The sequence below is a fragment of the Dama dama genome, chromosome 23 (genome assembly GCF_033118175.1).
Source record: "Dama dama isolate Ldn47 chromosome 23, ASM3311817v1, whole genome shotgun sequence".
NCBI lineage: Eukaryota > Metazoa > Chordata > Mammalia > Artiodactyla > Cervidae > Dama > Dama dama.
The window spans coordinates 53277947-53349523 of record NC_083703.1 but is presented as its reverse complement, the minus strand read 5'-3'; the positions used below and the strand labels follow the sequence as shown (position 1 = coordinate 53349523).

The 71577-nt window shown below is 46.9% G+C and overlaps 1 protein-coding gene across 1 annotated transcript; it reads left to right on the top strand.

The window, feature by feature from the left end:
* The first annotated feature begins 16460 nt into the window (after positions 1 to 16460).
* Positions 16461 to 59409, top strand: STK35 (serine/threonine kinase 35). Its single transcript, XM_061126759.1, has 4 exons — positions 16461 to 17020; positions 17615 to 18215; positions 29492 to 30241; positions 54983 to 59409. The coding sequence occupies exons 1-3, from the start codon at positions 16715 to 16717 to the stop codon at positions 30202 to 30204; spliced, it is 1620 nt and encodes a 539-aa protein (XP_060982742.1). The 5' UTR covers positions 16461 to 16714; the 3' UTR covers positions 30205 to 30241; positions 54983 to 59409.
* The last annotated feature ends 12168 nt before the right edge of the window (positions 59410 to 71577 follow it).

Below are 71577 nucleotides of genomic sequence, written 5' to 3'. Positions count from 1 at the left end.
CTCTGAGAAATCAGTTGGCTCCCGGAGCATGAAACCTGGGTCTGCAGTGACGGACTGGCCTTTTGAGAAAGGTCTCGCAGTGTCAGTCTTGAACTTGAGGTCTCTCCACGCGGCTCAGCCCCAGCATGGTGAGGAGATGGCTGAGTGGGCTGGGCAGAGACACAGTGAACGCTTCTCTCGACTTCTTTCTTCCCCTCGTGCCCCTGACTCCCTAGGTCACCTCCCAGCACCCTCAGTGGCTGGTCTCAGCCCACTCGGACCACAGTTGCTCTGGGGAAAGGAAAACAGCTTCTAGTCACCAGGCTGCCGATTGTTCTCAGTCTCATCCAAGGTATTCACCAAAGCACAGTTTATCAGGGAACATAGAAAAGGCAGAGGCTGGCTTAAAACTGCCTTTGAAAAATGGTTTTTGGTATTTGCTTTGTGCCAGACACTCAATCAGATGGTGGGATAGTTTTGGATGATGACACTTGCCCCCACTTCAAGGAACCCCTGCTCTAGTGGGGAAATGACTTGACTCCACAGTGGCTGGGAACAGGGACTCCGAAGTGAAACGAGTTCCTGGTGAGGAGGTATCACCTCTCATAGGATCAGGGAGAGAGGTGGATTGTGTCCTTGAAAGGACAGAGAAGATTGTTGCCGGGCAGGTGGAGGAACAGCACACCAGAAGGCACTGTATTAGGGAAGATGGTCAACGGAGATCAAGCCGTCCTCAGGGAACAGTGGGATAAGTAAAATGAAAGTCTATATCTTTCTATCATCACAGTCTAGGCTGAAGTGGTCTTCTGGCCCCAACAGTGACCCCACAGGGTCAGGGACCCAGGCCTATCCCTCCTGATGTCCCCCACACCTGAGGCCTGGCCCTCATCTGTTTTGTGGTTCAGAATTATCAAGTCAGCCACTGGGAGTGCCCAAGTAGAAGGCTAGGCGTGCTCCTTCCTTCTGAAGGCACAATTCGGAAGTTGCCCACTTTACTTCCCATTTGCCAGAGCATAGTTGCAAGGGAGGCTGGGAAATGCAATTTTAAAATGCAGGCGTCTACTGCTCTATAAGAAATTGGGAGACTACTAGAGGTTCCTGCCCTAAGAACAGAGGTGAGAAAGTGGAGGGAGGTTTGAGAAGCCAATAACTAGGTGTGTTTAGAAGTTGTAGGACAGAGCAGGAAACACAGTAGGAAAGGTAGGTTTGAGCCACAAGCTGGAAAGAGGCCACTTCATTCTGCAAGTCAGGGGTTTCAAACTTGAGCTCACAGCAGCATCACCCTTGTTGGAGCTTAGCCCCTCTTCCAGGGTGTCTGATTTAGTAGGTCTGCAGAGGAGTCTGAAAATGTACATTTCTAACCAGTTCAAGGGGATGCTGGCACTGCTGGTTGAAGAACTTTGGTAAATGTGGAGCCACAGTAAGTCTAGAGAGAAGAGCAAGAGAAGCGCAAGAAGAACAAATCTGTATTTCAGAAAGCTGATTCTGTTACAGTGACAGGGAACAAGCTGTACCAGAACTTCCCAGAGCACTAGAGCTTCTCACCCTCTTGATCCTTAATGTTCCTGAGAAATTTCACTCAAGAAAAATGGAGATGATAAAGAGCCTGCAAAGCAGAGTTCATGGAACTCCAGTGCCCAAGGGCCACTCCCACACCTAAGTTTTTCCATCAATAATAATAATGAGGACCATTTACGTACCCAGGTTGCCAGATGAGACAGATCAAAAAGTTGGACAATATCCCAAGGCTGTAGGGATTTGCACTCACCTATTCCATAGGTTAGAGAGAAAATTGATACAACTCTTGAAAGGCAGTTGACAATCAAACCAGAATTCTAAACGCCTGTACTCTTTGACCCAATGGTTCCATTTCCAGGAATTGAGCATAGAGATATACTCATGTTTATGTGCAAAAGACAGGTTATTTAACGCTCATTGTACTGGCAAGAGATGGGAAACAATCTGAATATCACTCACAGAAGGTTGGTTAAATAACCCATGGAGCATCTAAAAATGGAATAATGGCACCCCTTAAAAGTAACAAGTTAGGGTTTCCCTAGTGGCTCAGTGGCAAAGAATCCACCTATCAATGCAGGAGACATGGGTTTAATCCCTGCTCTGGGAAGACCCCACAAGCCATGTGGCAACTAAGCCTGTGTGCCATAACTACTGACCCTGTGGTCTAGAGCCTGTGAGCTGAAACAAGAGAAGCCACCGCAACGAGAAGCCCATACATTGCAATTAGAGAGTAGTCTCCCCTACTTGACGAAACTATAGAAAAGCTGGAGCAGCAATGAAGACCCAAATAAAAATATAATGAAAAAAAAATAACAGATCTTAGAAGCCAGTTTAGAATAATCACAGATAGACAGAGATAAAATATATGTCTCAGTGTGTGTGTCAAGGGGCAGAACACACACACTGAGACATATATTTTATCTCTGTCTATTTGTGATTATTCTAAACTGGCTTATAGGTCTACATTTGTATACCTGTCTATATGCTATGGGCTTCCCTGGTGGCTCAGACAGTAAAGCATCTGCCTGCAATGCAGGAGACCTGGGTTCGATCCCTGGGTCGGAAAGATCCCCTGGAGAAGGAAATAGCAACCCACTCCAGTACTCTTGCCTGGAAAATTCCACGGATGGAGGAACCTGGTAGGCTACAGTCCATGGCGTTGCGAAGAATTGGACACAACTGAGCGACTTCACTTTCCTTTTTCACTATATGCTTATATATGCAGAGGACATTTCTGAAAGGATTTCAAGAAATAGTCTGCCTCTCAGGATAGGAATTGAAATGCAAGTCCAGGTTGGGATGGAAACTTACTTTTCACTGTAACCTTTTTTGTTTGATTATTTCAACCCTGCATATGCATTATTTATCTAAATAAATAAACATAGAAGAATTGCCATGTTTTATTTCACTAAATCTTCAGAAAACCTGGAAAGAGAGTACTCTTACTATTCACAAGGTATAGGGAGGTTACATCATTTGGGGAAGGGGCAGAGGGGGAATGGAAGGACTTCCTTTGTAAGGTTTACCAGTTTCCATGGTGTAAATACTCCCCCCGGCTGATTTCCAGCTGCCACCCTGACATTACTGAGCAGAGCTTGGGAGAAATGTGCACGAACAGCTCTCATGAGCCTGGAGGAAACTGCTCCAGCACAGCCTTGTGGGGGAACCTGCACCCCCAAACCAGGCACCATTGACTCTTCCCACTTCATACCTGAAGGGATTATTTTACAACAACAAAACAAGTGTAAGCAAATAAGCCACTTCAGGACCTAAGAGCAGCTTCCAGGGATCTTTATAGACACTAGGGCATTTACTTACAGTATAAACAACCTGCCTTGCACTAAATTTGAAACAGAAACCCAGAAATTAAAATTAAGCATCTGGGTTTTATATTTGCAAATTACTTTGCCATTCTCTTTATGAAATACTGCACACAGCTATACAAACATAAGGCAATAAGAGAACAATAAATAAATCAGTGTTAGTATTCTGTCAACACAGCCCTACATTCTTACCAGGGCCAGCCATCTAAATTAGGAAGGTGGTTTAAAAACTTTCCCAGTGGCTTTAACAGGAGAGGGTGAGTGAGAGGATCAGATAGACTCTGGTTTGAGTTGTGTTCCAGTTCTGCCATTTGTGAGGAGCCTCGGGCAAGTCATCTCACCTCTGAGTCTCAGATTACTCATGTGTTAAGTGAGGATAGGGCCCACTATACAGATTTGTACAGGAAAGTTTGCCAAGTTTAATAGATAAGGTTAATGTGCGGTCTACACCTGGATATAAGGCAGGGTGGTTTTCCCCATAAATTATCCCTCAGAGAAAAGTGGGAATTGCTTTGTATTTCAGTTCTTACAAAGCCTCACAGAGTCTTTTGTATTACCTAAACTATCTCAATTACTATATTTTTAAAGTTATTTTCTATGTATTTGTTTGTTCAACTTCACCAGGTCTTAGTTGTGGCATGCGAATCTTTAGCTGCAGCATGCAAACTCCTAGCTGTGGCAGGTAGGATCTATTTCCCTGACTAGCAGAGTCTTAGCCATTGGACCATCAAGGAAGTCCCTCTTCAATTACTTTAAACAACAAAGTATTGTTTGCAAAAGACCAATTTACAGAAGTCACCTGAAGAAAGGGGTTTAAAAAGTTTTTGACACAGATGTAGTCATTATACTAGATGTTGACTTCATACCCCATGTAAAGATGCAAGCCTCATAAAGAAGACTTTAAAAAGGATGTTGTGATCACAAATATAAACCAATAGGACATGCAAAAAAAATACTGTCCTAAGATTAAGTGAACTGGGACTTTAAGTATAAAATATCTCAGTGACAACATCATATAAAGCTCAGAAAGTTCTGGATAACAAATAAATTATATAGGAGTGAAATGTATGTCATCTAGAAAGTGAGTTGGGTGATTCAGAAACCATCTGCCCATGAAATTGTCCAGGTAAGAATACTGGAGTGGGTTGCCATTTCCTATTCCAGGGGTGATAAAGATAGGAGGTCAAAAAACAAAAACAAACAAACAAAAAAGATAGGAGGTCAAAGATACACAGGATGAGATGGAATAAAGATGTTTTGTAAAGTGTCAGATTAGGGGGAAAAAACAGTATTTTTAAATTAATATATTAGTCATTAATATATAAATATTTAAATATCATTTAAATATATTGACAATATTTAAAACATGTACATACCTAAAATAATAAATATTATACATAGACATTTGACAATTTCATCGACAGCCTTAAGAGTTTATACATTCAAGATGGGCCTCCAAATATTTTCTTTTTTGCAAACTTCTCATTGTGAAAAATGGGAGGATCATTTTATACTGGGACTCACCTATCATAGAGACATGTATTCACAAGCACTTAAAACTCACAAAGCTCTGTGTGGTTGTGACAGGTACTGTTAGGGGTGTTAATACAATTTTTTTTTTTATCATGATTGTTCTCCCACACTTTGGGTTCTTTAGTTGTGCTCTTCTAAGCACTTGCCTGGCTTGGAATTTCCTGGTTTTCAGTGGAATTTCTTAGTTGTGTGATCTTGGGCAAGTTGCCTAAACTCTCTCTGCCTCAGTTTCCTCATCCATAAAATAGAGATAAAGACAGAATCTCAGAGGGTTAAGAATTCAACAAATTAGTATATGTAAGAAATGTGTAGGGAGTAAGGAGTATAGGTGCAAGTTATTACATATAAAATGGATGGACAACAAGGTCCTACGGGGAACTATAGGTCCTACAGAGAATTATATTCAGTGTCCCGGGACAAACCATAATGGAAAAGACTACAAAAAAGAATGTATATATAACTGAGCCACTGTGCTATGCAACAGAAATTAGCACAACATTGTAAATCAACTATACTTTTACAATAAAAAAAAACACCTAAAAATGTATATGAACCAGTGTCTAGTGAGTACTTCTTAAGTGTTAGTTATTATCATTATTTTCACCAGTGGGGAACTGTACTATTTAGAAAAATAGCAGTTTTCCTCACAATACCAGATTTTGCTAGCAGAAAGTGTGCCTTATTCATAACGAGATCCTGAAAGTGTATTATGTTCAGGTCTCCGCACAGTACCTGGTACCATAAGTTGAAAGAGGCAACACTTTGAATGTGGATACCAATGCCGCAACCTCATTGCTCTCTGGCCAACCAAAATCTCCAGGAGGGTCACAGTGCAATACAGCAGGAAAAGACTGGGGACTCAGAGCTGCTTTCTGGCCCTCACGAGATCCTATGTTCCTCTATGACAGGAACTGGGTTTCATTCATCTCAGTCCCTGATCCAGCAGCCATTAGGAGCTTAATCAATACTCACTAAGCAAGTGAGCAAGGAAGTGCAGTCTACATTATTGAACATTCTTGTAAACTGAATTTTATTTCTTTTTATATCTACAAAAAAGTACTTAAAAACTAATACCAAACATTAAATACATAAAAAGTTCAAATAATGCAGAAATGTTGAAAGAATTGCCTAGAGGGAATTTTTTCTGGCATGTAGAGTATTATTTATCCATGTGTTTCCTTTATGTATGTAGAAACTAACATGAGTACATATAAGTACCACCAGCTTTGAAATCAGATATACTTCAGTTTGAAACCAAGCTCCATCACTTCTTAGTGCTATGGCTTTGAGAAAGTAACCTAACCTCTCTGAGCCTCAGTTTCTATGGAAAATGGAGATAATAATGAAAAAACCTATAGATGTATTGGAATAAATTAGTATTTATTTATTTATTTAGTGTTTATTTATAGTACCTAGAACATTCCCAAATACAGAGAAACAACTCAGTGAAGGCTAGCAGCTATGTACACATATTTCAACAAAATTTGAGGTTATGCTAATTTCCAGTTTATATTTGCATTTTATGTAATAATATGTTCAGTTCCCTGATAGCTAAGTTGGTAAAGAATCTGCCTGCAATGTGGGAGACCTGGGTTCTATCCCTGGGATGGGAAGATCCCCTGGAGAAGGGAAGGGCAACCCACCCCAGTATTCTGGCCTGCAGAATTCTATGGACTGTAGAGTGCAAGGGGTCACAAAGAGTCAGATACGACTCACCGACTTTTCTCCTATGTTCAGTTCAGCCACTCAGTCCTGTCCAACTCTTTGCGACCCCATGAACTGCAGCACACCAGGCCTCCCTGTCCATCACCAACTCCCAGAGTTTACTCAAACTCATGTCCATCGAATTGGCGATGCCATCCAGCCATCTCATCCTCTGTCATCCCCTTCTCCTCCTGCTTTCAATCTTTCCCAGCATCAGGTGAGTCAGCTCTTCATATCAGGTGGCCCAAGTACTGGAGTTTCAGCTTCAGCATCAGTCCTTCCAGTGAATATTCAGGGTTGATTTCCTTAAGGATTGACTGGTTTGATCTGCTTGCAGTCCAAGGGACTCTCAAGAGTCTTCTCCAATACCACATTTCGAAAGCATCAATTCTTCAGCACTCAACTTTCTCTATTGTCTAACTCTCACATCCATACATGACTACTGGAAAAACCATAGCTTTGATTAGACGGACCTTCGTAGGCAAAGTAATGTGTCTGTTCTTTAATATGTTGTCTAGGTTGGTCATAGCTTTTCTTCCAAGGAGCAAGTGTCTTTTAATTTCATGCCTGCAGTCACCATATGCAGTGATTGTGGAGCCCAAGAGAATAAAGTCTCTTACTGTTCCCATTGTTCCCCCATTTATTTGGCATGAAGTGATGGGACCAGATGCCATGATCTTAGTTTTCTGAATGTTGAGTTTTAAACCAGCTTTTTCACTCTTCTTTCACTTTCATCAGGAGGCTCTTTAGTTCCTCTTCACTTTCTGCCATAAGGGTGGTGTCATCTGCATATCTGAGGTTATTCCCAGCAGTCTTGATTCCGGCTTATGCTTTATCCAGCCCAGCATTTGGCATGATGTACTCTGCATATAAGTTAAATAAGCAGGGTGACAATATATAGCCTTGACATACTCCTTTCCCAATTTGGAAGCAGTCTGTTGTTCCATGTCCAGTTCTAACTGTTGCTTCCTGACCTGCATACAGGTTTCTCAGGAGGCAGGGAAGGTGGTCTGGTATTTCCATCTCTTGAAGAATGTTCCACAGTTTGTTGTGATCCACACAGTCAAAGGCTTTGACTTAGTCAATAAAAGTAGATGTTTTTCTGGAACTCTTTTGCTTTTGCTATGATCTATTGGATGTTAGCAATTTGATCTCTGGTTCCTCTGCCTTTTCTAAATCTAGCTTGAACATCTGGAAGTTCTCAGTTCATGTACTATTGAAGCCTGGCTTGGAGAATTTTGAGCATTACTTTGCTAGTGTGTGAGATGAGTGCAACTGTGCAGTAGTTTGAACATTCCTTGGCATTGCCTTTCTTTGGAATTGGAATGAAAACTGACCTTTTCCAGTGCTGTGGCCACTGCTGAGTTTTCCAAATTTGCTGGCATATTGAGTGCAGCACTCTCACAGCATCATCTTTTAGGATTTGAAATAGTTCAGCTATTTGTTGTGAATTCTTATTCTGTGGTAGCATACAAGAGATAACTCCTTCATTTTGGGCTACATTATATTAAAATGTGTGGCTGTATGTAACTAATCCCCTGTCTCTGGCCCTTGAATATTTCTAATATTTTACTATTACAAATGACCAGAATAAAAATCCTTGTAGTATACATACTCTTCCATGCATGGGCATGTATTTCTATAGGATAAATCCTAGAAATGAAATCCCTGGTATAAAGTATATGAATTTTTAAATACGTTAATAAACCATGAATTTTCAAATTCCCATCCTAAAAGGCTGTATGCTTCACACTTTGATCATTTTGTGTACTTTGGTGCCTTCCAGTCATGAACATTTCAACTAGACTCCTCAATAGTTTATTTTGAATGTCCCATAGTAGTTATAGAATCAAGGACTTTGCCCTGCTAGCTCATTGTATTCCTTTACTTTTCGAAGAATCAAAAACAACTCCTAAGAAATTAGCAGCAAATTTTCTGCAGCAAATACTCAGCTGAGAGCTGAACAAAGAATTACTATGCTATTCCCAGAAGAGAGAGGTAGAAATTCTGAGCACTGAAGAGGCTCATAGGAAGAACATTTGAAATGAGAACAATCCATTAAGTTTGGGAAACAGAGTGGCTGCATCTGCTTCCATCTTTGTTTTCTGACTCAGGTCCTCAATAAATAGACAAGAGGCCTCCTCTGCTGAGTTTCACTGGATATAAAGTCTCCAGTGTAGCATCCCCAGGGCATGATTTGGGTACTACTACTTGTAGGCCTCCAGATGCTTCTAGGCAATTCAAGGACAAGAGGTGGGTATTGTGGCCAGAAGCTGAACAGCGCCACCAAGCTGACAGGCTGTTTCAGCGGTGGCTAAATCCACTTTTATTTTTAATTTCAAGTTTAATCACGGTAATAAATATATATAATGTTTAAGAGTCAGTGACTGCTACAAGTTAGATAGTACTACAAATCTTTAAACAAAAATCCCTTTCTCGCCACTGAGACCCATCCTATGCAGCAACAACTCATTCTGTGGTTACTTTCTGGAGGCAAGGAGATGCACTCCGTCTTAGCTGTGGTGCTCGGGGGTAGTATCTTGTGTTGAGGTGCACAGACTCTCCAGTCAAGGTGCGTGGGCTCAGGAGTCTCAGTGCTCAGCTTAGTTGCCCCGTGGCATGTGGGATCTTAGTTCCCTGACCAGGGATCGAACCCAAGTCCCCTGCATTGCAGGGTATCCACCTGCTAACTGGGAAGTCCCTGCTTACTTCTTTATACCTGATTATGGTGTCACGTTAAGATCTTAAAATTTTAGACTTTTTATATTTCTTACAGCTATAAAGAATAGAGATACAGTTTTTCTCTCTCTACACACACACACACACACACACACACACACACACACACACACGCACGCACGAACACTCACACATACACATGCTCCCACTCCAATTTTTCCCAAATAATTATATCATAATTTCTGCTTAAATCAACGTACTGTTTTTACATTATAATGACAATGTAATATTAGTTCCAGCTGAGTGTTATAGTTTATGATGATTACAATGTTTTTCTTAAAAATTGTTTTTATTTTCTTGGCTTTAATAATCACCTCGTGACTTATTTGCTTAAGTTTTCAACGTAATAGCTCCAATCCATCCCCAAATTCTTTGCCAGAACTCCAGTCCTCTACAACTGCATCATTGTTGTGCTCAGTCCAGGGGCAGTATAGTGTGTGTATTAGTTTTCAAAGTGTGGTTCCTGGACCAACAACATCAACATTAGCATCATCTGGGACCAGTAAGATGTAAATAATCAAGCCCAATCTAGGACTCACTGGTTAGTGGCTCTGGGGGTGAGGCCCAGCAATCTAGGTGATACTGAGGTGCACTCAAGCTGGAGAACCTTGGTTTGTATAGCAGTTAAGAGTTTAGATGGAGACAGTGACAGACTTTACTTTCTTGGGCTCCAAAATCACTGGAGATGGTGACTGCAGCCATGAAATGAAAAGACTCTTGCTCTTTGGAAAAAAAGCTTTGACCAACCTAGACAGCATATTAAAAAGCAGAGACATTACTCTGCCTACAAAAGTCTGTTTAGTCAAAGTCATGGTTTTTCCAATATTCATGTATGGATGTGAGAGTTGGACCATAAGGAAAGCTGAGCATCAAAGAATTGAGGCTTTTGAACTGTGGTATTAGAGAAGGGACTCTTGAGAGTCCCTTGGACTGCAAGCAAATCAAACCAGTTAATCCTAAAGGAAATCAACCCTGAATATTCATTGGAAGGACTGATGCTAAAGCTGAAGCTCCAATAGGGCCACCTGATGCAAAGAGCCGACTCATTGGAAAAGACCCTGATGCTGGGAAAGATTGAAGGCAGGAGAAGGGGGACGACAGAGGATGAAATGGTTGGATGGCATCACTGACTCGATGGACATGAGTTTGAGAATGTTCCAGGAGTTGGTGATGGACAGGAAAGCCTGGTATGCTGCAGTTCATGGGGTCACAAAGAGTTGGACAGGACTGGGCAACTGAACTAAGAGTTTGGAAACCAAAACAGAAGGCTGCTGGGGATCAGATTTCAGCCATTCAGCTTGTTTGTGATGTGACAGCTTAGGAGGCTCTGTCTTCCCATTCATAAAATGGAGTCAACCGTCTCTCCCTGTAGTTGTGAGAGGCTAGTTAGAAAGCATGCCAGGCTCCAGTTTTTCTTGGAGACGGAGCTCCTGGAGCCTCAGAAATCCAATTCTGTTAAGGCAGGGGAATTCAAGCCAACAGCATAGCCTTCCCCCAGCTCTTCCCAGTGTCTCTGGCTCAGAGTGCACCCTCTACCTGAGGCATCCACCTCAAGCTTCTGTCCTTCAGCACCTCCACGGTCCCCCTCCCATACCCTGTATCAGCTTCTCCCCCTTTAGGAACCCCACTGAGCTGCCCTGTTATAATTGCCATTTCAGGTAATTCTCCACCATGGCCCCCTGCCACCTCCTGCCCCCAACCCTCAACCCCCAAGCTTCCTCCTCATTCTTACTACCCTCTCGTACAGCCCACTGGAGCAGCCTTAGCCTTTTGTCAGCTCCCATCCCTTCTACACTTCTCCACTCGCCCAACCTTTCCCTCTCAGGCCAGAACCTAATGCTTTTCTCGAAGAATCTCTCCCCACCCACCCAGGGTCGGCTGCCCCTTGGGTAGTCTCACCCCCTGAAGTACCAGGGACGAGAAGGGAGCATCATTCTGCTTCCCACTCCTCTTCTCTATTCCCTGTGCTCCAGTCACACCAGCCTCTTCACCTGCTACAAGCTCAGGGCCTTTGCACCTGCTCTTCCCCCTGACACAGAATGTTTTTCTAGTCACTATGCATTTGGCTGATTCTTTGGCTTCCACTAGGACTCTGCTCAATAGCCAACTCCTCTCCTGAACCCTCCATTCTAACATAGAACCTATGCCACCCTTTGCTCTTCTTTCACCTGCTTTATTGTCCTTTGTAGGGCCTATGTTATTTGGAATCACATAATCCCACTATGTCTTATTTTCTATGTCAGCCCGTCAAAGGCAGGGGTCTACTGGAAGGACCTAAAGCCTCCCTGCTTCTCCTCTTCCTTCATCTCTTCTGTCACTAAATATTGAGCTCTAGTCATGTCTGGCACTGTGTGAGGCTCCAGGGAACTGGAGGTAGGGCTGTTTGTCGACAGAGAAAGGTGTGGAAGGTTTGCCATAATTGTTCAAGTAAATGCTTACCTTGGGGAGGCTGAGCAGGGTAAGGTGGTATGAAGAGCCTGAGGTGTCAGTTCAAACTCCAGTTAATCAAACTCCTCTCTCAGCCTCTGCATCTGTAAAATGGGGCTAATGATAGTAACTACCTCACAGGATGGGCATAAGAATTCTCTTTTAATTTCTGTGCTGGACAGAAAACTTTAATAAATATTGGCTATTGGTCATAATAATAATAGGTTATTTCTGTAACTTAAAAAAAACCAAAGTGCAGGTCAAAAACATCAAGCCATCAACAATTTTTTCAAGTAGCCTGGCCCTTCTCATAGCATGAAAAAGAGTTTACACTCATGGTTCTCCCAGAGCTTCAGATCTGATCTCTCCTAAAGTTCAGGTAGGAAAACTACAGGAAGGGAGACTCCACTGGGCTTGCTTAACACATGAGGCCAGTGAGGACAGGAGTGGAGCCAGAGCTGTGCCTGAGCGCGATGCAGCCGTCTGCCCTTAGAAACTCTAAGTAGGACCTTCCTGGTGGTCCAGTGCTTAAGAATTTGCCAGCCAATGCAGGGGACTCAGGTTCAGTCCCTGGTCCAGGAAGATCCCACATGCTGCAGGGCAAATTAGCCTGGGCATCACAACTACTGAGGCCACATGCTGCAACTATTGAAGCCAGCATGCCCTAGAGCCCATGCTCTGCAACAAGAGAAGCCACTGCAGTGAGAAGCCTGTGTACTGCAACTAGAGAAAGCCTGCCTGTAGCAACAAGGAACCAGTGCAGCCAAAAATAAAATAATTTTAAAAATAATAATAAATCATTTAATAAAAAAGAAGCTCTAAGTAAAGATATGGGTGTTCATGGTGGCACAGTATGGTTTGTTTTCTCATCTTTTAAATCAACTTTACTGCAATATAATTTACATACAGTAAAACTCCATCACCCAGAAAATTCCCTTGTGCCCCTAAGCAGTCAATTCCCACCCAAAGATGACCACTGATACGATTTCTGCTACCATAGATCAGTGCAGCTTGCGTTTACATTAATGGAATTACACAGTATGTACGCTTCCCCTCCGCCCCCATTTATAAAGTAGCTTTATTTAGGTAAAGCTGTGAACTTGATGTTCAAAAATTGCACTTATTTAAAGCAGACAGTTTTTTTTTTTAACATATTCCCCTCTTGAAAGTATAGTAAGATAATTTCATGGTCAGGAACATATCCACCCCCTCAAAAAGTTTATCAAGTCCCTTTATATTCCATCTCCTCCTCCCTACCCCAACTACTAATCTGCTTTCTTAGTCATCATAAATTAGCTTGCATTTTCAAGAATCATATATAGAATTATCCAGTATATACACTTCTGTACCTGACTTCTTTCACTTGGCATAATTATTTTGATTCAGCCATGTTGTTGTATCAATATTTCATTCCTTTTTTTCACCCAATGAACAGCATTTCTTGGTACAAGAATACAACAATCTGGTTATTCATTCAAATATTGTTGAACACTGGAGTGTTTTCCAATTTGGGACTCTTAAAGAAAAAGCCACTATAAACATTCTTATGCAAGTGTATTAATGAATTCTTACTGTGCTATAGTGTAAATATAAGAAACTGCTAAACTTTTTTCTCCAAAGTGGTTGTACCATTTCACATTCTCATCCACTGGCTTACATTTGACATCAATCATGTTCCTGTCTCACAACTTCTGTACTTATTCCCTCTTCCTGAAATGCCTTTCCACTAGCACAGCTAGCTTGAGGTTCCAGTTCATGTCACTGTTAAAGACTTAATTGTGTCACTCTCCCCTCCACACCCTTGCCAAACTCATTTGTGGAATTTACAGTCTCCCAGTACCTTTATTGTTCGGTCATTCAGTCGTGTCCAACTCTTTGCGACCCCATGGACTGCAGCATGCCAGGTTTCCCTGTACTTCACCATGGAATTCACAATCCCCCAGTACCTTAGAATATTTGGAGATAAAGTCTTTAATGGGGTGATTAAGCTAAATGAGCCAGTTAGGGTAGGTCCGAACGCAGTATGACTGTGTCTTTTCTAGAGGAGGAAAAGATAACCAACATAGAGGAATGGTCTTATGCCTTACAGCCAGAAGGCAGCATCTACAAACTAAGGACAGAGGTTTCAGGAGAAACCAAAATGCCAACACTTTGATCTTGGACTTCTAGTCTCCACAACTGTGAGAAAATAAATTTATTAAGCCACCCAGTCAGTGGTATTTTGTTATGGCAGCCCTAGCAAACTAAACTAGAGGCTCTCCAACCACCATTCTGTAATCATTGGAAAAACTGATTCAGGCAAGAATCATCAATGAATGGTAAAAAACAGTGGGTGAGGGTCTGAGGCAGGATAGTCTCAGAATATCTTCCCATGAGACACTTAATAACTAAAAAGGGGAAAACAATAACTTTCTAGTGGAGTACCTTGGCAGACACCAAGTGATCAAAGTGAACATCATCAGTACTGGGATAAAACAACGTCACGTGCCTCCTGATGCGGTCCACGGAGGACTCGACTTCTTTTGGTGCCATTCCTACCAAAAGTGCATAACCTGATTCTAATCATGAGAAAATATCAGACATATCTAAATTTAGGGACATCTAGAAAATAACTCACCAGTACTCTTCAAAAATGTTAAGGTCACAAAGACAAAGAAAAGCTGAGTAATTAACTGCTTTTCTGAAGAAACTGAAGAGGCATGGGGAATCTCTGGTGGCTCAGCGGTAATCTGCCAGCAATGTAGGAGACTCGAGTTCGATCCCTGGGTCGGGAAGATCCACAGGAGGAGGAAATGGAAATCCACTCCAGTATTCTTGCCTGGGAAAATCCATGGACAGAAAAGCCTGGTAGGCTACAGTCCATGCGGGTCACAAAGAGTCTAATATGACTTAGCAACTAAACCACCACCACCAAAGAGGCATGACAACTAAATGTAAATATGTGATCCTGATTGGATCGTGGGAATAGCTACATTATTGGGACAAGTGGCAACATTTAAGTATGGAAGATGTATTAAAAATCGTTTTATTGTCAAAATTCTTGATTTTGATAGTTGTACCAAGGTTTTGCAAGACAATATTCCTGTTCTTAGGAAATACACACAGAAGTTTTTGGGATTAAAAGGGCATGATGTCTGAAACACAAAGTGGTGTTGGGGGGAAAGTACACCCACGTCTATATATAAAACATACACAAATATACAAGAGAATAGGACAATGCAAATATAGTACAATATAGCAAATTATTATTCTGGTTAAAAAATGTATGAGAATCTTTACCATGCTTGCAATTTATATGTAAATTTGAAATCTTACCCTCAAAATTTATTTTAGTGATCACACCAAAAAAAGTGGCCTGTCCCCAGTCCCCAGGCACTCTTTAGCTCATTCTTTTCATCTATCGCACTTACATTGTCAAAATGATTCTGTGTATTTTTTATTTAATAATATCTAACATTTAATGTGTGCAAAGGCCCTGTCCTAAGTGCTTGAACCTTCTAAACTCACTGACTTCTCACATACTGCTCTTCTCATTGTATAGATAAGGACGAGAGACACAAGAAAGTGTGTTCACTAATTTGCAGTCACCCATGTGATTTGATGAGGCACAGAACCTCAACTAAGGTAGAGATTGTCTTGTTCAGTGCTCTTTCCCCAGCAAGAATGCGGTGCTAAGTCGCTTCAGTCTTGTTGCACTCTCTGACCCTATGGACCCCAGACCACCAGCTCCTCCGTCCATGGGCTTTTCCACGCAAGAATACTGGAGTGGGTTGCCATACCCTCCTCAATGAACTCTTCCCCACCCAGGGATCAAACCAGCATCTCTTATGTCTCTTGCACTGGCAGGCAGGTTCTTTATCATAGCTACCTGGGAAGCTTGAGCATCTGGAAGTTCACGGTTTACGTATTGCTGAAGCCTGGCTTGGAGAATTTTGAGCATTACTTTACTAGCCTGTGAGATGAGTTCAATTGTGCAGTAGTTTGAGCATTCTTTGGGATTGCCTTTCTTTGGGATTGGAATGAAAACGGACCTTTTCCAGTCCTGTGGCCACTGCTGAGTTTTCCAAATTTGTTGGCATATTGTGTGCAGTACTTTCACAGCATCATCTTTTAGGATTTGAAATAGCTCAACTGGAATTCCATCACCTCCACTAGCTTCGTTCGTAGTGATGCTTTCTAAGGCACGGCATCACTGACTCGATGGATGAGTTTGAGTAAACTCTGGGAGTTTGTGATGGACAGGGAGGCCTGCCATGCTGCGATTCATGGGGTTGCAAAGAGTCGGACACGACTGAGCAACTGAACCAAACGGAACCTGGGAAGCAACTTAAAAAACGGGCCCCTCACACATTATAGGCACTCCATACATATCTGTAGATTCAGTTTACAAATACAGAACAACTATTAGGCACCACGAGTGAACAAGATATTTTAAAATTCCTGCCTAAAAGGAGCTTACATTCAGCGCTCTCAGCCCTGCATCCAATTAGCCACTTTCTATTTACATATTACCATTGTATATAAAATATACTTATTTAATTTGGGGCTATCAATCCTGGGAGATAAGGCCCAGTCTACCCATTTTGCAGAAGAGGAAACTGAGGCTCCAAATGGAGGCAATGGTCTGCCCAAGATCAACAGGTTTCATAGGAGACAGGGTATGGAGTCCAGCCCAGTCCGGGCGGTTCCCAGGCAAGACCCATGAATCAATTAAACCGACCAATCCAATCGACCAATCAGTATTTATTAGGGCCTACTGCGTGCAGCGCTTCTCGCAGCGCGGGCGAAGAAGAGAGGAGGTTGCGGTGCACAAGCGGCTGCGGAGACCAGAGACCACAGCCGAATCGCGGGAATTTGGCGCCTATTTTTTGTTGGTTGGGTGTTCTCGCCTGTGATTGGGCCCCCGCCCCGCGTGGGTGCGCCGGGCTGCGGCTGCTCCGCCGACCCTGGCAGGACCCCGGCGGCGCAGCACTCAGCCGGCCTTCCGGGGGATGGGCCACCAGGAGCCTCCGCTGGCCCGACTGAGGGCCGGACGTGCGGCTTATATAAAAAGGTTACGTAAAGGGCTCAGCTGGCGCGAACACGTGGAGAGCCGCGGGAGCCCGGACGCCCAGCTGTACCCCGAGAGCACTGCTACCGTCACTCGTACAGTAGCAGGCGCCGTCGCACGCCTGACCCGGGCCGCGGCCTCCCGCGCGGCTCCGTACCCCAGGCAGCCCTGTCCAGGGGCGGACCATCCCCAGCCGGGGGCCTTAGGAGGGAAACGCGCTGCCCGGAAGTGGAAGGGCACCGGCCAGGTAAGCGCGCTGTCCGCGGCGTAAAAGCTAGCACCGAAGATGAAACTACGCCGGCCGCCTTGGGCGTCTGTGAGGGCAGTTGGGCCCCAGGTTGGGCGCGCTCAAGGACGCCGAACTCTTAAGCCAACCCCTCCCACCCGCAGTCCGGCGGGACTTGGATCGGTCCGCGGGGCTCTGCTCGGGCTTAATTCAATGGACTGTTTACACCCGGGAGAACGCAGGGCGGGACGCGGGGAGGGGCATCCCAAAGGGAGCCAGGCGGCGGTAAAAGATTTCCACAGTCCGAATTGCTTCTGAAGGCGATTTTCATCAGTCGTGAAAACTGCGGGTCCTTGTTTTTCGTACTACTACACGATAAATTAACTGAAAAGGCGGGTACTTTCTGCTCTCTTTTCCGGCTCTCCCCTCTGAGCCAGTGCCCCGTGGTTTCGTCTTTCCCGCTTTCCCCTCCCCTCCCCCGTTCGCTCTGCAGCCGTGGCTTCCGTCTTAAAGGGGCCGCAACGGCCAGAGGAGGAGGAGGTGGGACGCCCTGAGGCCTATGCTCCAGGCCTCCCCGCCTCGGCCTGGTCGTTTAACCGATTTTTTCGCCCGCAGGTCACAATCCAAGGTCCCGCTCTTCCGCGTCCCGGGGCCGGACGGAGGGATGAGGCAGGGGGGTCCCGGGCAGCGCCGTTGCTGCTCCCCCCGCCGCCCGCAGCCATGGAAACGGGGGAGGAGGACGGCGCTCGCAGAGGTACACAAAGCCCCGAGCGGAAAAGGCGAAGCCCAGTGCCGCGGGCGCTCAGCGCGAAGCTGAGGCCGGCGGCGGCGGCCCAGGCCATGGATCCGGTGGCGGCCGAGGCCCCGGGCGAGGCCTACCTGGCGCGGCGGCGGCCTGAGGGCGGCGGCGGGTCGGCGCGGCCGCGCTACAGCCTGTTGGCGGAGATCGGGCGCGGCAGCTACGGCGTGGTGTACGAGGCAGTGGCCGGGCGCAGCGGGGCCCGGGTGGCGGTCAAGAAGATACGCTGCGACGCCCCCGAGAACGTGGAGCTGGCGCTGGCCGAATTCTGGGCCCTGACCAGCCTCAAACGGCGCCACCAGAATGTTGTGCAGTTTGAAGAGTGCGTCCTGCAGCGCAACGGGCTCGCCCAGCGCATGAGCCACGGCAACAAGAGCTCGCAGCTTTACCTGCGCCTGGTGGAGACCTCGCTCAAAGGTAGGAGCGCCGAGGGCCGCCCTGGCTACGCCGCGCCTGGGCCCAAGAGTCTGGTGGCCAGACCCAGACTGACCCCTGGACCCCTAGAACCTGGTCCCAGTCCTGTCACCCAGGACCCGACACACCCTCCTTTCTGCGCCAGGCAAAAAGTCCGCCCTCCCCTCTCCTGAACCGGAATCAGTTTCCAGCCCTAATGTTAGCTGGTATTTTCATAACAAGGGCTCATTAAGTGCTAACCATTGTGGTAGTAGTGCTCCTTAAGTGCGAGCCATTATTAGGAAACGTCTAGCACTTTGAAAGTCGTATTTGGAAGTGGAGGGGGTTGGGTTCAGAGTTAGTGGAAGAACTACCGAGCCCCCTCACAGGCTTGGGACCCTTCTCTTTCCCTCCCAAAGCAAACAAAAAGAAAAAAACTCAGCTGGACCCACCCACACCCACTCCTTGTCTGGTTCCAAAAATCCCCGCACCATCGGGCTCCACCCTGCAGATTCTGGTTCGTCTTTTTCCTCTGAGACCCCCAGCTCTTCTTCCCAGGGCACTCAAGCTAACTGGCGGTTTTTAGGCTAGGTCCTCTTGGGACCTGCAGCATAATAACCCCACAGGTGGACCAGAACTGTCACACAACAACATCGAATATCTTTTTCCTCTTGTCTTACACGTTCTTAACTTTCTGAGGCTGACTTGTAAGTGGTTTTTATTTCTAGAGAAGGTAGGGCTCAGTGAGGCGAAGGGGTATTGCAGTCCTAGGGAGGGCAAGTCCTGGTTTGGGGGTTTTAACTGCAGTTAGGGGGGTGTGTGCATCCTGAGTGCTCACGTGTCTTGTTCGGACTACAAGTAGCCCTGGGTCTGTTCCTAGCCAGTGGGCTAGGAAGCCCTGAGAAGTGTTCTCAGGGGAGAGCTTGCTAATCTGAGCCCCAGCTCTGCCCTAGATCTCTTACAGTGACTGGAGGTAATAACTTTAAAAGTAAATCCTCTCTTCTTTCTATAAACAGAGAAACTAAGGATTAGAAATGAACTTGAAGGTAAGTTGATGAAGGTTAATCAGCTTGTAAGTGAAGTAGGGTTGTCCTCCTGTTTTCTTTACAATTTTTCATAGCTTAAGGGATGTGGTCCCAGATTTGTCTTGATTCAAGGTCTCAATCCTTTTAAGAGGGGTAACATGTACTCTTCTCCCCTGAAGATGGACTAGATCTGACCTTAGTAATAATGGGTAGGATCTGGGGTGGGGGTGAGGTCAGCTAGTGCATTTTGTTTGGAGCTTTTGCCTGATCTTAAAATTCTGCAGGCCCATCTCCAGAGAACTCCTTGGCCTACTTCAGATCAGTTTAATAGCGGATTGAGAACATGCTCAATGTTACCTGGGTTTCTTTTTCAAAATAGGCTTCTACTTTTATGCCCATTTCTGCCCCATCTGTCTTGAAAAGGCCACCCTCTCTCCACGCTGAATATACTTGTTTTGAAAAGACTTTCCAGGAGATTCTTCCAGTTTCTCTGTATTCTATAAGCTCTTCAGTTCACTCTGAGACTATCTTCTCTGTGGGTAATGAATGGTCTGGACTTCATCTTACACCACTCCTTGAGATGTAGCAGTTTGCTTTGCCAAAGGGTCCCCTTCACCCTCAGCTCATCTATGTCAGTCTTGAACCTTCAACCCAGGTTGGAAGTCTTGGCTTTGTCTCCCTACATGTACTGTTTTGTCCTCACTTGTAGACTTTGTCAACTCCACAGTAAACAGTGGCAGCCTAGCATGGGCTTTAGGGTTTAGATTTGCTTTTAGACATGGCTTGTCTAAGCTGACTGCATGAAACGGGGGACAAGTCATTTCAAACCTGTGGGGAGCAGTCCTTTATTCCTAGGGTGAGGGTTCCTCTGTCTTAGGGTTGCTGTGCAGCCTGGGAATGTCCACAAGTGCTCCAGATGAGTCGCTGCTTCAATAAATTCAGGCTACGTTGTGAGCCTTCCAGTGTCCTCCCCTTCAAGATTCGCAAAGTTCCTGTACCAGTTTCCCAAACTTGACCGACCCAGTTTCCCAAACTTGACCGTGGAACACTTTCTGTTTCCTGTGTTGTCTGCAGCGCCAAGTTGACAGAAACAGTGATATCTTCTTCCTCCCTTTGTGACTAAAACTGAGACCTAAAAGAAATGAAATACTTTGCTTTTAGGCCACATACTTAATACATCCCTTTCAGTTATTTGAAGTCTTAAATATATGAGCCTCTGCTATGGGTCAGTTAATGTTCTGGGCCCAGGGAAAGAACAGTAAAGGCCTCTGCTTATAGTCTGATGCTCAGAGTGTTAATTTAACAAGCAGTTAATAAGCTTGTTTTTTACTGTCAGTATTAAAGTGGAGAACAATAAGTATCCAGATTACCCCAAATTAACTTTCCCTGATTTCAACTTCCAAAATTTAGCAGTCCTGATATACCCCAGGGCAGATTCTTTCAGTTTGCAGATAATCTGGTTCAGCTTTGTCTGTAAACAGAATGTCCTTTGTGGTCACCTCTTGACTAGTCTCCTGTAATTTAGAATAAATAACAGACTAAAAAGTGTTAATCTTCCTTAAAGTCTCAATGAACCAAACCCACAAACTTACTGAGGTCCTATAGTGGTATTTGCAGAGAAGAAAAAAAGCACAACTCTTAGTCCCAAGGGAACTTAATTTGAAAAGTTTGAGAAGCTGTAGAAAACTCAAATGCTAATCAGGGTCACAGGAGAAAAAGGCAGGTTGGCTCATTAACAACAGCTTTGTACTGTGTTGTGCAGATTAGCAAGAATGAGAACCTGGAGTTAGCAGGGAAGGTGGGCTTTAAAAGAAGGGAACCTGATAACACACGGATAGGTAGAGAGAAAGTGCATTTTATTTCATAATTCGGCCGAATAGAGAATGGTTCGTCCCTGTCCCGAAGCCCCACTTCAGTGTCAACTCTACCCGAAGAATGTTTCTATAGTTTTAAAAAGTTATGTATGAATAAACCAGTGTCAGAGAAGGGGTAGAGGACTTCTTAATACAGTTCTTCATCTTGTCCAACTTTGGTAGACTTCTGTGTTTTATGTCCTTGCTTCCTTTCTGAACATAGACCAAAAGGTCCTACCCAGAGCATTATATAGAGAACAGAAGTTTGACAGACAGTAGTGACAGTCAGTTTGACAGTCAGACGTCTCATCTGGCCTTCTGTTTCACAGGGGAGGAAATTGAAGCCCGGAAAAGGGACAGGACTTACCCCAAGTGAGTTAGTGGTAGTATTCAAACCAGCCTGTCGGGCTTTTTTTTAAAAAAAAAACAAATTAACAGTCTTATAAATTACTTGGTTGATGGGTTGGTGGCTTTGTCTAAACTTTTAAGAACTTTTTATTAAAAAGGAGTTTTCAGTTTGCTTATTATCCCCTTGTTTTCATTGCCAAAGCACCCTGTCTTTTGCACCTAAAACTAAATTCAAGGTTACTGCCACTTAAAAGATGTCAGGCAAGCCTGAGCTCACTGTCAAGCTCAGAAATTCTGATGCTCTCTTTAAGGTACACACTGATCCTTCTAAGAAATAGCAACAAAAAGGACCAAAAAGAAAATCCAGGACAAACCCTCAAGGTTCATAAAACTGAATAATTAGATGTTTGGAAAAGCTAGGAATCTAGCTCATCCCAGCTTGGTAAAACTTGTTCTGTTTGACCGATTATTTGATGTTTATTGTACTCAAGATACCTTGAGGGTCTTCAGGTGGGTGGGAATCTTGGCCCCTGGGAGGCAGTCTTGTCTGCACACTGATGCCTAGTGATGACTGTGAGCCACATGTTGTTCTAGAAGAAGCTATGCAAAGTTACTTCGAGGAGGCCTACAGAAGACTTCCCCATAAGATCTTATCCTTAAGGGTGAAAGGTCACAAGTGGTGGGTTTCCTGGAAAATAGGAGAGGTTCCCTCTGGGAGCAGAGAGGCCTGAGGAAGCAGGGGAAGGAGGTGGACCTCAGTAAGCTGAGGGGCAGCCCTTGTGGGGAGGGCCCAGGATTTAAGTGCATGTGCTGTCGGCCTGCAGACTCCTCTCAGCCGCTGAGAACCCAGGGAAACCTTGGGTTCAGAGCTGGGTTCTCCCCTTCCAGGCCCCTAGAAAGCAACTCTGAATTCTCTACTGCAACTTTGGGGCCTCAGAGTGTAGAGAACCCCTCAGGTGGAGGCAGAGAGCTGACTGGTAGTCTTTGGCTACCCTGACACAGATAAAAAGGCGGCATTAGGGGCCCTGGAAATAAATGGGATACAGTAGAACATTGGTTTTGTCAGAAGTTGTTAGTCCCAGTTTCACCCTGTTCAACAAAATGCTAAACCTCACTGATTGCTGTGTGCCCTGAGCTGTTCTGAAGGCTTTATATTGATTAACTGATTTAGTCCTCATAACTACCTTTTGAAGTGTATACTATAATTATCCCTGTTTTACGGGTAGAACAGTTGAGGCACTGAGGTTAGTGAAATTGCCAGATACAAAGCAGCTAAGCAGATAGCCAAGTCAGGCTCAAAGCCCTGGCGTTCTGGATTGAGTCTGCTTTCCTTCACAAAGCTGTGCTGCACTTTGAGATGGGTGGCTTATGTCTGAGCTCTCCTATTTCTCTTGGTTGTTAAATGGGCGTAATGATACTTTACTCAAAAACTAATGATTGCTATATATTTTAGATTATGTATTAACCAGTACTTGTGGCACTGCTGACTTCTGCTGGTGCCTCCCCTATGCTTTAACTGCCAGGGACCCTCTGCTTCCTTTCTGTTCTCTTGATTGTCTTGGGACAGCCACGCAGACTTTTATTTTCTCTTGCTATCGGGAGACTTCTTTCCTTCTGTGTGCAGTGGGGGTTTTAGATACCAGCCCCAGGAGATAGAAGCAGCCCTTACTTGAGAGCTTTGATTAATTGGGATCGTGTTAGGTGGGGCTTTTTATGGCATAAATAAACTGTCAGGGAGAGCTTAGGGTCCCAATAGAACATCAGTTTATTTTCAACTTGAACTTGGCTTTCAGTGGTATTTAACCAGTGGCCCTCCTTTCAGACTCACAAATTCTGGATGCTTACTTGTCTTAATCTACATATTCTGCAGGCCCTGTACTAGAACATTTTGTTATTTCTCTGTTTTACGCCTTTTCAGCTAACAGCTCTCATCTTGATTCATTTCACCCAGTTATTGATCACCCACTCAGTGTGTGTGAGGTACATCGCAGGAGCCCAGAGACTTGGCCTTGTTCCACCGTGGTGCCCAGTCTAAGGGAGGAGATAGACAGGCACAGCACAGCTGGTGATACTTGACTGCAGCCTGTGAGAGGCGCTCTAGGGGGACAGCTGGCAGGACTGTGGACTAAATTGAGAGGGGGGAAGGATCAGCTATAAAAGGGCAAATCAGAAGTCAGCCTGGGAAGGCCCATTGCACATGGAGAGAGAAACAACCAGGACTGCCCTGGGTTACTGGCTTGTCTGCCTGGCCAGTGGGATCTGCATGTTTAACAAGATCCTTGGAATGTTCCAAGTCCTAATAACGAACCTTAGATTTTCATGGTTCATCCTCTCATTTAATCCTCTCCACTTTAGGTTAGAGTTTCTGTTACCTAGCTTTACACACAAGAAAATCAGGATCCGTCAAGTTGAGTAACTTATAGTGTTGTAGCGTTACTTGAGCAACTTGTCGTACCAGTAGTAACTTGTAGCGGTGTAGGGTCAGGGTCTAGGTTTATATCCAGATGTTCTTTCCAGTTCTTGACCTGCTGCTTTATGACCATCCTGCTTTATGACACATTAACATGATTAATGTCGGATAGTTACCTGCTCTGGTGTCCAGGCACTGTGCAAGATGCTTTGTGAGTCACAATTAAGCCTTATACCAGCCTATAGGGATATGTGTCTCTCCCCAGTTTAAGAGAAATGAACCATTCATGGGGTCTTTTTTAGAAGTTGGCCTACGGTGACATAGCCATGAAAGTGTCGGAGTGGGTGATCTTGACCCCAGGAGGGCCACTGGGCCAGAGACTTCAACATCGGCCTCTCGGCCTCTGTTGGACACTGTATCTTACTCTGGCAGCCACTCGGAGGGGTCTGTTCTCTAGCGCACAGTGACATTTGATTAATGAAGTACTTTGAATTGAACGCAGCCTGTGGTGTTGACACTGGACCCAGCCTCTTTATAGTGACACAGCTCAAGGTCATTGAGACCGGAACCAGTGCTCGGTCTATGAGCTCATCTGGGGAGAACGTGCTGGGTGGTCCTCACCTTCGGCATCTTCTTGGGACTGATCTTCTGAGCCACTTCTTCAGTTAAAAGTTATATATTAAATTTTTTATTTAATCCAAAATAGGGATGGCTGTGGTCATAACAAATTTTCAAACCTCAATTCTGGCTTCCTTTATAATATTTTTTGAACGTAACTTAAAAATTGTGTACCTTATTTCCTATTTCACATTAACTATGCTTATGATGTGTTACATGACTTTTCTCTTTTGGCTAAGTAAATTTTGTTGAAGTAAAGCATGACCCTCTAAGCGTTCAACTAAGTTGGCAATGCCATTACTAACCGTTGCCTACTCGTGGGCAGCCGTTCTGCCTCCTCACTTTTACTGTGCTGTGTGGAGATAGCTCTGCATGTTTGCTTGGTGTGCTTTTTCGATGCTGGTAGATTTTTGTTTTGTCTTTTTGGTTCTCTTCTCTTAGAATAAATTCCTGGAATGGGATTTTTATGTCACATTGAGCATTTTGAAGACTTGTGATAAATATTGCTGAATTATCTCAGCATACTTATCAAAATCATAATTAATCCTTTATGAAAAATGCATCAGCATGTTGTGTGATTGGCCTTGATGAATATTAAACTCCTTGGGGGCATACGTAAGAGTACTTAAGGAGCTGCGTCCGAGTGGGAAATGGAACATCCAGGTGTTAACTTCTGCTGCTGGCAGCAAGAGGCGGCAGGAAAGCATCACAGTTAGAAACGCAGGCTGTGGAGACTCTGAGGTCTGCCTCTGTGAGACTGTAGCCTCCGTTTCCTCACTTGTGAAAGGGTCCTGTGAGTAGATGCGAGTTTGGAGTGAGGAGAGGATTGGCTTCTTTCTTCCTATCACATGTGACAGACACATGATACATTGCTAAGTTCTGTTGATTCTAAATCTCCAAGACCTTTTCCCATCCCCTTCTTGCCTCATCCCTTGCTCTCGCTTCTTCTGATGCGTCTCTTGGCCCCTAGTCTGTCTTCATTTCTAACTCCTGCCTCCAGAGGGAACCTGGTTCTCAGATGTGTTCTTCCACATGTTGACATCTCTGAAATCAGCGCTTAGTGGCAAGCCACAGTGTTGTCAGCTTGGATATCTTACCTAAGTGGTATGGCTTACTTAACCTTAGTGACATCTTAATTTCAATAAGCAGCTTATGTTTCTAAAATACTTCAAGAACTTTTAGTCACTTGCCGTTTCTTAGAGTTCACATTCTTTGTCTACCAGACGCCATTTCTTTTGACCTGACTCCAGACCATCTCCAGCCTCATTTCTCCCCGTCTCCTACCACATCTCTTCTGTGATTACCCCCAGATTACGTGAGTCCCTCGCTGCAAGTATGCAGCCCCCTGGGCTGTGTGCGCTCATTCCCATCACCCTGGGAGACACAATGCATGAGCCACTTACTCTCAGCCTGTCTATTTCTTATCCTGACCACCTTTCCCTACTCTCAGGTAGAACTGCCTCCTATCCTTTATTCACATAGCTGCAGTCATTCTGTTTCTAGGGACTAGATGCCTTCATAAGGGCGGAAACTGCTACTTATCACATCTCTGGTGTCTGACAAGCAGTGTGTGCTCTAGTATGCCCATGCACTTATACTAGAGCATAGCAGGTGCAAATAAATTATTATATATAGGATTGATAAACAAGTCCCTACTGTATAGAACAGGGAATTATATTCAGTATCCTGTGATAAACTATAATGGAAAGGAATATTAAAAGAATGTGTATAACTGAGTCACTTTGCTATAGAGCAGAGATTGGCACACATTGTAAATCAACTATATTTCAATTTTAAAAAAGTCTAATTTCTGGAGGATGCTTGGAGACAGGCTTATAAAATTCTGCGTATTTTGTGTCCCTTTCCAGGAAGTGCCTGCCTTTCCATAGTTCATATTGATTTATCCTTATGCCGAGTCTGCTGGCCTCAAGTTTCCCAATAGAGCCCATTTTGTTGGACGACTTGAATACTACTTATGCCTATGAGTAATGAGATGCGAGACACCTGCTTGATTTTTCTTTTTTTTTTTTTAAATTATATCCCCTGTGAACTCTGGCACAGGTTATGTTCTGAAGTACAAAGTTTATCTTGTGGTCTTCTGGCTTCTGGACTTGGAGAAGATAATGAAATGCCCGTGAAAGTGGCCTGCTCTAGGTAGAATATGAGTTTTAGCTGTTACAGCCTGGGAAATGTGATGTAATCACCCACTTCATTCTCTGGTTTCTGTTTCATCCTTGCCTGACATGTGAGGTGAATTCTCTGGCCTCCAGCACTTGGGAGTACTGAAATCAGTGACTTGCTGGGCCTTGGCTGAGGTCTGCTGGGAATGATGGTGTAGGAGATGGCGAGGATGTGATTCCCCCAAAGCACCTTATACTCTGTTGACTGTGACTTACCTCAGGAATATGTGGTGTGTCCTTCTCATCTAATGGATGAGAAGATGGAGGCTGAGCGGTTCAGGGACTCAACCCACGTTCTAGCTAACCTCCCATCATACTCGGTCTCAAAGTCACCCAGTAAACCAGGGAGCAGAGTTGGGGTCTAAACCTGGACCTGACTTCCGGCCCTCTATTACTCTTCGGCTGCTGGCTTCCTGACAGAAATGCACCCAGTGCATCCTCTGCCCTCCCTCCATCTTGCTGTGATGTGAGGTCTCTGAAAAGAGGCTCAGGGAGGCAATCTGCCTTGAAGGAGAGGACCAGAATTCTGACATGCCTCCTATTTTTTGTGGGCAGCTGGGATTCCTGCATGAAAACACATGCTGCAGCTTCTCATAAAATAAGCCCAAGGCCCTTGCTTGTGCAGAGAAGTGCTTTTTGTCCCTGGGACAAGTCGCTGTGTCCCCCACTTTCCATTCCGTCATGCTCACTGATGATGAGTCTGCTTCCCGTCCAGCACTGTCATCTTAACAGACAGCCCCCTCCTTAGGTGTCTCCTGACCTTAGCTATTCTCCAGAACAAGTCCCTCAGTCTTGGGTGTTTCTACCCACCCACCCACCCACCCACTCACTGACTGAGGGCACTTTTTCACTGTTGTTTTTTTTTTCTTTCCCTGGATTCTCATAACCTGAACTTAACAGTTATATAGTCATTTTTGCAGAGTTGTTTTCTTTTTACTTCAGTTGCCATAGTTACCAACTTTGTATATAAAATAATCATCCCCACCCTCTGTTACCCCACCAGAAGTCTCACTGTTTTCTGATGTGGCCTTTGCTGAAGGAATCTGATGGCTTTTTAATAGTTTCCTTTCTGGCTCTACCATCAGCAAACATTTCGTGGTCTCCTTTTTATGGATCTTTACTCTGGAGTCTAGATTGATTGGGGCTCAGATCATAGCTTTATTTTGCAGTCTTTTTAGATAGAGCCTCAACCCGCTAGAGCTGATGACCTAGAAAGAGGATTAGGAGATGGGAAACAACTGGTTTTTTTAAAAAAAAAAAATCCCATCTGCCCTAAACTGGTTCTACCTGTATTGCTTGTGATTGTGAGCAATATAAACAAATTATATAATTACAGGGGCAATGCGGTCAGATGATGGTCAAAAACCTAAAGCTTTTGCTTTGTCCATCTAGTCATCATCTTGCATCAACCTAGAACTCCCAAACCACTGGCTTTTTGTAGACTGCATGCCTTGGTGATTTGGGGGCTTAATGGAGTCTCATCTGAATCACCTGTTCTCCTTGTAATAAAGTAAATGGTAAAAGGAACCATCTGGCAGAGACTTGTTGACGGGGTGCAGCCTTCAGTTTTGGTAGAATGAAGACACCGTGTGAGGGGTCAGAGGACTTGTCATGAAAGAGCCATGTGACCACCCATGGCAGGCCCAGCCTCCTCATCAGGAGAATGAGACACCTGCCTACTTAGGCCCAAGCTATTTGGGTGCTTGCAGTCATCAGATAGCTTCTTGCTAAGGTTCCAGTAAACTTTTATTGCTTTATAAAGGATATTAGGATTTGTTTGGGTGCCAGTCACCAGCTTTCCTGGAGTTTCTGTGTTTCAAAAGGAAGACTTTCTGGAGAAGGCAGAGCTAGAATTTCAAGCACACAACTTGATTATATCTTATATACACTTCAGACTTCCTATTTACACCTCTCTGGTCCTTTTGTTCCTGGGCTTCGTTATCCATCCCATCTCAGCCTAGAGTTCTCTTCTGGCTGTTCCCTGCTGATTTACTGCCTGTCGGTCACTCAAGTCCTGCTCCTTTAGACTTTTTTAGATCTGGTGACTCCTGCCCACTCTTCACTGTTCATAAAATTTGACCTTGATGCCGATGCACAACTTAGGATGCTTGCTGTTTTAAATACCTGTTCTCTTCTTCAAACTAAACTTCATAGAGATGGGCCTATCACGTATCTTAACTGGTGCTTGGCGTGTGGGGGGCTACCAGAAACACACTGAGTGAAAGATGTCTGAAATAAAATTGTAGTGCCATTCTAGATACGTCGATGACGAGAATCCTGTACAAAGCAGGGAGGGATGGAGGGAAGGTCTTTGGCCTTGCTTGGGGTGACAGACATTTGACAGTCTTCCCACGTGTTTTCACTTGTCGCAGCAGCAGCCCTGGGAGGTATGCTACCTATTTGGACATAGTATAATGAAACACAGTGGCTCTGCAGTCATAGATTTGAGTCTGTGAACTCTTAAGTCTCCATGAGCCTTGGGTTCATTTCATTAGATGGGGCTGTTTTTTTCCTCCTATGGTGCTGGTAAGTGTTAAATGAATGTCAGGTGCCTGTATTGGTACTCTGTCTCACACATGGCCATTGACAGGCAAAGAAGCAGAAGTGGAAACTGGGCAGGGTGAACTCCTCCTGGCTAACCAGCAGTAAGCCAGGGTTCCCTTCCATGTTATCCCTTGACTCCCCTGTGTGAGTAGAGTTGGGTCTTCTTGTGTAGTTAGCTCCGTGCCAGTTTTGCTGGTCCTCTTAGATCGGAGCAGTTGTCAGCACTGTGATTCCTACTCTCATGTGCCACATCTCTGTAGTCTGTAAGTGGTGTGACTGCATCCATCTCACTCAGGCTCTTTCTGGTCTTCCCTTGATTTAGGAGAAAGGATCCTGGGTTATGCTGAGGAACCCTGCTATCTCTGGTTTGTCATGGAGTTCTGTGAAGGTGGAGACCTGAATCAGTATGTCCTATCCCGGAGGCCGGACCCAGCCACCAACAAGAGCTTCATGCTGCAGCTCACAAGCGCCATTGCCTTCCTGCACAAAAACCACATCGTGCACAGGGACCTAAAGCCAGACAACATCCTCATCACAGAGCGGTCTGGCACCCCCATCCTCAAGGTGGCAGACTTTGGACTAAGCAAGGTCTGTGCTGGTCTGGCCCCCCGAGGTAAAGAGGGCAATCCAGACAACAAAAATGTGAATGTGAATAAATACTGGCTGTCCTCAGCCTGTGGCTCAGACTTCTACATGGCCCCTGAAGTCTGGGAGGGACACTACACAGCCAAGGCTGACATCTTTGCCCTGGGTATTATCATCTGGGCAATGATAGAAAGAATCACTTTCATTGACTCTGAGACCAAGAAGGAGCTCCTGGGGACCTATATCAAACAGGGGACTGAGATCGTCCCTGTTGGTGAGGCGCTGCTAGAAAACCCAAAGATGGAGTTGCACATCCCCCAGAAACGCAGGACTTCCATGTCTGAGGGGATCAAGCAGCTCTTGAAAGATATGTTAGCTGCTAACCCACAGGACCGGCCTGATGCCTTTGAACTTGAAACCAGAATGGACCAGGTCACATGTGCTGCTTAAAATTCAGGGCAAAGCATCTTGGGTGTTTTTCAACTAGGTGAGTGTACCTCTTTTTGCTCTGCATGTACTCTTCCTGGACTGCTGGATTCCTCAGAGTTGGCCCCGGAGGATGGGAGGGGAGATGGGGAATGGAGTTGGGGGGATATGCAGGGTGGAAGAGAAATAAAGTGCTCGTTACCACAGATTCCTCCCAAGTCTTGATGAGGAGGCATGGCATTATTTGAGTAAGAATTAGAAAGTCTAGAGAAGTTTTGAGTGGACACTGCATTTGAACTGAGTCTCTTTTAAGATTTTTAGAAACACTTTTTCTCAATAAATGCTTACTGTAGAAAATGTGCAAAAGTACAGACAAATTTTTTCAGAATAAACACTGTCCCCAATATGTATCCTTCCTGTATACATATCCAATTCTGCGCAGTTTAGATCATGCTGTTTTAGGTTTTGTTTCCTGTTCTTCCATTCAGTTCTAACCTGAACATTTACCCATATCATACCTTGAAAGCATCAGTTCAGTTCAGTCAGTCGTGTCTGACTCTTTGCAACCCCATGGACTGCAGCACACCAGGCTTCCCTATCCATCACCAAATCCCGGAGCTTGCGCAAACTCATGTCCATCTAATCAGTTATGCCATCCAACCATCTCATCCTCTTCTCCTGCCGTCAGTCTTTCCCAGCGTCAGGGTCTTTTCCAGTGAGTCAGTTCTTCATATCAGGTGGCCAAAGTATTGGAGCTTCAGCTTCAGTCCTTCCAATGAATATTCAGGACTGATTTCCTTTAGGATTGACTGGTTTGATATCCTTGCAATCTAAGGGACTCTCAAGAGTCTTCTTCAATACCACAGTTCAAAAGCATCAATCCTTTAGCACTCAGCTTTCTTTTAGTCCAGCTCTCACATCCATACATGACTACTGGAAGGTAATTGATATTCCATTATAGGTGCCATAATGTAATTATTCTCCCACTTCAGAGAGCAAATGGTTTCTCCATTTTAGATACTATAAACAGTGGGTGAGTGAATTCTTATAGAGAAATCTTTGCTTATTTAACAGATTGGTGGCAGACTTTAATTTGTCAAGTACTGTGTTAGGCTTTGGAAGAATGATAAGCAAAATCAGAAACATGTGCCATCCTTGGGACTTCTGCAGCTTAGTCAAGGAGAGAATCATTAAATCATTATTTGTCATAGTTGCTTTACAATGTAAGGAAATTGACCTTCCAGAGAATGGTGCCCAGAGACAAGAGTAGGGAACTGGAAGCAGAGGGGAGCATTCGGGTAAAAGGCCTAGTCTCTGCAAGGGAGCTGAAGCCAGAGGCAGCGTAGCAGTTTGGGGTAGTGAAAGATGAAGACAGGTAGTAGTTGAGGAGGACAGCGACCTGCAAGACCATGAATGGAGCTGAGTTAAAAGCGTATGAAAGTGTATACCAGGAACACAGTGGTAGTGCAGCTGGACCGGAGTCTGAGATGTGAGCAAAGGAAAAAAGGTTAGAAATAAGATGAAATATGGGACCCTGGAATCTGACCTTGACTTAGTAGGCATTTGGGAGCCATCTCTAAGCTGGAGCAGAACAGTGCATTAAGAACTTCAGCAAGTGCATGCTGATTTGAACTGGAGTTTAGAGGACCAGTTGGACCAGTTGTTTGATTCATACTAGTAAGAAGATGTTGAACCTAAATGGATAGCACTGAGGATAGAGAAATGCCCTGGATCTTTGGGGCACAATTAGCAAGGCAGCTGGCCATTGTGGAAATAATAAGATACAGGGAGATTGATACACTTGCTGGCTACTGTATTGGTCAGATTTGATTTATTTTCCTTAAAGGGAAAAGAAAAGGACATTGATCACCTTGAATGCTAGGTATTTTCACATGTACCATTTTGTTTCATCCTTGCAGCCCTGCAAAAGGTTAAGTCATTTACCCAAGATCCTACTAATTTAAGGATAGGGGCCTCCTTGGTGTCTCAGCGGTACAGAGCCCACCTGCCAATGCAGGAGATGCAGGTTTGAACCCTGGGTCGGGAAGATCCCCTTGGAGAAGGAAATGGCAACCCACTCCAGTATTCCTGCCTGGGAAAGCCCATGGACAGAAGAGCCTGGTGGGTTACAGTCCATGGGGGGTTGCAAAAAGTGTCAGACACTACTTAGCGACTAAACAGCAACAGCAGTATCTTACTCATGCCCCCTCCTCCCCAGCTTGTTTTTTCTTAGTATCAAGATGGCAAGCTGAAAATAAGCTAGTCTTAGATTTTGCTGAAGCCTTGAGAGGAGCTGATAGGTAGAAGCCGATCCCTGTGGTCATGAGCAAGGAGCCTCGGCACCTGGGACACAGAACTCTCCCTTACCTGGGTGGGTTCTTAGTCCCTTCTTTCCCTTTGTCACCCTTACATTTCTGGTTGGACTTGGTTAATGCTGAGTCAGTGAGCTTCTCAAATGAGTCACTCCAGGTTTAATTCTTCCATCCCACAAGCATTTATTATCTTCCAAGTGCCAGGCCACTCTGTCCTACTCCCCAGGAGGAGAATAGCATTCTTAAAGCTCGGTTTGGGGTCGTACCATGTTCAAGCCTAAAAAGAGTTGGCTGGACAGTATTTTAATTGTATTTCATGCTGGCAATTCCCATCTCATCTTTTCCACTTTGCAAAAACCTCTTAGAATTCAAGTTTGCCCTGGGGTACGAAGAACGTCATCATTGGAAGAGGGACCTGGATTTGGGTTAGGGTTACGGGGTTGTCCTAACTAGTTGAAATTGTGGCTCCCCTTTGGACCCCCCCCCCCCCCCGCCTTGAGATCTGTGCCGTGTCGCAGGGCAGAGTTAAAGCTGAATGAGAGTGTTGTTTCAGGTAGGAGAAATAAGTGAACTTGAGAAAAGATGGGGAACATAGTTACGGCCAAATGTCCCGGACTCTGACAGCTAATGAGAGCAGTGGTTGGTCAGTTGTGCCTGAACTGCTCTGTTCTAGCTGAACACTTAGAATTTGGGCCGGGTCCAGGGCCCAAGTCTTTGTGACCAGGAGCTGAACCTTGTTGTGCCAAAGGTTCAAATCACTTGTGGTGTAAATGAGTATCTGGCTGGTTAGAGAATCAGAGACTTGGGCTGGGAAGATCTGTGGAGTCCAAACTCCCTTTTCTGCCAATCAAGCTTTATATATAGATGGAGAAACTAGTTCCATATATTCATTCATGTTTATTAAGAAACTATTTGCCAGGGACTATTTCAGACACAAAAGATACATTAGTGAACAAAACCAACAAATTCTTGCAACTGTAGAATTTATATTTCCTGGAGAGATGAACAAACATAACTGTTAGCTATGGGTTGGCAGGGCAGGGTGGGGGTGGAGGTGGTATAGACCAGGATAAGGGAAATTAGAATGCAGAGAGGTGAGGGATGGGGGTGTACTTCCAAGTAGAAGAGATTGGGGTGGGTCTCCTTAAAGACAGCGACTTTTGATCAAATGTTAGAAGGAGTTGAGGGAGTGAGGCACTGGGATTTCTGGAGGAAGAAAATCTCAGAGGCAGTAACCATTATAACAGCTTGAAGGCTAGACAGAGTGAACAGGGAGGTGAGTATAGGAAAAGAAGCTAGAGAGGTAATTAGGAGTCAACTGAGAGTCCTTGGACTGCAAGGAGATCAAACCAGTCAATCCTAAACAAATCAACCGTGAATATTCACTGGAAGGATTGATGCTGAAGCTTCAATTCTTTGGCCACCTGATGCAAAGAGCCGAATCATTAGAAAAGACCTTGATGCTGGGAAAGATTGAAGGCAAGAAGAGAAGTGGACAACAGGATGAAATGGTTGGATGGCATCACTGACTCAATGGATATGAGTTTGAGCAAGCTCCAGGACAGGGAAGCCTGGTTTGTTGCAGTCTGTGGGGTCACAAAGACTCAGACACGACTCAACAACTGAACAACAGAAGAGGCCTTTTATCTTCAGTAAGATGAAAGGTCATTGATGTGTTTTCAGCTGTGTGATATCTGATCTTTTGAAAGAATCACTGTAACTACTGTGCTAAAAGTAAACTGGAGGGGGCAAGTGAGGGGATATGATGGGAGGTTACTCTGATAACCCAGGTGAGAGATAAAGATGGCTTTGAACAGTGGAGCAGGGAAGATAATGATTGGATTTGGGGTGAATTTTGAAGTCAACCGATAGGATTTCATGCTAGATTGAACAAAAGATGTGAGAGAAAGGAATTAAGGATGACTCCAATTTCTTGGCTTTGTAAACCATTGGAAGGATAGAGAGGATCAAATGAGATGGGGAAGAACAGGTTTGACTGGAGGAATTTAGGTCTTGGTCATCTGAATGTTTGGAATGCCTGTTCATAAACCAAGTACAGAAGTTGAGTAGGCAGGTGGAGGAGTCTGAAGTTCAGGGGAGAGAATGGTCTAGAGGTACAAATGTGGAGATGGTCAAGGATGTTTTAAATGTTTCTTTCAAATGAATAATTTAGCTACCTGCTATCATAATTTATGAAAACTTTCCAAAAACATATTTAGTGAGTTGTTCAGTTGCTATATTCTGTCCAACTTTGGTGACCCTGTGGACTGTAGCCCACCAGGCTCCTCTGTTCATGGGATTTTCCAGGCGAGAATACTGGAGTGGGTTGCCATTTCTTTCTTCAGAGGATCTTCCCAACCCAGGGATCGAACCCGCATCTCCTGCATTGCAGGCAGATTCTTTATCACTGAGCCACTGGGGAAAGCCCATGTTTAGTCAGTAGGGTGGCATTGTTTTATATTTTTGCAAATCAACGTCTGCTTTGATAGTCAGCTGAATTCTCATTTGCTTCCACTGTGTACCCTGGTGCTACATCACTCATCACATAACTTCTGGAAAACTTCACCATACATTTATAGGAGAATGAAAGTGAAAAAGACAGAGAACTGAAAAGTTTTGTCTTTGTGTATTGCCAAGCAGCAGACCACATTTTGGTGCCTCTTCCTGTTACCATGATGGGGAGCTGAGAAGTAGGAGGGACCTAGAAGGAATTATTCAAAGTCCCAAATGAATGGGCAGAACTTGTGTGACCTGATTGCTGGCCAGCTTTCTTACCAAACCTGGGGTCATGGATCACATTCTAGCTGCATAAAGGAAACCCAGTTGTCCCCAGTATCAGCATGATGAAAGAATGCCTCAGCCATCTAGGACTGTAGATTTCAGAGTAATGTTTGAATTGGGGCTAAATGGTTTTAGTTTTTTGCAAACCTTGAATGGAAATGTACTTTGGGTTGGAAACACGGGATTCCTCTTAGAGGAGTGTTGCCTCGTGGACTGTCTAGAATTGAGTCCCATTGGTGCTTTTTAGGCTGTGTGACCTCAGGCAAGTCATTTTACCTCTGTGGGTTTTATTGTCTGTGAAATCATATTTATCTGAGTGAGGCTGTTGGGGGAATTGCAAGAGGCTGTGAAAGTGCCTTGTATAAACTGTCTAAATGAAATACTAAACGGTAGAGTTTTAGATACACACTTGGGCTTGAGGTGGAAGCCTTGTCTTGTCTCTGAAGACAGTGGTCTTTAGTTGCCTTGCTTCTGAGGATTACCAAATAAATAGCTTTCTTTTTTGAAGCAAAGCTGTAGTCAAGGCCACTCTGTCCAATAGCTTGTTCCAGAAAAATATATCTATTTTTTAATTTTTTAAAAAAAATTTTTAAAGGTTATTCAATGATGGGTCCTACTACTCCCTTATTTGTCACTTTTTGAAGATATTTAATAATTCCTAATGGTCCTTACCAGCCAGCCAAAAGCCTTACCCAAAGCAGGAAGCCAGCCAAACTAATGTCCCAGGTGCTACCGCCCACATGTTGCCAGGGAGCATGTTGAGGGATAAGGGACTCTGCATTCACGGCCGTTTGCTGTCTGATACACAGACCTCAGTTACTAGGGCCTTTTGAAGCCAGAGCCTTGAATGATGTAATGTGGAGTGGGCAGTTCAGGCCTGAAGAAGGAACTCAGATGTTGGTAGATCGGAGGGGGTCATAGAAAATGTTCTCTGTACCATATGCTATCTTGGTAGCTGCTCCAGAACAGAAAGAAATTGAGCCTCATTTCTTGAAGTAATGTGTGCGCATCCTAAGTCTTTTCAGTCATGTCCTACTCTTTGTAACCCCGTGGACTATAGTCCGCCAGGCTCCTCTGTCCATGGGATTCTCCAGGCAAGAATACTGGGACGGATTGCCCATTTCCTCCTCCAGGGGATCTTCCCCACCCGGTGATTGAACCTGGGTCTCTGACATCTCGGGTATTGGCAGGTGGGTTCTTTACCACTAGTGCCACCTGAGAAGAGTAATGTTGAAATAATAAATGATGGATTTTTCACTGGCCTGGAGTCCTAAGATGTGGCTCTGGGCTACCATGCTGGGTATCCAGTTGGCCGCTTGACCTGGGCTTCAGGTTTCGTTTCTGTTTTATGAATTTGAGGTTTTTTAACACGGCGCTCTAGTTGAGCCCCTTAGCTGGAGATTCAAAAGCTTTTTCTGCTCATCTCACAGGCACGTGCTTACACTGAAGCTGTAGAAACCCATTCAGATTATTTGCTTCCTCTTGGCTGTAATTAAACCCAAATTGTGTCACCTTATAGGTATCAAGTTCATCAAAAATAAGACTAAATACTTTAAAATGGGGGGGTGGTATTTAACGTGGTTTATTTTAAATGACAGAGTCTTCAAAACAGAGTCCGAGGGTAGGAGTGGGGCTGTAAGCTTTTAAAAGCTTTTAAGTGCGTGGTTGAGAACCCAAGACTAGATTAGTGTCCACACTGCACCCGAGAGCAACTTCCTGACCCAGCCATCAGAGCTAACCCAGGAATTGACAGGCCTTTCTCTCGCAGGACTGCCCTCACTGTGGGAAGAGGCAGGAGGAGACCGTGGACGAGACTTAGCTTCTGGGGGTGTGAGACCTCCACTCAGAGCATCGCTTCCTGAGTCTAGAAGGCTCAGGCTCTGATGGAGGGTAACAGTGCCAAAGATGATGATAATTAATGACCATCCCTGGGCTGGGTGCTTTATGACCATTATTTCATTTACTTCTTTTCAAGTAACTTCCTGAAGCCCACAGAGCTTGTAAAGGTCAAAGCCTAGATTTGAAGTGAAGTGAAGTCACTCAGTCATGTCCGACTCTTTGCGACCCCGTGGACTGTAGCCTACCAGGATCCTCAGTCCATGGGATTTTCCTGGCAAGAATACTGGAGTGGGTTGCCATTTCCTTCTCCGCCTAGATTTGAACCTAGGTCTAAATCCATAGCTTTAGCCAATGTGTATTGCCTCATGGAATTGTGTATAAATCTCAAATGTTTTCAAAATTCAAGAAACTGAGCATCATGTAGATTGCACTCCTGCCTCCCCAGCACCACACATCCGGAGATGAGTAACCTGGTCCTGAGGTGCCTGGCACTTAGTCAGTTTCCAGTTGGGAGGTGGTTTCTTCTACTCTGAGAAGGTTTGGAGTGTGCTGGTAAACAGCTGGGCAGCCCAGAGGACAGTGAGCAAGGAAGGTTTCTCCACGTCAGTGCAGCCACTGAAGAGACCAAGGTCAGAAGTTGGATTCTCATACCCCAGAGGCTCATCCCTTCTAGTGTCTGGGAGAATCTTGAACAGCCCCGAGAGAAGATGGGAGGAATAGAAGAGGAAAGTGCCAACCTCACCCTGAAGTAGATGATTGAAAGAGAAAGTGAAGTCGCTCAGTCGTGACCGACTCTTTGCGACCCCATGGACTGTAGCCTACCACGCTCCTCCATCCATGGGATTCTGCAGGCAAGAATACTGGAGTGGGTTGCCATTTCCTTCTCCAGGGGATCTTCCCGACCCAGGGATCGAACCCGGGTCTCTCGAATTGTAGGCAGACGCGTTACCATCTGAGCCACCGGGAAGTTGAAGTAGATGATTAGGTCCTCGGAAAGAATGGAAGCTTTAGTTAAAGTAGAGAGATGGAGGCAAGGGTATTTAGACAGTGACTGTTAACCTTAGATCCAAGCAGAACTAGAACCGCTGAGCTTCTGCGTCCCTGTCTATCAGTGGAGGCCCCAGCCTTGTTCTGCCCTGTCTCACCAGACTTTGCAGAGCTGTGAGGGCAGAGGGGTGTTGGGTTTGCTTCTTTTCCCCAGGAACGCAAAGCTCGGTGTTCACTGAAGACCCGGTAGCTCCAGGTACCGCCAGTATGCAGTGTGCAGGCTGTCCCTTGCTTCTGGGTCTGTCTACTGGTGTTTCCTGGGGGTGTCAGTTGGGGAAGACTGGTAGTAGTAAGGCCAGGCTGCTCCCTGGGTGCCAGCTTTTGCCCCCACTGTTGCCCTCTCTGTCTGTTGCTCCTGCTGTATCAGCATGAGGAAGCTGAGCTGTCTGTTACATAACGGGATTGGTTGCCCCCAAGGATAATCTGTCCCTGGAAGCTCTGCAGGACATCAAAGCATCCATGAGGGGACAGGCCTGCCCCAGGGCTGTTGTTGCTCACATTCTCCTCCTCCCTGGCATCCTTGGCTCCTCCTAGGCTAGGCAGCATCTCTTTGGGCAAATCAAAATAGCTCTTATAATCCTCCAGCTGTGAGCCAAGCTCCTGATGGTTGAGGTCCTTTCAACTCCCATTTCCTCTTACCCCCGGGACACAGATACTCCCCCAGCAATAGCAGCTCCTGATTATAAAACCTGTTTTTCAGGGACCTTCTGACTTGTTCAGGGCAGAGGCCCCATCCTTTTATCTCCAGCCCTGAATTAAGCACTTTACGTACAGTATCTCATTTATCACATCATCTGGGCAACTCTTCTGTTCTTTGCCATCATTCTGCAGATGAGGAAGCTGAGAATTCACTACAGTTCTGAGAGTCAGGATTTGAAACCTGATTGGAAATTCCACTGTTCGATCCTGCCTCCTAGAGCCTCTTTAAAAGCAGCTTTAATGCGTTTATATTTTGAGGCAGATGCTGGGTCCCCCTCCTGTTAGCACCACGCGAGAGTCCCCCAGGTATTAATGTCAGTGCTGCCCGTGGGCGTCCTTCGTAGTCTGACAGTCTTGGCACAGCACTCTGCAGCAGGGCCACCTTCTCCTTCAGGTGAGATCACCTCCGTGTTGATTCCTCGTACGTCACACTGACACAGCCTCAGACACGGGCAGGCGAGGCAAGACTGGGATGGTGAGGCGCCCATATGACCAGGGGCCAGGCAGCGGTAGGCAGAAGCCACACAAGCAGACAGAGGTTAAAAATTGGAAAGCAGGGGACCCAAAGCGCGCCCCAGGTGGGGGCAGCAGGAAAGCACTGGCACCACGGGGGTGCTGATGGGGCAATCTACACACCAGGACAAGGAAAGGCTCTGACGTGACTCACAGGCAGCCTGTTGTCTCTGATCCCCGGAGCCTGGAGGGAGCCCATTCTAAGTGAGCTTAGCTAAAGGTTGATGAGGATCTAAAGCTAAGTGGCAGGGGTTGCTGGGTTTCTCCCTGACCCATCTTCCAGCTCATTTACTGACCAGAGTGGAGGGCTTCCATGATTTCGTCCCTGTTGTTGATACAGCTGTCTGCAGCCCTGTGTTGAGTGATTCTGAGGCCAAGTCAGATTGGTGAGCAAGAGCCCTCTTATGGCAGACCATTGCCTAGCAATGGTCTTGATAGCGCAAACCCCAGTGTTATCCTCAAAGACTCCCAAGTTAGCCACGGACTTGAGAACACTTAATTGTAGTAGGCATGGCTGGGGAGAAATAGAGGAAGCCTGCAGAGAATGGAGGGAAAGCTTGCTGGAGAAGGTGGTGCTTTGGGCTGGTTCTTGAAGGTAGGTTTAGGGGCACTTTGTAAGCCAGGTGGTAAGAGAGGTGATCACATCTCAGGGTTTGTCTGAAACTCGCCCTGGCATACGGTGGCCTTGTTGAGTATAGGAACTTGGCTGGTGAGGGGAGAGAGGACTGTTGTAGTGAAATCCCCAACTGGAGGGGCATTTGAGACCAGGGCCTGGAGAGAATGCCCAAGGTTTGTCTTGATAAATTAGGGCAGTAACATATAAGCTCTCAGCCCCTCTTTTCATTTCCACTAGTGAGTCTTCTGTGATTTTACAGAATCAAAGGAAATGGAGACCTCCTCCAGCATTTCTAGGATTCAGAGGCATGGCAGGCCTTAAAACTGCCAGCTGAGTTTAAAATAAATCAATACCATAAAATACTGCAATGAATTTCCTAACTTTAAAGGAATTTCGCTTTCAGTTAGAGGTGCCAGGGGAAAGCTATAACTCAGCCTGCATCGTACACAGGTCAGAATTCTGCATTTTGTTTCTTTGTAAAAGAAAGTGATGTCTGGGGACTCAGGAGGAATGGATTAGAGCCACCCAGGCACACCTTAGGGCATAATGAGGAAGATGAAAATGCTTCTGTTTTCCCAGACTGCACACAGGAGCCAGATGTGGGGCCTGGGCAGGTAATCTTATGAATGGTAGATAACCTTGACTTTTCGTCATTCTGAGAACTGGGCCTGGAGAAGTAGTGGAAAACAGGCAGGGTATATGGTATATCATGTTGGATTTGGGTATTAACCTTCTGTTCCAGTGGAAGTCACAGATGATGTGAGCCAGTTGACTCATTCTGTGTTTACTTCCATTGATTTGCAAAAAGGAAGCTCTTAAATATCGTGTACAGCACCCTTTTGTGTTTTTCCTTTCTGCTTTTTTCAGACATGTCTAAGACATGTCCTCCCGGAGAGTTCCAGTCTAGGGCAGAGCTAAGGCATGGGCAGAAAGAGGGGAGGGCTGTCAGATCTTGGCAGAATGCTTGGCCTTTCCAGTCCAGCCCAGCCTTGTACCAGACGTAAGGAGAGCTGGAAGTCACAACCAAAGACTCATTTGTTGTTAGTAACCAGATTGCAGGCTTGGATGTGATGAATGTTTGGATGGAATCGTCGGTTTGCATGGGACAGCAGAAATGAGTGTGAATATACCACACCCAAGACCAAACAACAGGGTGACTTTCACCTTCCCCCCGCAAAAAAAAAAAAAAAAAAAAATTGCTTGGGAGTTTAGGCCAGTTGCCTAACCTGAAGTCCAGATGTCACCACTGACGTGATCCAGAGGTCATCCTCCCTCCCCCTACCCTGAGCATCTCGGGGCTTGGTGTATCACAGAGAGCCCTCGGAAGCACGTCAATCCAGCCCAGTGTTTTGGAAGTCCTATAGCAGGAAGACAGCAGTCCCCAGAACTCCAGTTTCCCACCTACTCTTAGAATTTTATTGAGATGAGATGAAATGCTGCTACAGTAGTAACAGCATAGGCAGACCCAGGTGTGTCTTCAGAATCCGCAGCCTCATTCTGCACGGCCGGGGTAGAGTTCAGTGGAAGGAACTGAGAATGTTGGGGGTAAGAAGTTTTCTACTTAACAGATCCAGAATCTATGCTGTGACACCTCGCTGCTCCTCCCCGCCCGCCCGCCTGCCCGCCGCTGCCATGGCCCTGCAGGAAGTTTGGATGAAGGCCTGAGACCTAGGAGGGGCCGCCGGGTTCTAATCCGGGCTCCATGTAATATACTGACTAGCATGGGGCTTTGGACAGGTCACACACAGGGGGTCCTGGATGCCTCATCCGGAAAACTAGTAGTATGAAAGGACCCCTCGGCCCAGCCCTCTTCCCCTCCTGCCTCAGCCCCGGCCTGTTCCAAGCTCCACGTCGGGTGTGGTCCTAGGAGGGGGACTCCAGAGTCTTGCATAGTTTCTTCCTTGTGTGTGTGTCTTGAGACTGAGGTGAGGCCCTGTGGCCTTCTGTGGGCTGGGGGGAAGAAAGTAACAACTTCTCAGGCTTCCCAGACCCTGGGAAAATGGGCTTCTAACGCCTTAGTAACAGTGAGCGAGAGTCCTTCAGGGGAATAACAGATCCTGTGAGGCCACTGTGGTGGGACAGAAGGTCACTCTTAGAAGAGGAAGGGGAAGTTGAGAGCCAGCAGGCACAGGAAAGGGAGAAGTGATGGGATTGGAGACGGGCTTCTGTCTCTTGAGTGGTATCTTAGATAGACACAGCTTCGAACCAGACTAGGAAATTTCACTTACTTGTTCCACACGCATGTATTAAGCACCTGCTGTGTGCCTGGCATGGGCCGTGGAGATAAAAATTAGATATCTGAGCCTGGGAGTCCTCACTTAAAAAGTGAGGTTGCCAGCACTTGCCCATAGGTTTTTCAGGAGGAGTAAATTGAAAAGTTCATGTAAAACTAGCCTAGGGGTGCTGGGCATACAGTAGGTACTCCACAGCTGTTGAGTTCTGCTGTTCTCTCATACCAGCTCTTGGCATGCATAATAGAGTAACAGAGAAGTATCTCAGAATGTATGCAGATTCTTGTCTCCCTCTCCACCCCCCACCAAAAAAAACACTGAAAATGAAATAGCTTCTTGGGCTCAAGGTGACCTCCATAGACCCAGGGCCACCTTCACAGCCTTTATTTGATGGCTGAGTCTTGCTGTATTGTGTTCTTCCTCTTTGTAATCAGCTTCTGATTAGTTGACTGATGGGTCTGGCTCTTCTGGGTCTTTATTTGCATTTTCACTCTGCTGTAATTATGTCTGAAGAACATTGCATTTTGTTTTTGTATTTACTTTTGCTTTTTAGAGGTGAAAACTTGTCCAGTGTCTGTCCCCTGGGTAGGCAGGTTGTTCTGACAAAGAGCATCTTTCTAGCTCTGGCATCACTTTTGTTTTTTTTTAAACAGTTACACATCGGAATCATGATTGTTGGCTGTGAAATTGATTTTGAGAGCCACCTGATTTGTAAATTGGGAAATACTTTGTATTGAGGGTTAAGGAAAGGAATACTGAGGAAGGAGGTGAGGAGAGAAGGTCCTAAGCGCAAATACCAGAAGCAGAGGGGTAGCCCTTCCCTTAAGTTCAGCCCTTCGGCCGTCCTGTCACACCTTGGTTTGAACTCTGTATAGGCCTTGGGGTGGAGAATGGCCCCACCTGCCTTCCACAGATCTTCTTTCTGGAATCCAAGAGAGCCTGGGTCCTTTTTTGCACTTGTTTAGCAAATGTTTAAGAAGAGATTTTGCAGCTTGCTGGTGGTCTTGTATGCACTGTGTTTGTTTCTATATAGCATCAGGCCTGCTGCAGCCTGGAACCTTTATCATCTGTCAGGCGTGGTGGGGGAGGTACCAGGGAGCGCCTCCTCTCACCTAAACTTACTGAGCACAGGCTGTTTGCCAGATTCATCCCCTCCCCATTTACTGTCTTGTTAAATCCTCACATGGGTGGCTTCCCTAGGAACTGTGTCCACCCTGCTCCCCCAGGGCACATGGCTAGTGCCCGCCAGCTCCAGGCTACAGCTCGGGCATCCATGCCTCTTTCCATCGGGCTTCCAAAGATCTGGCAACACAGTGGCGTCTCAGTGCTCCCAGGAACTCAGAGGACCATGTGCTGGCTTTTTGTTGAAGAAGAAGTGGCAGCAGTAGGATGTGTGACTTCATATGGCCCTTGGAGAAAGGAGAGCAGACAAAGTCTTCTGAACAGGAGTGTGAGCAAAGACAGAACACTGGGGATCTGTGGAGGGGGCAGATCTTTGGGCTGGTCCACGCAGAGGCTCCAGTTGGAGAGGAAAGTAATGCCAGTTTGCCAAGAGCCTTGGATGTTGGTCTAAGGAGAGTGAACTTCATCCTGCAGAAAAGGTGGCAGTGGTGGGCAGTGCTCGGGTTTTGACAGATGAGTCTGTCGCAGCGATAGAGAGGGAGATGGGATGCTGCACCCAACACGGCCTGTCTTCAGAAGGTACAAGGCCTGCCCTGCGAGTAGAGACCCTGTGCTCCCGTTCTTGCTTTTGAATCTGATATGCTCATACACCTAGGTTTGAATCACAGCTCTGCCTCTCATCAGTGGAGTGCTTTGGGCAAGTCACCTAACTTCTCTGGGCCCCTATTTCCTTATCCATTAAATGATGCCATTTAATACTGGTGCTTACTGTATACTGTTGGGAGGACTAAATGCACAAGAAACATAAAGTGCCCAGTGCAGTTCCTCGCTCACAGCAGGAGTTCAGTAAGTGGTGGCTGCCTCTGTGTAGTTCCTCGTTCTGTTTGGTTTTGCCAAATCTCTTAGGCTAATCATTCGTTTTTGCTTCATTTCTCACTAACAATTTGCAGTGCCCTTCTTTTCCCTAAGAGAGTGCCAAGCCTTTAGCAAGTGCCCCTCGTGAGTTCCCCTCGACACACTGGGCTTCAGACTTCTTGCTGTAACCAGAGTCCATATGGTCTCCTTTGGCCCAGACCACTCTGGGTATGACCTTGTTTGAGCTGTGCCGTTCACAACCACAAATTGTTCCATCCCCATATGGTGGAGCCTCCTCTCCCCTTTAGCTCTGACAGCTCCTTGGACATATTCCTCCTGGCTAAGGGCCCAAGAGGCGAGGAGAACTCTCCTGGGAGCCCACCCTCTCCCCTGAGCCCTTTCTCTGCTAATCACAGCAGCCACAGCTGAACCCCAGTCTCTTTAGGGGCCAATTGAGGCTGTCGGCAGCTTTCATTTCATCCTCACACTTATTTAATAAGTTGAGGCGGGCGGAATTAGGGTATCTCCCTAGCTGACTGCCAATTACCAGGGCTGTTTCTGCAAACAAAAAGTTCCCCCTTAGTTTGTCTTGAATGAGTTCCACCTGGACCCGTTCACCACCTGAGCTGGTTTAGGAAAATCCCCAACCCCCAGACCCTGACAGCCCAGTGACTTCTCCAGGCCAAAAAGACCAGGTTTAATTGGATCTGCGTCCTTAGACCCAGGTGGGTGACTCAGCATGCAGATCCCCAGAGACCTCCAAACCGCAGAATCTTAGGTCTTGCCCCATGGTTCTTCTTTTCATGCATTTGGCAAACTTTTAGATACTGGCAGCATACTTCAGGGAATGAGAAGGTGTAAGACAGTACTGAGCAGGTCAGCAGTGTGACACCACAGTCACGGCTGTGATGGGACCGAGCCTCCTCTGTCTAGGAGCCTCACGGGCCCCTCGTGCTGCAGTTGCATGGTACTGGTGGCTGCCCTGACTGAACTCGGGACGTTCTTGAGATAAAGCTGCCTTGTGTTTGCATGCACACACCATCCTGGTTTTAAGCTCTGCTCACTCCCTGTCTCCCCGTAGCTGTGCCCTGCTGTATACGGGGCCTGCCACTTGCTGCCGTGAGAGCATGTGCCCTTGTTGTGCTGCATGGGGCCCAGCGTGGGCTCAGCTGACATGCATAGAGCCAACCTCCTCTTAGTGACATTTGTCCACTTTAAGGACATCTTGGGTTCCACTTGTAAGCCTGTAGGAGACAGGCCTCACCATCCCACTGCTCTGTGCAGAAGGGCCCCGGTGTAGGAGCTGGAGTCACCCTCCCACCCTGACCCCCAGCGCACAGTGCCCCGTCCTCCTTTGCCTGAGACGCCCCCATGCTGCCTTCTAGCTAGAGGGTTTCCTCACTGGAGACAGAGCCTACAAAGTTCATCTTGGTTCTCGGTACTCCTTGGGTCCTGGACTCTGAATGTTGAGGATATTTCCCCAGAAAAACTCACGTGACTCACACACACTGAGATGTGTCCTGTGCCTTCAGGAGGGTTTCTGCCCATCCTCGAGGTTAGAAGGACCCCTGATCCCAAGCCCCTCGGCACTTGGAGAAACTGGGTCCCGAGAGAAGAGTAGGGGGAGCTTGATGAGACTGGGAGCCAGGTTCCTCTTGCCACCAGGCGGGTCAGCATCTCGATAGACCGCCGCATGGGGGTACATTCCTCCGGTCGTGTCTGTGCTGTCCCGGCCTGGGTGGCAGCCTGCCTTTCAGAGAACTCACGGGGCACTTGCACTGGATGTGCATCAGTAAGTGAGGAGGATGTGAAAATGGGAGGGATGGTTTCTCAGGCAAAGCGAAGACCTCTGGCTGCACAGGGGCTGCTGCTCAGTTCCTCACAGGGCTGCCCTGTCCCGCCGCCTGTTTCCACATTCCATGTCCTCCCAGCGTGGAGATTGGGAGGCGCTAGGTATGAACCCACTGCCTCTTGAGCCACTTGTCAGCTAAGGGGACTTGTTGGACATTTTTTGGCGGATGGCTGGGCCTGTAAGGAGGCTACAGCGGGACTTTAAGATCTGGGAAGTCTGCAGAGTTGAGGCCAAATCCAAGTCTTCCAGTCCTTCTCATTAACTTTTTCCCGTGACTGACTTAGACTGGGGACATTCTCTGAAGCCAGGCTGCTCCAGCTAGCCAGAGCCAGGTTTCAAGCTCTCTCTCAGTTGAAGCAGACTGGTGTGCAGACTGTGGACTGTCTTCTTCCCCGTGAGAGCTGGTGTTCTGTGGCAAAGTCAGTAAGAGGGGTAGTCGTGGAGGAGCCTCCTGGTTCCGTCACTGATAGGCTGTTGTTGTGTCAGGAAAACCCTTCCTCCCCGTGTGCCCATTTCTCTCCCTTGGTACTGAGGGTGTGGGGGTACCAGGCTGGGGGAACACAGTGTAGCATGAGAGAAAAACAGCACTAGCAAAACCCCAACTTGTCCCTTTGCGGCCACTGGAGTCTGGAGAGGTGGCCAGCCTCCTGGGGTGGGGTGAGCATCCGTTTTTGCACCTGGCTTGTTGGCTGTTCAGTTGGAACTCAACCGAAGGCAGGGGTTTCAAAGCCGTATTTTTATGTTAAGCTCCTGTCGTGTTGAATGAATGATTCCATGAAGTTCGTAAATTAATTTTTTATTGCCATGTGCTAACTCCCAGTTCCTATCAATCACACAGTATTCCAGCTCCTGCACTTGGCAACCTGAGAGACTCCAGGGAAGCACTGTCCCCCAGGAAGCTTGTTGTTAGGGGGCGATGAGAAGATGTGGAGCATGGTTAGTTGGAGGTGGGGGGGGTCTCTGGTCATCCTGTGCCTGCTCACCAGAGAACAGAAAAGAGTCCCTGAGGTGGCTGGGCCCCTGGGAATACTTCCCGGAGGAGGCGTGCGCCATCTGAGCTGACAGCAAGGGGCAGGGAAGGGAGCGGTGCAACCAGACCCGCAGTTCTTGAGGCCCAAAGGAAGATGGATCCTCAAAGCAGGACAGACACTGTCGCCTCCAGAGAAGACTGACACGAGGCCAGTTCATCTTGTCTGGAGTTTTTGCCTGAGTGGATAAGAGGTGTTGGTTTGGGGGATGTCTTTGAAGCTTGATTAGGTATCTCCTGTGTGTCTCACTGAGCCCATCACTGGGCTTCACACCTGCAAAATAGACGTTTCCACATTGTAAGTTGAGAAAACTGAGGCTTGACTGAGCTGGGGTGTAAACGTTAAACCTTCCTACTCTAAAACCCAGGCCCTGGACAGAGCACTGACTGTGCCATTCTGTAACCTGTGCTCCTTGAATGGTGCTCCTGCCACGGTGGGGACCTGCTCCTGGGCTTCTGCCTCATTTGGTCCCCTGGTCAGGACTCAGACCACAGCCCCAGGTTGTCTGAAGCTGCTGTGAAGCTCCTGCTGGGGAAGCTTCTGTGCTCTCTGCACTTTCCCTTTCCTTGACACCGTGCCCTTTCTGGATACCTGGAGACATCATTTTCCCATTTGTAGTGTCTGCTCCATTTTCTTTTACCCTGACGATAGGACCTCGTATGCTGAGCTGTGAGGTGTCCACAGCACAGCCGTCCCTGGTTTTGCCCTACGCTGAACACCAGTATTGGCTTAGCCGAGCCTTAGAGAAGTGATACGCCAGAAAGCTTGGCTCCCTGGCCTCAGTCCCTCTGACAGATTAGACAGTAGTCCCTGAGCCGCTGACAGTTCCCTATAATCCCCCTCCCCACTCCCCCCTGCCCCAGCCAGGGCTGGCATGTTGATATCTTTAATGAAAAGCCAGCTGTCTAATATATAAAACAAATGAAAATAACTCATTTTGAAGCTAATCCTGCTTAGAACGAAAGGCTAGCCCTCTCTGACCCTGAGATTACATTGCCTCTGAGCTTCCCCAGAATGATATGTTGGAAATGAATAACCTGAGCCTCGATGTGCTCATCCATAAAATGGGGATAACTCCTACATGGTCCTTTGCCTGAACAAAAGGAAGCTTTGTATATCAGGCCTTGCATGATGTCTAGTTTTTTTGCAAGCATCATTAACTGCAGTCTCAAGACCACCAGCTAGGACGTTGGGTGAATTCTTGGCTTCCCACCCAGTGACACCACAATTTGAGTATGCCAATCAGGTGACTATTTTCTGATCAATACATGAGAGGCAGAGAGGAATAGAGAGAACCAGAGTTTCAATTTGAATCCCAGTCAACCCTTTACATCTTTTTGGATTTTATTTCAAATCCTAAAAGGTGATTCTGTTAAAGTGCTACACTCAATATGCCAGCAAGTTTTGGAAAGCTCAGCAGTGGCCACAGAACTGGAAAAGGTCAGTTTTCTTTCCAATCCCAAAGAAGGGCAATGCCAAAGAATGCTCAAACTACTGCACAATCGCACTCACTTCACATGCTAGCAGAGTGCTCACAATCCTTCAGGCTAGGCTTCAGTAGTACGTGAACCGAGAACTTGCAGATGGATTTAGAAAAGGCAGAGGAACCAGAGATCAAATTGCCAACATCTATTGGATCATAGAAAAAGCTAGAGAATTCCAGAAAAAAACATCTATTTCTGCTTCATTGACTACATTAAGCCTTTGACTATGTAGATCACAACCAACTGTGAAAAATTCTTAAAAAGATGGGAATATGAGACCACCTTACCTGCCTCCTGCAAAGCCTGTATGCAGGTCAAGAAAAAACAATTAGGACTGGGCATGTAACAACACACTGGTTCAGAAATCGGAAAGGAGTATGTCAAGGCTGTATATTGTCACCCTGCTTATTAACTATATGCAGAGTACATCATGCGAAATGCTGGGCTGGATGAAGCACAAGCTAGAATCAAAATTGCCAGAAGAAATATCAATAACCTTAGATAGGCAGATGACACCACCCTTCTGGCAGAAAGCGAAGAGGAACTAAAGAGCCTCTTGATGAAAGTGAAAGAGAAGAGTGAAAAAGCTGGCTTAAAACTCAACATTCAAAAAATGAAGATCACAGCATCCGGTCCCATCACTTCATGGTAAGTAGATGGAGAAAAAATGAAAGCAGTGACAGACTTTATTTTCTTGGGCTCCAGAATCACTGTGGACAGTGACTGCAGCCATGACATTAAAAGACACTTGTCCCTTGGAAGAAATACAGTTGCAAACCTAGACAGCATATTAAAATGCAGAGACATTACTTTGCCTACAAAGGTCCATATAGTCAAAGCTGTGATTTTCCAGGAGTCACGTCTTAATAAAGACTGAGCACCGAAGAATTGATGCCTTCGAACTGTGGTGCTGGAGAAGACTCTTGAGAGTCCCTTAGACAGCAAGAAGATCAAACCAGTCAACCTTGAAGGAAATCAACTCTGAGTATTCATTGCAAGGACTGATGCTGAAACTGAAGCTCCAACACTTGAGCCACCTGATGGAAGAGCTAACTCATTGGAAAAGACCCTAATGCTAGGAAAGATTAAAGGGAGGAGGAGAAGGGGACGACAGAGGATGAGATGGTTGGATGGCCCCACCGACTTGATGGACGTGAGTTTGATCAAACTCTGGGAATGGTGGAGGACAGGGAAGCCTGGCGTGCTGCTGTCCATGGGGTCGCAAAGAGTTGGACACAACTGAGCAACTGAACAACAACCACCCTTTACCAACCATTTAACCTTCTACAACTTGATATGGACCCTCTTGAGACTAAAATCCCACATCTGTAGGAGAGCCTTTTTCATGGATAGATGTGTCTGTAAAGTATTGTGAGGACTGTGGCTCAGTGTTCCCCGCTCACCTTAGCAGCACAGAGCAAGGACTCTTGTGTTTCAGATTTCTAGGTCCCTGGACTTCAAAAATCCACCTTTAGGCCTGAGCAGGTTGAAAGGTGCTGAGGATACCTTTGCGACCATCTGGCTAGGTGCTGAGGATACCTTTGCGACCATCTGGCTGCCCTTGGGGCAAAGGTGTGGCCGTGGAAAGCTACCCTTCCACCTCCACCACCACCCTGTCTGCCCTTATTCTTAAATCTCCGTTTTGAAAACATAGAAAGTTCCCAGTTAAGCTTTGACTCCAGATGAGTTATAGAGAGAAAGATAACTAATAAGGGAGAGAGCTCCCTCCATGCCCCACTGCTGGGAATCCTCACCCCTCACAGCTGACCCCAGAGTGCAAATAACTTGCCCATTTTTTGGGAAGGAAGAAGAGGTTTGGATAATGTAAATGGCTACGGTAAAAGTGCTGAATTAAACCATTCCCATTTACTTTTCATTATCATTTCATCAAAGAAGTGACATTTTGACTGTAGGAGGAAGGCCATACCTTTAGGATGAAAGGTAATCGTCTACTCACCTGGCTGTTCCCAGTCTGTGAGCTGAGGCCTAGGGGAGCGAGTTGGCTGTGTGAGCCTGTTCTGTCCCCAGCCCCATGACTGCCTGCTCCCACCTCTGCTTTCCCCAGCTTTTGTTCTCCAGCCCGCTGATGGCCTTAGTGGGAGCAGTTTGGTTCCTCGGCTTGCTTGGACAGACCAGACCACTGCTTGGCTGGCAAAGAAACCTGCCAGAAGGCTGCTCACTGCCTGGTTGGCACCATATCCCCTTTGTGCTCTGGACCCCAGACCCATGCAGAGGTACTTCAGCCAAGCCTTTTCTGAGTGCATCTGTTTATAGGTGAAGGGATTAAGTGGGTTTTAAACTCTACTTAAGCTCTTCTTGTCTCTCTAGGGAGGGGTTTTACATGTAATAAAAGCAGGAGCTTTGGAATGAGACAGACCTAGGTTCAACCCTTTTCTCCGCCACTTATTAGCCATGCAGATCTTCTGTCTGAACTTTCACTTCCTTGTCTCTGAAACTGGGGCCACAACAGCTCCTACATAGTATGGTGGTTGAGTGAGAGGAGGCAATAGAAGTTAAACATGTGTGCCCAGTGAGTGGAAAGCAATGTAAGAGGGTCGACAGCCTTACTAAGTTGTTAGCTATGAAAGTGGCCTACATTTATATGTCGTAGAACATGCCTGGTACATAATCAGTGCTGACCAAGTGATTGCTGTTACGATCATTATAGAGAAGTAAGGAAGTCGGATGTGCTGAGGGAACTTAGTTCTAGAGCTAACATAAAAAAGGGAAGAATTTGCCATCACCTTCCTGGGCACCTTCCCCCCAGGAGACATCTCAAATGTGGACTGTTAGAGCCACTGGTGGAGCCGGCTCGGGAAGTACTAAATGGAGGCTCGTAGTAGAAAGGCTCTGGGCTGTGAGGCTGGAGAAGAGGGGCTGAGCGCTGGTCCTGCTGCTCTGCTGTGGGGCAAGTGGTGAGCTCATTGGGCAGGTGGGAGACGGGAGTGCATTGCCGATGGCACCTCACCTGCAGGCCAACCATGTCACCCGTCTTCACTGTGCTCAGAGGGATGGCTTCGCCTACTTGGAGGGCTCTGCTGTGGTCAGAAGTCAGTGTTCCAATTGAAACGGACAAGGCAAGCCGTGACTGAAGCCGAGAACCAGGCAGTCAGGGAGCGGAGGTGTGGCACCTGCTAGGAGGAATGCCGAGGGCCCCCTGGGCTGGGGCCCAAACCATTCATTGTTCGGGAGGGCCTGCTGCTGCAATACCTCAGACCCTGTGATCTGAGCCCTTCCTACTGAAGGCTGTAGGAGACCCCACCCCCACCCTTGCTCTCTTCCAGGGAGGTTGCAGCCATGGGCTGCCTGGGGAAGATGCACCTTTCTCTCATGGGAGATGGAGAAGAATGCAAAGCCAGCGTTCTCGCTATGGAAGAAAGGGTCGTCTTTTTCTTGTCCCTGGCCCCTGGGCAGAAGCAGGCAGACCTATGGGTTGTCCTGAGATGTCCTACAAGGAGGGCCAGTGCCAAAGCTGGAGGGAGTATGGAGGAGCCTGTGGGAAATGTCAGCCGTGTCCTGGCAAGGGACCCAGTGGTTACAGCAGTCATTACGCTGGTATCTCCAGCACTCTCACAAAGTGCTGGGCGCATGTTTTGACCTTCTTCAGGCACACTCTGTTCTGCTAGTTTATTATGTAAAAGAGACTTCTGGCTTCTGAATTTCCTTGCCGGCACTGCTTTTCAGCTGCCATGGGCCACCTTCCTGTTGTGACTGACAGTCATCCATTTGAGTTTGTCCTCAGCTTGGGTCCAGCCAGGGGAGGGAGGAAAGCAGTGTTGAAAAGGACATCAATGACTCCAAAGATTATCTCAGCATGACCATACCACTTCCCAGGCCTTTCTTGTATCTCACAAGGACTTGATGTCTTAGACGGTGAGGTTCACCCCAGGCCTTCCCTCTCCCCATCTTCTGGTTGCTCTGCTTCATTCACTGGAAGCAGCAGGGAGAAGGCACTCGGCCTGCTGAATGAAGCTAGACTTGGGGATGGCTGCAGGACCGTCCCAGGATGTGCTCGTGATGACTGTATTTTTTCCAAGTCAAAAACTGGCATACAAGACCCACCAATGGAGGTTTGTTGAAGGGGGACTAATACGCAGGGCAACAGAAGCAGCAGAAAAGAAGGCTGGGGCTAAGAGGTCCCAGCTTCTCCTTCCTAGATCAGATACTTCTCCAGTGCCTTTATCATCCACTCTCGCTTGACTCCGCACAGGGACCCCAGGTCACGCCTCCCTTGTGCAGTGGAGGAACGGTCGCATGGTCTAGTCTCTCATCTGAGGGTGTGGAAGATCCTCCACCATCCACTGTGCGTGGAGGAGCCCAGAGAAGAGCCTGGTCTGGGCTCTGGGATCCCTTACTATTCTAGGTACCTTTCCCAGGGACCTTTCTTATTCATCAAAGGACATGGTTTTTCCCATTAAAAAGTACAGTGTGACAATGTGATGTGTACTCAGTATTAAAAATACAGAGGGAGAGAGGAGGAATAGGAAAATCCACCCATGACAAGTACATTTTGATGTATTTTCTTGCTAGATTTCGTATACTTGGAGGTTTTTATTTTTTACATAGTTAAGATCATACTGTATGTCACAGAACGTCATAGCCTTTTTTTCCCCACTTAACCCATGGAAATGCTTCTGCCACACTTTGTTCAGAATGCCACACAGTTTTCTCCTTTCCTCTGTAATATATCATCGAGTAGATGGATCGTTTGCTTCAATCTCTCATTTTTGGATTTGTAGTTATTGCTTCAATTTAAATACTGCTTCTGTGGACATCTTTATTCATAAAGTCTTTTTCATATTTAGTATACTCAGTTAAACTAGATTTCCAGAAGTGGAATTATAGTATCTAAATACATTTGAAGCTCTGAAAAAGTTGCCAAATTGCTTTCTAGAAGGTTTTGTCATACTCTTCCAGTGGAGTGCATGTCCTTGCCGTGGTTCGCCCAGCTGGAGAGTTAGGATGGTTCAGTGGCTGAGGACTGTGGCCTCTTAAGCCTGACACATTCGTAATTTCTGGTTGGGGACAAATGGCTAGGGGAGGATGGACTTGTCAAGGAGTTGGGTCCTGCCGTAGGCCAGGTACTTCACAGTCGTTATTCCACTCAAATCTCAAAAAAGAGCCCCCATTTCGCAGAAGAGGAAAGGAAGGCTGACCTGGAGAAGTAAATTGTCCAATATCACCATATCCTGCTGCCTCCAGTGAGGACTAGCCAGGCATCTCCCGGGACCTGAGGATTACAGTGTCTCTGAGTGTACAGATGTCAGGTAATGGGGGGAGGTGGTGGGGCTGGGAGGGGACACCGTGTTGTCAGCCTGCAGCAGTTCACGGAACCTTGAAGCCAGTGGGGGATTCAAGCACCCTGGGTAAGGCTGGTCTGATTCAGTCATTCAGATGGGCATTTAGAAACTGATGAGACCATGGGTTGCAACACTACTGACTGGGTGGCCCGCCTGCCAGGCTTAGGCTGTGCTTAGCTCTGTTCAGGCTCAGGCTGGAAAAGTAGGGCTGGGCAGGGTGGGGACCGCCCAGAGATAATCTCTGCAGGTTGTTGTACTCTAGGCCTCCACTAGAACCGGTTCCTGAAGCATAGGCCACTGGTCTTGCCATTCCCAGATAGCTAGTAACAGTACAGCTAGGCACTGTTGTAAGCTTGCCACATATTAGTTTATTTGGACCTCATAATAACCTGTGATGTGGTGCAGTGACCAGACCAAAGAACCAGAGGACTCCAATTTGCTCACAGTCAAGCGGCAGAGACTATGGACTGGGCCACCGTGCTGGCTCCAGCCTCCTTCCTAAGCACAGCAGTGTCCTGAGCACAGGGCCCAGCGGCTGGCTGGGAGACGAACACTGCCGCTGCCGGTGGGACTCCGGCCTTCCTTATGACCCGGGCGGGTAGCCTAGTGCAGGTTCTCAGAGCCCTGAGCCTCACTTTTCTTGTCTCTGAAATGGGATGAGAGGGTTGCTGTGAACGCTCAGGGCAGCCTGATTAGTCACAGAGGGGAGGGAGTGAGTGGGCGATGAAGGCACTCTGGCTGCCATGGCTCGGGGACAAATGACTAGGATCCTGTTCATCTTCTCTGGACAGGGTGGGGAAGCCAGGAGAGAGGCACTCAAAATTTGTAGCCAGGGCCTCACATGTGGATTTCCAGCCGGAGCCTGCGCCTCAGGCAGTGAGGTGACCTGACATGCAGTGCTTAGCCTGCATCACAGCTGGAAAGGTGGGGATAGCATGTCTGGGACCTGGTGGCTGTAGTGAGGCTGGATTCACTCCCAAGAGTGAAACCAACTCCCCTGCCCTGCCCCTGCACAGCTCCTGAATTCATCTGGGTTGGGTCTGGCACCTAGGGAGGCATCTGGAGCTTGGAGGCACCCACACCCACTGACCCACGTCCACTCTCCCTGCCTTCTGTCTTTCAGGTTGACCCTCGGGACCCACAATCTCATCGTGTCTCGCACAGAATTCAGCAGAGGGCACAGGTGGTAGCTTGGCCGGTTGGTGATCTCCTGACAGCCGGGTCTCCAGCAATGTGAAGCTTTCGTTTGGGTTTCCCCCCTTCTCTTACTTTTGCTCTATTTTTTATTTTTTGTCCCTCCCCCTTCTTTTTTTTTTTTTTTTTTTAATTTAAACGATTAAGACTTCAGAAGAACAGGAAGTTATGCTGTGGACAGGCACCACTTTCTTTAAAGAAACTCAATACGGACAAAGCATATGTATAAATTTCATTTTTAATTTTTATAAGGGGTTAGGGAGCTATTTTGTTTTTGTCCTTTATTTTCCCTGTCTTCTTTCTTTTACCCATCTCTTAGTTCTTCTTATAACTCCTCACTTCCCCAGAGAAGGTCTGCCCCTCCGTGGAGAATTTGGGGACCTCTCCTGGATCAGGGGGCTTGAGGACAGAAGGAGGCCTCTGTGCTGCCTCCCCACCAGGTGCGGGAACTGCTAGACTCCCTGGTGGGCTGCTCCTGGCTGGCCCTTGGGCCTTGGAGATGATCAGAGGCCAAGAACCACCTAGAAGGGAAAGACCCAAGCTTGGCCAGGAGAACTCAAGAAAGAAGATCCCCGTTTGGAGTTTGTCTTCTGTAAGCGGTTGGAAACCCAGAGTCACACCAGGACTTACAGAGGGAATCCTTTCCCTCTCCTGCCCTTCATGACCAGGGGTTCTGATGGGGGAGGGCCAGAAGGTGACCATCTCTTACTCCCCGGTAATTGAGCAGCCAGCCCACCCCAGCTCTACAAACCTACCTTTCTGTTAGTGATCTTCCTCCCAGACGGTGATTCCCCGGGAAAAAATGTCGTGCCAAACCTCTGCCTAGGATGCAGCAGGGTCTTCCACGGGCCTCTGTCACTCCTGTGAAGTCAGCACCTACCACCTCCTGCTTCCAGGATCATCATCTTCCCAGATGTGCCCGCCAGATGTCCAGGGTGTCAGCGCCACCTGAGACCCAGTTGTGACCATTGCCATGAGAACAGGGTGTCCTAAACAGGCTGTTATCCCCTCACAGTGCAACATGTGCGCTGTGAGCCAGGCCCCGTGCTGTCGTCTATGGTGATAATGCCAAGCGTCATCTCCCTCCCTGCAGAGACTTACTGTTAGGGGCCCACCCTCAGTGTAAATGTATCTGATGGGAAAGGATGGACCTGGCTGAGCGGGTGGACCACAGCCATCAGGTGCCTCTGGGCTTGGTGGCCGTGACTCCCGACCCCACCTCCAGTGTCTGTGTAGCCTTCCTTCAGTTCTCTGATGATGCTTTCGCAGCCTCCCTCTTGTGCTTTTGAAGAGGCATGTCCTCTCCCCTTACCCGGAGGAGAGCTATTCCTCTTGCCACGTACCGGGAAGCCCCTTCAGCTGCTCCACAGGCTTCTGACCCCAGAACAGCAAGGCAAGGAAGGGAAAAGGAATTCTTCTTTTGTGTTTATCCTTGTTGTTGTTTTCTCTAAACCAGCATAGAGTGGATAGGGGGAGATGTGGATGGCATTTAAGTTGGTATGTGACCAAGGGGGGCTTCCCCCCAGAGCCACAGTCCTTCCACCCTGGGAGTTTGGAAGAGACCAGCACAGCATCAGCCCAGATGCTGTGCAAACTCAGCAGTATGTTTGCTCACATTCTTTCCACCTTTTCTCAAGGCTTCTTCCTCCTCCTGGGCAGATGGCTGGCTGTGGTTAGCAGGATCCGGCAAGGCAGCAGGTGGTGGCCAGGCCCCTCACTCCCCTCCCTCAGCTGAAATCCTTTGTCATCGCTTGGCTGTGCTCCTCTCTGACTTCTCAGACGACCTGGGTATACGCTGAGCTGCAGCTGGAAGAGCGCATCCCCTAATTGCAGTCGATGCCCCTTCTCCGCCCCACCTCCCCTGTCTGTCTGCAAGCATGTGGGGAAGCAGTCCCTGGACTCAGCAACCCCACCTCTCCCTGGCCACAGCCCACACTCTGAAATCCTAGTGAGGGTTCAAGTCTAACAGGATATTTACCTTTTGCTTATCGTTCCCTTCCACCCTCCCCAGGTGTCTTAGCTCTGAGTAAGGTCCCAGGTGGCCATACCTTTTGGGCGAGGTGGATAGCCTCGGTCAGGTAGCAGCATCCACGTACCTTTGTCTGGCAGGACTCCCAGCCCATCCTCGCTTGGTGGCAGGTCCTCCTTCCCTGGCTCCTGAGGCCCAGCTTGTTAGCCCCAAGTGCCTGTCTCTCCCCCTCCCCCGTCTCCACTTCGTCTGCCTCGGGCACCTAGCAGCCAGTGGAAGGCAGCCCGAAGTCAAGGCTGGCTGTGCCCGGGCAGCTGCGTGTCCCTCAGCCACTCTGCATCTCTTCCCGATGGGGTCAGCCACCTCGTCTCTTCCTGCCTTTTCACCTGGGTCTCGGGCCTGGCAGCAGCCCTGGGGCACATCATCTCAGCACCACCAATTTGTTAGTCCTGTGCAAGTTCTAGGAATTTCCAGTCCTTAAAATAACAGTCGGTTATTCTCCTGGGATCTGTGGAAAGGAGAGTCTTTGGAGGGAGGATCTGAGCTTCATTCTCCCTCAGTGAGAGGAATCAACAAGACAGATCATAGTGCCTTATTCCATTGCCCTCCCCGCCAGACTGTCTGGCTTAGTACATGGCTCCCTATCCGTGCCCATCTGTCACTTAAACTCACTCCCATATAGAGATAGCCACGTGGGAGGATGGCTTCCCCCTGACCTCCCCGTCCCTTCCTCAGAGCTGTGCTGCGGACAGGCGTGCATTCTGCCCTCCTCCCCAGCAGGTCCCCGCCTCTTCCCTCCAGCCAGGAGAATGCACGTCTTTTTCTTCTAGGTCTTCAAGGCCAGCTCCATCTGACCCCCTCCTGGGCACGGGGACTAAGGCCGCGGACCTTGGCCTCCTCTCATCCAGAGGCACTGGGTCAAGAGCGGAATTCTGTCCCCTAACCTGCTGTGATTCGTGCACCCATGGCTGCCTTTCTGAGGGAGTGTATTCAATGTTTACTTAAGAAATACCCTGTTTACAGCTGGAGGAGAAACGTGCCCATTGCTGGGTGGAGATTTGACTCTCTGTACAGCTCCTGGCCTCCTTTGTGGCACTGCCTGGTGGTGACCCCAGAGCGAATGAAGGCGAGGGGCAGGGCTGGGGCACAGGCCCCACAACCCCTCTGCCCCGACCCTGCGGTGCTAAGACCACTCGCCATCTTCCTCACAGCCTCATTCCTCGCCTCATTCCCTTCCTCCAAGATCTCTCCTTAACATATCAGTTATTTCCTAGAAAACCAGTGTTTGGAGCAATAAGATAATTTTCTTTTTTTGGCTTGAGTCTTTTTCTAAAAAAAGGAAAAGAGCAGATATTGTGGGATTCTTCTTTCTTTTTCTGCTGTTGCTGTTTACCTTTTTAGAAGACAGATCTAACTTGGATGGTTAGCTGGGTTTCAGCCTCAGGGTATCCTTAGGAAGCTTGGAGAGGTAGGATCAGGCCTCCACCCCCTAACTCTCTGCTCCTGCCCCCAGGCTCCTAGCCCTGCCCACCAAGTGCGCACCCACCTTTGCTCCTCTGTGCCAACCTCTCCCTGCCTGTCTTGGCTCTGCCTCTAAGTGGGGCTCTTAGGTTCTTGCCCCTTCCCCATCCTGGGCCTGGGCAGGGGGCCCAGCCGCTGGAGTCGCCAAGACCTGGTGACCTGAGAAGAGCTGAGTTGTGCTGCTCCAGGCTCCAGACCCCTGGCTTGGGGCTGAGGTGCAGCCTTTGGGACAGTGTGGGCCATTTCTGATCCGGCCCTGCCGGGCTTTGATGGCCAGGCCTCCTGTCTGGAGAGGAGGCGCTGGGAGTGGAGCACCAGGACGTGTCATGAGGTTGGCTAATGTCAGCACACATAGTTGAGGGCTGAGTCCACTGCCAGGGGCTCCTGGAGTCCCTAAGACTGGGGGGAGAGGGGGGCGGTAAACAGGAAGGAGACCCCTGCATCTTTTTCCCTGAGAGGCCACAGGAGGAAGGGAGTCCATTTAGGGACATTTTAAAGAAGTCTTTGTTCTCCAGGTGCCTCTTTCCATCAGAGCAGGGGAGGATGTTGGAGTGATTTGACATTCGTGTGGGGCCAGCTTGGGTGCGAGGGAGATTTTAACCCAGGCACAAGGTTAGTTTCAAAGACTAGTTAATCTATTTTCTTTATTTTCTTTTTTTTGCACAGAAGCTGGTAATCTAGGACCTACGTGTGAACAACTTTATATATGAATATTTTTTGTACTTGGTTTACTTGGGTTGGTATGATACATTATATTTAAGTTCCTTGAACACTGTGGATCCCCCTAATGTGTATGAATGACTGAGGCTTTGTAAATTAAGGGACGTTTGTGTGAATAAAGTTATTTGATGGGGTCAAAGAAGCCATATGTGATTTTAAAAGGAGTGCTTTGTGGTTTTGTCATCTCCTGTGCAGAGGAGCTTGTGTTGGTCCTGGTGGGTGAGTGGCAAGAGAAAAGGATGCTCGGCTGCTTGGTGAGAAAATGCCTGGTGGCCTTGAGCAGTCTTCCTCCCACTCCACACCTGGGGCCGGAAGCCACATCAGGCTAGCTGTTCTCTCCCCAGGGGTCCGAGGCCCAGCCAGGTTTGCCAGCTGCCCGGATATCCAGGGGCCTTTCCTTACAGCCCCCAGCTCTGTGCTTCCGCAAGTTCTGCCCCTAGGGACTTTTAGTGTAAAAATGAGAGGAGTCTGCAAACCCTGGCTACAAGGGGAAGAGGACTTTCTTGGAAAGCTCAGCCGGGAGGTGGCTGCTCAGAGGAGCAGGGCGGAACAGCCCTGTGCAGGTAGCACCGCTGTGCGGAGAACATTGGTTGGCCTTGGGGGTTCAGGGAAAGGGAAGAAAGAGCATACAGCCCATCACCTGCCTGGCCAGCAAAGACCATGTTCCGCGAAGAGTGAGGACTGGCTTTAAAAGTCAGGTGCTTAGTTACCTGCGTGGTGTGGTATGTGCCCGTCTGATGAGGAGAAAACGAAAGCCCAGAGAAATCCAGGCTGTGGGGTGAATACTTGGTGAACAGGAAAAGCCATATGCCACATGTTGGCTGGGACAGGTGTCAGCTGGGCTGCATGTCCCTTCCTCCACAGCGACAGTGGTGATAGCTACCTTCAGAGCAGCTGATGGCTCCGTAAGAACATAGTCCTGGGCCTGGCACTTAGAAGGCTCTCAAGAAATGGTTCTATAGTTTCCTTTTCCCAAAGAGAGAGAGTTGGGATTCTCTGGGAGTCTGCTGAACTCTGGACCCTGACTCCTGGTACCGCACAGCACCCGTAAAGCTTAAAAATCTGGAAAGAATTGGTGTTTGACATGGGACCCACCACTCAGACTTTTCCTGAGGAGATCTAGTGAGCCCAGGAGTCATAGAGCTGCAGGAGGACAGAGTCAGGACTCTGGAATGTGGGTTTAGAGGAAGAGATAAGACAGGCTCCCCACCTAATCTGAAAGTGAGCGGGCTGCATTCCAGGCCCAAGCCTTGGTGTCCAGCAGCTGCTGGGGATGAAGCTTCTAGCAAAGGACACTTCTGTGCTTAATCTGGAGCTGGAAGAAGAACAACCCGCAAACATTCTGGGTTTTTTTGTTTGTTCTTTTTTAAATAACTACTGAGATAATTGACCCTTTTGAAGGGTACGTGGCTGTGGTTTTTAGTATATTCAGTTGTGCAGCCATCACCTCTTAATTCCAGAACATTTTTATCACCTCAAAAAAGAAACCCATGCCCACCTACTGTCATCCCTTCCCAAACATGCTCCTCACACTGCCCCGCCCCACCTCCTCCCCCCCACACTTTCCAGCCCTAGGCAACCACTGATCTGCCTTTGTGTCTGTGGATTTACCTCTGTAGATATTCCATATAAATGGGATCACTTAGTAGGTGTCCTTTTGTGTCTGGCTTCTTTCACTTCATAATGTTTTCAAGGCTCATCCCTGTCATTTGCATATACCAGGGTTTCCTTCCTTTTTATTGCTCAATAGTATTCCATTATATGGAAATACCACATTTTAGATTTTGTCTATCCACTCACCAATTGGTTGATGTTTGGGTTGTTTCCAGTATCTTGGCTATTACATATAATGCTACAATGAAGATTCGTGTACAAGTTTTTACATGGACCTGTGTTTTTAATGCTCTTGGGCACATACATATCTGGCAATGGACTGCATCTAATGGTAACAGCACAGTTTTTGAGGATCTGCCAAACTGTTCTCCAAAAGGATATACCAACACAACACTAAATTTTTTTAAAAAGAGGGTGTACCATTTTACATTCCCACCAGCGACAGAGGGTTTCATTTTCTCCACTTCCTTTCCCACACTTGTTACTGTCTTTTTTGCAGTCGTCCTCGTGGGTGTTAAGAAATGTCTACACCCCTATACCGCTAATGGCGGACAAGGGAGAATAGTGAATAGCTACTTTAGATTCCCATCCAGTCACCGCTCCAGCAGGCATGGGGGGCAGAGTTCAGAGAACACAAACTGGCTCTGCTGTGTGTTGGCTCCTTGACCCTGAGGCAGATCCTCTTTCTGACTTGATTGTCTCATCTGCGAAGTAGTAAACACCCCCTTCATGTGAGAGGTGGCAAGCCTGAAAATTTTCATGCCACATCCATGGTGGGCACTCCAGAGCATTTCTTTCTCTACCCGTCTCCCAGGCACTGTGGGTTCATTAGAACTGGGATCAAAGTGGAGGGGCTTTGAGAGGCTCACTGTGTGTTGGGTGTGGGCGTGAGGGATGAACCTGGGGCACATCACTGGGACATGGGGTCCCTGGAGTGGGGGGATCTGGGTGCCCTTCACCCACGGAAGGAGAGGTAACACATCCAGGCCTGCACTGCCCATCCCCTCCCACCCTGCTTCCACATGTCCCTCCAACTCCAGCCTCTGGCTCAGTCATTTGGTAAATAGCTGCTCCAGCCACCAACTCATTGCTTGTGAACCAAGTGGGGCCTGTGGGCCAGGAACTCCACATCCAGGGGAAGAAGGACTCAGAGAAGACCAGTGCATCGTGGCATGCCTGGCGTGAGACAGATGGACATTCTGGGGCTGTGGAGTGGTTGTGGTGGAGACATCCTGGACGAGGTAAGGCCTGATGCCACACTTGGTCCAACCTGCGGTCTGACCCGAGCCCCCAGCTCTCTCCAGGCCGCACAGCAGTCCCCAGTCCACGGTGCCCTAAGAGGCTGCAGTAGGCACAGCACCCAGCCTTTGTTAGCCTTTCAACTTGGAGAGTTGCAGCATCTTCCTGCTACCCAGGAGGTCTTTGCATGGTATCCCACCCTGAGGACCCAAAGGAGAGCTTGTGGCATTGAGACCCACCGCTTGATCCAGCCTTTGCGTGACAGATTTCCCTTTAAATCATTGAACTAGGTCATGGCACAAACCCTCTGAGCTCCCACTGCACTCATGGGATCACCCAGACTCTCTCCTTGGCCTGTCAGGCCCTTCTCGATCATCCTCCCTAGACCCTTTTGCTGGTGCTGGTAAGCACCCCTCAGGCTCTACTGTCTAGCCATCTCAGCCTCACTGCTCTCCTAGAAGCACACACAGGACATTTCCTTTTCAGGGCCTTTAACTTGGTATTCCTGCTGCCTGGAAGGCATTGCTTCATTGCTCTAGTTAGGTCTCTGCTCGTGCCCTTGAGAGAGCTCTCCTGGTTCCCTTATTTAAAGAAACACCCCATCACTATCTCAAGCCCTTTAACGTGCTTTCTTTTCCTTATAGCACTTAACCACTAACAGAAAGTTTTACATGTTACACATGTGTGTAATATACAACATGTGTGTGAATGTATGCTGCTGCTGCTGCTGCTAAATCACTTCAGTCGTGTCCAACTCTGTGCGGCCCCATAGACGGCAGCCCACCAGGCTCCTCCGTCCACGGGATTCTTCAGGCAAGAATACTGGAGTGGGTTGCCATTTCCTTCTCCATGTGAATGTATATAAATACATTAAACAGTACCCAACATGGCCCATAGTTGGTGTTCACTACATGTTTATTAGGCTTCCCAGGTGGCACTAGTGATAAAGAACCCAGTTCACCAGTGCAAGAGACATAAGAGAAGTAAGTTCGATCCCTGGGTCAGGAAGATCCCCTGGAGGAGGGTATGGCAACCCACTCCAGTATTCTTGCCTAGAGAACCCATAGACAGAGAAGCCTGGTGGGCTACAGTCCATGGGGTCACAAAGAGTAGGACATGACTGAAGCAACTTAGCATGCACGTGTTTATGAAGTAGACGGATGAGGGCACATCGTACCTGCAGGAACATGGCCCCACGGGAGGAACCTGCTGAGGGGCCTGCAGGGTAGGGCAGGCCCCAGCACGTGAACCAGGGCTCCTGAGCCTGGCCACCCTTGAGGCTTGGCCTGCAACTCCCGTCTGCTCCTGAGGTGTAATCACAGTCCATCCATTCCCACCAGCACCTGAATAGTAGGGAAAAAACAAGCTATTTGAGAAGGAATCACCAGTTGTGGGTGATGATACTAATTTAAGCTTTTTCTGTCCAAGGCCGAGAGGTGAGTACTTTAGGCTTTGCAGGCCCTGGGCCCTGTCGCTGCCACTCAGCTCCACCATGTTCCCGCACAAGCAGCCACACACAGTATGTAATCAGGTGAGTGTGGCTCTGAATCAATCAGACTTTGGTCATGGACACTGAAATTTGGATTTCACATGATTACTACAGTGTCACAAAATATTCTTTTTCTTCAACTATTTAAAAGTGTAAAACCGCATATCCAGAGCAGTCTATAGCTGGACTTGTGGTAGACTGCATGGCCTGGAACTGATGGGTCCAGCTCAGACTTGTGTCCCTGGGTCACGTGTTATGTCCGCAGGGGTGAGTGAGAGGTCATGTAGGGTGATGGGGGAGAACCAGGCCCAGAGGCTCTGTTTCATCTCTAGCAGGCCTATTGGCTGCAGCTCTGGGTGTGGGGGAGGAAGGCACAGTGCAGGGAGATGGACATATGTTCTTGAATCTAGAAAAGTATGAAACACAATTGGAAAAGGAGTCCAGAAACCTGCATCCACATCCAGCGTGGCCTCTTGCCAGCTGCAGGATGTGGCAAATTCTCTCTGGGTTGAATAGTATGGTGGATTCTGGGGCCAAACAGAAATGTTAGGATAATCACTTTACCACTGACAGTCTTGTGACCATGATGTATCACTCTTTGAGCCTCTGTTTTCTCATCTGTAAAATGGCAATAGTATCATTATCCACTTCATAGATTTTTCTGAGGATTAATGATAGTGCATGTATATTCTATAGTATAGTGCCTGGCATGCAGTAAATTAGCCATAAATAATATATATTGATAATATTTGTTTAAAGAGGAGAAACATCCTCTAAGGTGCTTCTCAAAAAAAGGGAGGGGGTTCAAAGTTCAAATACCAGTAAGCAATGCTCCCCTCCATGTCCTAATGCACCGTAAAGGCTCTGAGAAATCCTGTTTCTCAAGCTTCGCGGATCATCAGTGCTTCCATGTCGAATGCTGATATCATCTCCTGACACCAGTGTTCTGGGAAAACGCTGTGAAGCCCACTTTGGGAGATGCTCCAATACTTTGGCCACCTCATGCGAAGAGTTGACTCATTGGAAAAGACCCTGATGCTGGGAGGGATTGGGGGCAGGAGGAGAAGAGGACGACAGAGGATGAGACGGCTGGATGGCATCACCGACTTGATGGACATGAGTTTGAGTAAACTCCGGGAGTTGGTGATGGACAGGGAGGCTTGGTGTGCTGCGATTCATGGGGTTGCAAAGAGTTGGACACGACTGAGCGACTGAACTGAGCTGAACTGAAACAAGAGCATCTTTGTAGCTCTTAGATCCTAATTCCTGTCCAGGGACTTTAGCCGTCCCATCCTGTTTCACATGGGGCCAGAATTACTTCCCTCTTGCAAAAGACTCCAATAATTGCTTCTGCTTGGTCTACTGGTTCCTTGAGGGCAGATCAGAATATGAGGAATTTAATAACCATGGTCTGGGTACCCTGCCAAAATGCTGCAGGGCCCCAGCTCAGACAACTCAAATGTGGTGAGAACACAGAGAGCAGTTCCCCTCGCCAGCAGACCAAAGCCACTGCCAAAACCCTCAGATTCCTGCTCCCCATGTTGGCAGAGCCCCGCCGCCTTCCAGCTAGTGTTTACCCAGCTTGATGAGCAATTAGCGTTCTGCTGGGAGGCACCTGTAGTTAGTGGGGCCACACACAGGCCCTGCCATGAGACCGGCTAGTTCAAACCAGCTGGCTCTGCCTCCTAAAGGACTCAATTTCCCCATATGTAAAATGGAGGTGACAGCCGCACCTGTGTCTCTGAGGTTTCAGTATGGCTGCCTAAACAGGAGACCCCAAAGAGCAGCAGCTGAAACAAACATAACGGGAGGCGTGCAGTCCAGGGCTATGGTGCTGATGATATGAAGTCATCAGGGTTCCCATCTCCTCTTGACTTCCTGCTGCAACACCTTCCACAAGTAGCTCCCCGTCAAGTTCATCTTTAAGGTCACATCCCAGTCCAGGAAGCCGGCTGGAGCTTCAGGCATTGTCTCCTCATCCCAAGTGATAGCAAAAGAGGGAGGGAGGAAAAGAGCTTGCTCCTCGTTCTCTGGAGGCTTCCCTGAAGTCCCATGTCATCTCCCCACTTACATCTCACTGACTAGGCAACTTAGCCACATTGCTGCCAAGGAGGCTGGGACAAAAGGGGGGCAGTGGGCCTGTCACTAAGGTTGAGGGAAGACTGGGGACTAGGTAGGCAACTACTGAGGATGCCTCTGGCTTATCTAATAAAGCTGAGGTATTATCATTATTGGGCTTCCCTGGTGGCTCAGACAGCAAAGAATTCACCTGAAATGCAGGAGACACAAGATGACATGGGTTCAGTCCCTGGGTGGGGAAGATCTTCTGGAGAAGGAAATGGCAACCCACTCCAGTATTCTCACCTGGAGAATTCCACGGACAGGGGAGCCTGGTGAGTTACAGTCCATGGGGTTGCAAAGAGTCAGACTGACTGAGCAACTAACACACACACACATACATTATCATTGTTAATAACAGTGCTGCAGATCTGGGCTCAGAAAGAAAAAGACAAATTAGCCAGAAGAGATATAGGGCACCTTATTCAGAGCTGGGAGAGTGGCCACCTGTGTGGTGCAATCAGGGGAACTACCCAGTGCTGGGTATTTAGTCAATACTTATGTATCCACTGCTATTCTGGGACTGAGGATAGAGAAGAGATGGCTGAAGAGGCAGTATTTTATGATAATTAAGAGTGGGGTCTGAAATACACTTTCTGGGTAGAGTCCCAGGTCTGCCACTTCCTGTGTGATCCTGGGCATCTTACTTAACCTCTCTGAGCTTCATTGTCTTCAGCTCTAAGTTAGAGAATATGATAAACACCATCACAAGATTATTCTGAGTGTTCAATGAATTAATACAAATAAAGTGCCTTGAACATTGAATAAAAAAGCACTGGGATCTCTTGAGTGGACCATGGAGCTCCTCAACACCTTCTTGGCTTTCTTCCTGCCGCCTAGATCAGATCATTCATTGAGCAGCCACTCTGCTGGGCACTGCAGATTCAAAGATGAAATCCATCTCAACCTGATTCCCTCATCACAGGGATGTTCCTGTGCTTCCAACGCGCACCACGCTGACCTGAAGGTGGCTAGGCAGAGGTGTGGGGTCAGGTGAGGGGCACACAGAGGACATATTCTGAGAACTTTGGTCCAGGCAAGATGGATCCGAGGGGCTAAGAGACTTCAGGTTGGCCCCAGGCCCAGGTGGGATGCAGCCTGTCCACGTCTGTGTCTCACAGTTCTGGGCAGGCAGTCAGGCCTGTGGACAGGACCCAGGGGACAAGGTCACCCAATTCCAACATGGAAAAGTAATCCTCTGTTTTCCTAGGTTATCAGATGAGCAGTGATCTGAGGACAAAAGGTGATCAGCCATGGATGCTGTGGAGCTGAGCTAGTTGCCTTCACCTCAGAGCCCTGCCAGTTTTCTTTTCTCAGGACCCCAGACTCACTTCCCAGGGCAGTGTCTACGACCATTTCCCTCCACCCAACCCTATTCTTGAGACCATCACACACCCTCCCCAGCCAGTGGAGGGGAGTGGTTAAAACAGTGAGCTCTGACCACCTTTGTCAGGTATTAATTAATTGCCTCTCAGTTCTAAATGTTCCTTCAGTATGTGCTCAATGGTAAGCAACAGAATTCCTTTAAGCACTTCTCTTTTAAGGTGACCATGAATTTAAGCTGTCAGTAGAAGACTCTGGAGGAACATGGCAGGAGGAAAAGTCTTCCTGTAATTCCCAGCTCAGGGCCGGAGGTGAATTCCAACTCCAGCCGAGGGCACAGAACGCGGTCCACATGTGACTGCAGCCTCGGCCCATTGATAACCTGTCCAGAGCCCTCTTGAAACCACAGGCCCTTCATAGTCTATGCACACTTGCCCGTAGCCTGGAGTTTCCAGGCCCAGTAGTGGCCCCTCCTCAAGCCTATGTGCAGCCCAGGTGGTCTGAAGGCCACCTGCCCTGCCGGTGCCCAGTCTCCCACAGCCCATGATACGGTTGGCTAAAGGCCTGATGTCCACCCCAGTTCGATTCCTGAGTCAGGAAGATCTGCTGGAGAAGGGATAGGCTACCCACTCCAGTCTTCTTGGGCTTCCCTGGTGGTTCAGCTGGTAAAGAATCTGCCTGCAATGCAGAGACCTGGGTTCGATCCCTGAGTTGGGAAGATCCCCTGGAAGAGGAAAAGGCTACCCTCTCCAGCATTCTGGCCTGGAGAATTCCATGAACTGTATAGGCCATGGAGTCGCAAAGAGTCAGACACAACCGAGCAAGTTGACTTTTCCCTTCCCCCACATGGATCCACTCTGGAGCGATGCCTATGACTTGCTCAGAAATTTCAGACCAGCTCCAGCTGACTAAATCATCAAACTTCTCTGCTCTCTGGTGACTGAACTACACCTTTTCCAACATGGTCTAAACACCATCCAAGTTTGTCCTTCCTTGGGAATTTATGAAAAAACTACCACTAACATCATTCTTAATGGTAAAAGACAGAATGCTTTCCCCCTAAGATCAGAACAAGAAAGGATATCCACTCTTACCATTCAACACTGTACTGGAGTTTTTAGCCAGTGCAAAAAGGTTCTTTAAAACTTAAAAGAAAAAAAAAAAAGGCGTAAGATTAGAAAGAAGTAAAACTCTTAATTAGAATGTGACATTTGTATAGAAAATCCAATGGAACCTAAAATTGAGTTTAGCAAAGTTCCAGGATACAAGATCAATATACAACAATCAATTGTATGTCTGTATACTAGCAATGAATAATTGAAAATTGAAATAGAAAAGTATGCCATCTACAGTATCATCAAAAAATATGAATGACTTAGGGAAAAAACACATGAAAAACTTGTACAGTGAACACTATAAAACATTGCCAAAAGAAGTGAAAGAAAATCTACAAATGGAGAGATATAGGTTGCTTTTCTTTATTTGTGTAGATTCTGCATTTGTGGACTCACATACTCTTTAGGTTCACTTGTGACTCCAAGTCAGTGATGCCAGTGCGGCTGCAGATTTGCTGGCTGCCCAGGACAAAGGACACACATGTTCCCAGCTGAGCCCAACACGGTGATGCTCTGCCTTCTTGTTTCAGACCTCAGCAAGTGTCCTTTTCACCGCCTATCTGATGCTATGTTTTCACATTCGTACTTTTTGTTGGCAATTTTAAAATGACCCCCCAAGCATAGTGGAGAAAGGCTGCCTGGTGCTTTTCTGTGCAAGAAGTCTGGGAGGTGCCTTTTTGCAAAAACATGTTATGTCAGATAAACTTCAGGCCTGAGTTATAATGTTGTTGGCTGTGAATTCATTCTTAATAAATCACCAGAAGATATGACAAAAGACATCTTTTAACAGAAACACACATACAGCAAGTTTACTTATTGATCAGTTGACAAAAATGTGATTAGACACTCACAGGACCTAACCCTGTTTTTGCCCTGGGAGCAATGGCTCAGATTCACTAACTTAGTATTCATGGAGACTGTATAGACAATAACTACTGGGAATAAAGAGACTCAACTGTATTGGTTGGTACATGGGTCAGAACACTCAATATTAAGATGGCAATTTGCCCCAGATTGATTTATAGATTCAAGGCAATTCCAATGAAAATCCCAGCAGAATTTTCTATAGAAACTGACAAGCTGATTTTAAAATTCATATGGAAATATGAAAGACATAAAATGATCAAAAGAGATTTGACAAAAAACAAAGTTAGAAGGCTAACACTATCTGATTTCAAGAATTATTATGAAGCTACAGTAATCAGAACGGTATGGTACTGGCAAAAATATAGACATGTAGACGAGTATAACAGAATAGAGTCCAAACATAGGCCCACACATATTTGAACAACTGATTTCTGACAAAGTTATGAAGTCAGTGCCATGGAGAAAGGATAGTCTTTTAAACAAATGGTGCTGGAAGAACTGGATAAACGTCAAAAACAAACAAACAAAAACTTGTTTTTTGTGTGTGTATGCTTCCCACTATGTACAAAATTTCACTCGAAATGAATCATAACCTTAAAGGTGAAATGATAAAACTTCTGGAAGAAAACAGGAATATCTTTGTGATCTACAGAAGGCTAGGGAAGTATCTCTTAAAAGACATGCCACCAACTATATACGGAATCTAGAAAAATGGTACTGATGAACCTATTTGCAGGACAGGATTAGAGACTGGGGGTGGCTGCTGTGGCTGACTGCTACAAGTCCATGGACATGTGGACACAGAGGGGAAAGTAGAGAGTGAGATGAATTGAGAAAGTAGCACTGAAACCTATACACTACCACGTGTGAAATAAAAAGCTAGTGGAAAGTTGCCGTATAACACAGGGAGCTCAGCCTGTGTTCTGTGATGACCTAGAGGGGTGGAACGGAGGGGTCGGAGGGAGGCTCAAGAGGGTGGGGGTATAAGGATATTTATGGCTGATTTGCCTTATTGTACAGCAGAAGCCAACACAATATTGTAAAGCGATTATCCTCCAATTAAAAAAAATGCCTCCAAAAGCACAATTTGTAAAAGAACAAATGGATGGGTTGAACTACTTCAAAAGATAAAACTTCTGCATTTTAAGAGACACATGAGAAAGAAGACAAAACAGACTGGGGAGAAAATTTTTACAAAGCATATATTTAATATAGGACTGGAATCTGGAATATTTCAAGAACTGTCAAAACTGAACAATAAGAAAGTAAACAGTCTAATAAAAAATTGGCCAGAGATTTGAAAAGACATTTAACAAGAGAAAATGAATGACAAATAGCACATGAAAAGATACACATCACTTGTCATTAATAGAGTTCCAGTGAGATAATCACTACACATCTAACACAGTGTCTAAAATTAAAGACTGACCATAGCAATCTTAGTGGGTATGTGAAGGAACTGGAAGTCGTATACACTACTGAAAGGAATGGAAAATGGTATCACCTGCTTGGAAACACTTTTGATAGTTTCTTAAGAATTAAACATAAACCTCCTATATGATCAAGCTATTCCACTCCTAGATATTTACCCAAGAGAAGAAGAAATACACGTCTGTATGAAGACTTACGTGAATGTTCATAAACACTTTATTTGTAATAGCCACAAACTGGAAACAACCCAAATCCCCATCAACATTATTAACTTACAGATAAGCAAATTTTGATATATCCATGCAATGGGGTACTACTCAGCAACAAAAACAAATGAATTCAATACACACAATAATATGGATGAATCTCACAGTACCTTGCTGAGTAAAAGGAACTAGACATAAAAACAACCAGACATTTTTTTAAAAAGTCATACAAAAGAGTGATTTTCTATATATTGTGGACTGAAAAAATATACAACCTAAAAATTGAGAGTTATGTTTTATTCGGCAGACTCTCTGAAGACTTAAGCCCAGGACCCAGCATCTCAGATAACGCTGAGAAAACTGTTCCAGAGAGGCTAGGTGGGGAGTCAGGAGATACAGAAGTTTTTGCAACAAAAGACCAGGTAGTCGGAACATCAAAGAATTATTGTTTAATAAGAGAAAAACAGACATCTCAAGTTAAGGGATGAAGTGTTTTTTTATGTATGAGTAGATGCAAGAGTCTGGGCTCACTGAAATCACTCCTTTGATGTACACCTCAGCTGTTGCCCGATAGTTCAGTTGGTAAAGAATCCACCTGCAATGTAGGAGACCTTGATTAGATTCCTGGGTCAGAAAGATCCCCTGGAGAAGGGATAGGCTACCCACTCCAGTATCCCTCTTGGCTTAACTGGTAAAGAATCTGCCTGCAAAGTGGGAAACCTGGGTTCGATCCCTGGGTTGGAAAGATCCCCTGGAGAAGGGAAAGGCTACCCACTCCAGTATCCCTCTTGGCTTAGCTGGTAAAGAATCTGCCTGCAAAGTGGGAGACCTGGGTTTGATCCCTGGGTTGGAAAGATCCCCTGGAGAAGGGAAAGGCTACCCACTCCAGTATTCTGGCCTGGAGAATTCCAT

Excerpts from the sequence above, each read along its gene's own strand:
- STK35 (XM_061126759.1), top strand. The coding sequence starts at position 16,715 with ATGGGCCACCAGGAGCCTCCGCTGGCCCGACTGAGGGCCGGACGTGCG. Across the intron at positions 17,021-17,614 it reads AGTGGAAGGGCACCGGCCAG|GTCACAATCCAAGGTCCCGC; the intron begins GTAAGCGCGCTG and ends TTTCGCCCGCAG. Across the intron at positions 18,216-29,491 it reads GGTGGAGACCTCGCTCAAAG|GAGAAAGGATCCTGGGTTAT; the intron begins GTAGGAGCGCCG and ends CCCTTGATTTAG.